This window comes from Leptodactylus fuscus, chromosome 3 (assembly GCF_031893055.1).
Source record: "Leptodactylus fuscus isolate aLepFus1 chromosome 3, aLepFus1.hap2, whole genome shotgun sequence".
Lineage (NCBI taxonomy): Eukaryota > Metazoa > Chordata > Amphibia > Anura > Leptodactylidae > Leptodactylus > Leptodactylus fuscus.
In genome coordinates this window covers 232,565,057-232,633,169 of record NC_134267.1, presented here as the reverse complement: position 1 = coordinate 232,633,169, position 68,113 = coordinate 232,565,057, and the positions used below count along the sequence as shown (strand labels likewise).

At 45.0% G+C, this 68,113-nt stretch overlaps 1 protein-coding gene across 1 annotated transcript; it reads right to left on the bottom strand.

Annotated features, from left to right (window-relative positions):
* Positions 1-7,594: 7,594 nt before the first annotated feature.
* Positions 7,595-46,495, bottom strand: LOC142198605 (uncharacterized). Its single transcript, XM_075269632.1, is given in 7 exon segments — positions 7,595-8,610; positions 22,431-23,648; positions 26,029-26,152; positions 26,235-26,372; positions 27,134-27,286; positions 28,093-28,144; positions 45,067-46,495. Coding segments are annotated over 7 exon segments (4,077 nt in total). The 5' UTR covers positions 46,443-46,495.
* Positions 46,496-68,113: the final 21,618 nt, after the last annotated feature.

The window sequence follows — 68,113 nt, the reverse complement described above, 5'->3', positions numbered from 1 at the left end:
TGAATCGTAAAGACTATGTATTGAAACAATGATACTACCTAAGAGCTAGTTCACACAGGGTTCCACGTGAACACATTCCATCGTGACTTTCCACTCCGGATTAGGCCCAATTGAAAGGGCCTAGTCCGGAGGGTGGTGTCGCAAGGCGGATGCCGCGGCTGAATCAGCCACAGAATCTGTCTGAAGAAAGGGCAGCTTGCTTCTTTTTTCCTCGAGCAGGAACAAACCTCTCACAAAAAAAGGAAATGTCCGGCTCCCATTGATTTCATTGGGAGGCAGCAGGATTTTGCCCCATGTGAACTAGCCCTAAGGCCTGGTTCACATCTGCATTCGGTATTCTGTTCGGTGAGTCCGCTTGGGGATACCGAACACAAAAAAAAAACCTATAGTCAGGGGCGTAACTACCGTAGAGGCAGCGGAGGCGGCTGCCACAGGGCCCTACCGTAGAGGCAGCGGAGGCAGCTGCCACAGGGCCCGGGCCATTAGGGGGCCCGGTGACAGCTGCTACCGCTGCGTGTTTTTTTTTTTTTTAATAGGCTGTTACGGTCCCTATTCACTTGCCGATCCTGGCAGAGCCGGGATCGGTAAGTGACACCGCGGGCCCCACAAATTCTATCATTATACTCGGGGGTCTTTGCAGACCCCTGTGTATAATGATCGGAGGCCCGGGAGAGGTAAGAGAACATAACAAACACTGTTACTTACCTCTCCACGATCCTGCCAGGCCTCATTCCTGACGTCTCTGACGTCACATGAACCCGGCCTGCGTCCCGGGTCATGTGACGTCTGACGTCATTTCATTACGCCAGCGGAGAAGACAGCGTAGGAGCCAGGAGACAGGTAAGAAACAGTAATTTTTTTATGTTTTTATTCCTCCGGGTCTCCGATTATTATACTCTGGGGTCTGAAAAGACCCCAGAGTATAATAATTGTTTATGGGTGTCCACTATGGGGTATAATACTGTGTGCAGGGGACACTATTGGGGATGATACTGTGTGCAGGGGACACTATAGGGACATAATACTGTGTGCAGAGGCCAGTAAGGGACATAATACTGTGTGCATGGGCCACTAAGGGACATAATAGAGTGCGGAGGAGGGGGCCGGTCGAGGTCTTCGACGTCAGTGTCGGTTGGGGGCCCATGTCAAAAGTTCGCCACAGGGCCCCGCCATTCCTAGTTACGCCACTGCCTATAGTTCACATGGTGTCCTATGTGGTTTCTAAACCTATGGAGTCCCTGTGGTATCTAAGCTAACCGCTTTTTAATGCATTCGGTATTCCGTTTGGAGGAGGGGGGTCTCTAAATGGACTCCCCCAACAAAATACCGAACGCAGATGTGAACCAGGCCTAAGTGAATCTATAGCTAAAAAAAAATAAATCACCTAATGCACAAGAATTTGTACAGAGGTATGAAGTATTGAACCAAAAGGGATGGACTCATGTATAACGTAATCACAATGAGATGGGGTGGAGAAGTGTATCTATATTGGAAATGGGTCATAGTCATATAGTGATACAGGAGTGGATTGATAGGTTGACTCAAAATTAAGAAATAATATACATCGCGCTAACGTGGTATTAATGTATTGGAGAAAAAGGGGGTAAACAGTCAAATATTGCGGTGTAATCCCGAGACTAGTGACTAGTGGCAAATACATAAGTGATAAGGCAGTATAGATACTGGCAGAGATAGAACAGCAGATTTACCAGGGGCATTCCAACATAGTCTGAGATACAATGCAGAAAAGAAGAGATGGGAAACCGTTCGTTCGTGGTGGTGGAGGTAATGTATGTCTGTGGTTGATGTTCGGACACCAAGCACACTTAGGGTTACCGCATCGGTATACGCCAATTGTTGTTGGTACATGTTGTCGATGGGACGGAACTTACTAGGGGCCAATAGGTTTCTAAGGGTGGTAGCCCTACAAAACATTAAATATGGGCGTTCAGGAAGGTGTTGGTGGCCATGGCAGTCACGTAGAAGGACTTGCCAATGTTGTGTAATAATAGAGCGGGGTTTTTTTATGACTAGATTAAAAATGGTTATGAAGTTAGATTTTTGTTTGGTGGAACTGGTAATGGTATTATGTTCAGTAGAAGGATTTGGGTTTTTCCATTAGGCAAGATGCTTGGGACAGTTTAGAGAAGATTTTTAAAGCATTCTGAATAATTGGTTTTCGGGTAGTGTATCCCTATGAAACAGCGTAGGAGTATTGTAGATTGCGTACTAAAGATTTGGTTATTGTAAATTATCCAACCAGGGGGTACAATTTGCACTACGGTAGTCCAAATGACTATTGACGTCTACTGGTTTGAAGTATGTTTCAGTTGTGAGGAGACCATCCGAGTTCAAAGACACTATTAGGCCTAAAAATTCAATTTTGTTTTTTTGAGGTGTGGCGGGTGAATGATAGTCCTAGATTATTATTGTTAAGTGAGGCGATGAAGTCAAAGGCGTTTTTTTCATCCCCATCCCATATAAAAAGAAAACAGGTCATCGATGTACCCTAGCTTCTACCTGCGATTTTGTTGGCGTGGACTTTAAAATTGGGTCCAGAGAGAATAAGAAAATGTGTAATAAAAAATGAATGGGATAAAAACAATTTCCACCCGTCATATCGCTTGCGCTGTAATAGAGACAAATTTAGGTTGATTAGATATATATGCGTACCGGCAATGCGACAGAGCTGTCCATCGCATGCACACGCAGCACGATGTCCCTGCTGGCGGTGTGTTCTGAGCCAGCCACCACCTCGTTGGTGGTGGGCGCCTTGTTGCGCCGCTCGTGCTACCTGTGTGGCACACAGTCAGGGTAGATCACCACTGTGAAGCTTTCATTGGGCATGTTCTCCAGAGGCGTTTTGAATTCACGGACCAAAACATTGCTATCGTTGAGAACGCTTTGTATTTTTTGAACTATCTGTCTCTGAACTCCTTGAACGGTGCGAGAACGTTGCTCTAGTTGCGCTTCCTCATCGCCTAAAATAATAAAATTGTAAAAATTGTGGCTGGCCATTTGACAGGAGAAGCAGAGACCCAATTCTATGATAAACCTGCCCTTGTACAGTAAATGATGGAAAATAATCTATTGATTGATTTTATCTAGGGACTGGATGTATATATTCTCAAAAAACCATATATAGGTTAGCGTAGGATGGTGCAAACCTGGTGCCCACGGCACATCCCAGTGTTGTGGTCCAAAATGAACCTTATGCTCTGTATGATGAAGTCCCTTTGCGGTGGTGGCATGAGAGGGTTGAGTGTTAGGAAGTGGTTAACTGCTCCTAGTCCGTCGGAGTGGGGAATGTTAGAGTATAACGCAGATACATCTGCCGTACATAAGGTCCAGTTATTTTTATTGGCTTGAGTGTTGTTGATATTAAGGTAGTGATTAAGGAGTTGCGTGGAGTCTTTTAGATAAGATGGTAATTTCAGAACCAAATCGTGTAAGTGCAAGTGAATGTAGTGGGATAAATTACTTGTTTGGGAACCGATTCCCAATATAATTGGATGGCCTGGTGGATTGGTGAGGGATTTATGTATCTTGGAGAGGTGGTAGAAAAACGGGAGAGGTGGTTCAATGACCAGTGAGCCCAGAGCTACTGGCTGTGTTTAGAAGGGTTCTATATTTGGAAATATAAGTGGGCAGAGGGTTTGTATCTACGAGTTCAGGGAATTCCTGGTCATTTAGTAACTGATGGGCTTCCTGAATATAATCGTCACGATTCTGTACCACTATGCTCCCTCCCTTGTCCGCAGGTCGTATGACAATATTAAGGTTTTCTCTGAGGGTTTTTAATGCTTTATATTCAGCTGGAGGGAGATCGTTAGGGGGTTTCTGGGTAGTATGTAGTAATTTACGGAAATCCTCATTGACAAGGGAAAAAAAAACATTTCAATAGCTGGACCTGGACCATGGTGGAAAGTGAGGTTGAAGTTGGACAAGGACATCTACTGGAATGTGTGTTATGGTGGGACGTGTCTGCTCTTTAGTGGATTCACGGCACTGGGGAAATAGAAGAGTGGGAAGTTGGTATAAACACTGCACCTAACAAAGATGGAGAACGTGCAAGTATAATAAAATCACTGCGCAACAAAGACAGTAGTTGCACAGACAAAACATATTAGGCAGACGGTCAACTAATACGTATCGGTAAAAAACAGCTGGGATGAAGAATATTAAGGTTTGTAAGGAGATGGTAAAAACCCAGCAAGTAGAGTTGGAGTGAATATGTCCCTACATGTGAAGAAGAAAGATGGATGCGATATGCCATGTTATCTGCCAGGATGCTTAGACAAATATGCGTCAGAATATAGCCAAAATACGCCTGTCGCGACTTCCGACAGTCGCGGCACTCCGGTCCGGCGTAGGGCCTCGTGCAGAGCGTGCTACCACGAGGCAGAAGCTACAGCCGAATCAGCCACAGATTCCGCCTGAAGAAAGGGCAGCTCGCTTCTTTTTTTCTGCTATCGGCATGAGCGCTAGCAGTCTCCATAGACCACCATTGTGAGGGGGCGGATTATTATGTGGATTCTGCGCCATAATCTGCCCCCTCTGTGCCTGTGTGAACGGGCCCTTAGAAAAATAAAAAAGGTCTTCGATACTTTTCCTCCGTAGATCATCACTGTTGCATTCAGGTAAAACTTTACCCAAATTTTTTTGTCCCTGATGGGAATGTTACATAGAAACATCAGTAGTAACAGGAGGAAGAAGGAGGGGAGGTGTCAGCAGGGAAGAGTGCAAAAAGGTTAGAGAAATGAAACGTAACATATTACCGATTGCCATAACAGCATAACAATATCCACAATCGGGATTCGTCCGGAAGGTAGACCCTGTAACATGCAATGCCAACACACAAGTAAAAAAAAAAAAAACATGGAAGGCTCTTGAATATTTTTCCTCCATAGATCTCAGTCACAGTCGCTCTCAGGTAAATAAGACTGGGTGTTCACCAAAAAATAAGCACTCTTAAAGGGAGTCTGTCACCAGGGCAGAGCATATTAAACCAGTAAGACAGTTGGGTTAGGCTCACCTGAATGTAACACCTTTTTCGGCATGAAAATTTGCCCCTCCTTTGCCGAGATATTCATAGATATAACATAACAATATGTAAATTAGCAGATAGGAGCATCAATGGCCACTCCAATGCCCCAAATTGTTACGAGCCACACTGCTCTAATACGAAACCACAAAACAAAAGAACACAGGATCAGGCGTGATTCCGCCATAGCTCCATGGCCCTGTCATACAAAGAAGGCTGGAAAGGGGGCATATAAGAGTGCTTTGGAACAATGGTGCTTGCATATAGTGAAATAGATAGGAAAAAAAAAAAAGCATTACATTCAGGTGAGACTGATCTATTCAACGGCATTGGTTGTTTAACCAGTTCCGGACTGCCCATACACGTTTTATGTCCGGCTTTCTTTCAGTGTTGAGTATAGATGAGCGAACAGCGTTCGACTGAGTACATGTTCGATTGGATATCAGGTTGTTCGAGATGTTCGATTCCAGTCGAACACCACGTGGCAAACTCACTAAAAATTCGATTCCCCTCCCACCTTCCCAGGCGCTTTTTTTGCACCAATAACTGTGCAGGGGAGGTGGGACAGGAACTACGACAACGGAGGCATCGAAAAAAGTAATTGGCTGGCTAAATCAGGTGACCTCCAATTTATACGAATAGTTGATTTAATATCCAGGTCATATGAGACTGTGAAGTATGTGACTGTGAGACAGGGATAGATGTACAGGCAGGGATAGCTAGGGATTACCTTTAGAACCAACGTTGATTGGCCGAATACTGTACTCTGTATGGCATTCGGCCAATCAACGCTGGTCAATGCATTCCTATGCCGAGATGTAGCGGAGCTGGCCATGTCACACTCGGTGCCAAAATACGCCCCCCATATGAACTACCCCTTAGAGCTGCTGGGTCTTCAAGGACCCAAATCAGCTCTGCAGTTATAGACGGGAGGCTACATTCATCCTGTAACTGGCGCTAAATCTATCGGACCCAGTGTCAGGGAAAATCAGCCCACACCAAAAAATTAATACTAACAAAATGCCCCCCAAAAGTCTATTATGACCTTATTGGGACTCAATGTAAAATTTTAAAAAAAAATCCTACTATTATAAAAAAAGTTTGTGGGTTTGGATGTTTGTTCCTCAATCACGCAAAAATGACTGAACGGATTTGCATGAATTTTGCCGCATACATAGATAGGAACCCCGATTAAAACATAGGCTACCTTTTATCCCGGTAAAAGACGTCACTACACGACCACAGTGAAGGAATTTAGGTTCACACAACACTAAAGGACCTGTGATCATCTCAGGTCCTTGAGCCATTCTAGGATAGGATCATGCTAGGCAGTGGGCGGAGCTACATGCTATTTTGTGGGTGGAGCTATATAGGATGAAGCTGGACAGTGTGAAAGCTGAAGAAAATGGAGTCTCATGGAAGATCAGAAGACTACAGAACATGCAGGCTCTGTGTGGGCAAGAGGAGTATATCGGGTGTAGCGTTTCAGTGAGTAAGACAGGGAATGTGTTGTTGTGCCTCTGATGGGGGAGGGGGGAGAACTTTGGCACATTTCAGCAACATCCGTTCAGCTGCTCAGATAGTCACATAACAAAACCCCTGTAATCACAATTGTCAGATGTAGCAGAGCTTACGCAGCGCTGTAGCACACCTCTGTAGGCTCTCCATATACAAACATGTACATATAGCTGGGCATTCTACGCATATGCAGCGATATAGCAGAGCCAAGATGCGGGAGCAGGCTGATGGAACTTTGGCACATTTCAGCAACATCCATTCAGCCCTTTGTAACACAGAAGCTGCTCACACACTGACATAAGAACACTCCTATAATCCAAATGGCCAGATGTAGCAGAGCTTAAGCCGCGCTGTAGCACAGCTGAGTACGCTCTCCATATGCTGAGATGTACATACAACTGAGTATGCTGCGATGTAGCAGAGTCGAGACTTGGGAGCAGGCGGATCATCTACAACAGCAATTGGCTAAATATAAGCGGCTCAGCGCTAACACCAACCTGCAGACAAAGTTGCGGGCAGATACTAGTAGTATAATATAAATAGAAAATTATAAAATGCAATAACATCACCCCCACATCACAGGTTCTAGCTCCACTCCCGATGACACAATACCAAATAAAAATTACCGTAAGAGGCAAAATTAATTTTTTTTTTTTAAAAGCACTTTCATTTATTTATTTATTTTGCTATTAAAAAAACAAAGCTGGAAAAATAGACACGTGTTTCCATCCTTGTTGGTTTACATTTTACTGGTCTGGTCCTGAACCAGGGAAATTGGCTCGATACTGAAGTGGTTAAAGGGAGTCAGTCAGCAGGAAAATCAGTATCAGACTAATGGTGGTACTTTTTAGGGCAACTTCTACAGTTCCCTATCTGCTTTGCAGCTTTACTGGGCCATCTGAAACAGATTGTCTTGCTGACACACTCCCTTTAATATGCTTCACCTTGGTGACAGACTCCCTTTAACATCTCTTTACGATCTATAAACCTGATGTTTAAAAATCTTTAAAAAAAAAACAAAAAAAAAAACTCCTACATTCCTAAGAATCTAGTTTTTTTCTTTGTGTGAATTCTCTGATGAGTTTCATAATTTCCTTTCCTTGCAAAGCACTTCCCACATTCTACACATGAATACGGCTTCTCTCCCGTGTGAAGTCTCTCATGTTTAAGAAGTTTTGCGTTCTCAGTAAAACATCTTCCACATTATGAACACGAAAATGGCTTCTCCCTTGTGTGGGTTCTCTCATGGATAACAAGCTTTGATCTCTGTATAAAAGTTTGTCCACATTCTAAACAGGGAAACGGCTTATCTCCTGTGTGCGTTTTCTGATGTTTAAAAAAATTTGATTTATCTAGAAATCTTCTCCCACATTCTAAACACGAAAACGGTTTCTCCCCGGTGTGAATTCTCTCATGTAAAGCAAGTTTTGATTTCTCTATAAAAGATTTGCCACATTGTGAACATGAGAATAGCTTCTCTCCTGTGTGACTTCTCTGATGATAGTTAAGTTTGTTTTTAGTGATGAAAGATTTCTCACATTCTGGACATTGAAACGGCTTCTCTCCTGTGTGAGTTCTTTCATGTGTAACCAGTTTAAACTTTGTCGCAAAACATTTCCCGCATTCTGAACATGTAAAGGGCTTCTCTCCTGTGTGAGTTCTCTCATGTGTGGAAAGATTTGTCTTCGTTGTAAAACATTTCCCGCATTCCGAACACATAAATGGCTTCTCTCCTGTGTGAATTCTCTCATGTATATCTAGAATACATTTTCTTGTAAAAGATTTTCCACATTCTGAACATGAAAACCAATTCTCTCCTGTGTGAATTTTCTCATGTTCAACAAGCTTAGATTTCGATGTAAAACCTTTCCCACATTCCGAACAAATAAATGGCTTCTCTCCTGTGTGAATTCTCTCATGTATAACTAGAATACTTTTTCTTGTAACAGATTTTCCACATTCTGAACATGAAAACCGCTTCTTTTCTGTGTGAATTTTCTCATGTGCAAGAAGCTTAGATTTCGATGTAAAACATTTCCCACATTCAGGACAGGAGTTTGGGTTTTTCCTTGTGTGAATTCTTCTGTGTATAGAAAGATGTGAACTTTTTGTAAACTCTTCTCCGCAAACACTACATTGAAACCTATTAACCCCTTTGTGACCCGAGGTTGTGGTAATCTCAGATTGGTGAGGAGAAGGTTCCTTGTGATTCGGGGGATTACACGGTTCCAGGGGAAAACTAAGGGTCATGAGGTTTTCTATTGAATGCTCTATGATGTCTTCATCTTCCACTTTTAGTGATAACATCGAATTGTCCTCAAAGTTCTTATTGGAATTTTCTGTTAGGAATAAAATGGATTACAAGATTTTATTTTAAACAAATTAGCCATGAGTGTCAGTGTATAGCATAGCTCTCCTAAATAGGCATACCAAGGAATGATGGGAAACACTTGACAGTGAAAAGTGTGCAAGTCCTAAAAACACTTACCCATATTGGGTGTCACAACTAAGAGGACAAGAGGTGTAGGTGCACAGCGCCGCAATCATAGTAACCATGATATATAGTGTTACACTTTATGGTTAATTCCATTATAGTAATTATGACATGTAGAGATGAGCGAACAATATTCGAAACAGCCGTTTCAAATAGCACACTCCCATAGAAATGAATGGACTTAGCCGGCACGCGAGGGGTTAAGCACCCGGCCGCCGGCAAAGTCGGGATGCCGGCAGCTTTCATCCATTTCTATGGGAACGTGCTATTCAAAACGTCTGTTTCGAATAGTATTCGCTCATCTCTAATGACATGTAATATTTCACTGAGTTGATCTCAGGACTTTGCATTACAAACTTGCTTTTTTTGCACCAGCAGTATGTATTGTGTCACTTTCTTGAGCTATACCTCAGCTCCCATAAGGTCCGCCCATGGTTAACCCTTGTGTGATCTTACATTACTCTTTCAGTCATACCTTAGCTTGTGTAAGGTCCCTCGGAAACCGGGTCTCGGCTGTACATTACAGCAGAGAACCGGTTGCTTTGTCGACCGCTCTGCAGTAGATGGCCGCCATTAGCTTTACAGACCCGGCATCCACTGTAATAGAACGGCGGATGCCCGGGAGGGTTTTAGCTGCCAGGGCCCGCAGCATTGCCACACTCCTGCCGCTGCAGGAAACCAGCAGCAGCAGAAGGATGGCGATGCTGCTATTCTGCTCCTCCGCCCCCCTTATAGTCCACATTCCGACTATAAGACGCACCCTCATTTTCCTCCCAAACTTACAGTACTCCTCAGTCTCCAAGGCTTCTCTCATGTATCTTATGTTCTAGAAGTCTCTACACAAACTGAATGGACGAACTCGCCCCTTGAAACCAATAAGAGCAATCAGAAAACCCCAAATAAAAATTAAATAAAAAAAAAAAATACCAACATATAACAGATCAATGGATGCCACAAACAACACTCATGTGAATGAAGTCCTACAGATATGTTTGATATATATAAGGTAAACATAGGGCTCCAACCAGAAGGGAATAAAGCCTACACTGAGGAGCGCCTACATTACATGTCATGGGTATGCAGTGTATATGATGGTATATGTGCTTCAACATGGCCACCAGTGTCCGTAGTATCGCTGGGTGATTAAGACCCAAAATTATGATTATTTGAACATTTTACCTTGATTACAATTATTGAATAATTATTTTTGGACACTCCTGTTTTCACATGCCTCGCCCCCTATTTATATACCATGCCTCTGAATTTTGGTTTTGGTTACTCACTTATCAGCAGTCCTGATGGGATAGTGTCCAGTGAGTGACATATACTTTAGCCCAGGGGTAGGGAACGTACGGCTCTCCAGCTGTTGCAAAACTACAACTCCCAGCATGCATACTGGCTCTGCTGTTCTTGGAACACCCATGGAAGTGAATGGAGCATGCTGGGAGTTGTAGTTTCACAGCAGCTGGAGAGCCAAAGGTTCCCTACCCCTGCTTTAGCCCATGTGAAACAGGCAGGTTGGCATTGATGTAAAATAATTCAGATAATCAATGTGAACAAATTCATATCCATTAATTAAGCTGACTTTTATTTCAGTTATTATGCCTGTGCAACAAAAAATATATTTCTTCTCACCTTCCGATATAAGCGGCTGGTAGTTTTCCATCATGGCCTCCTTGTACAGATCCTTGTGTCCTTCTAAATACTCCCACTCCTCCATGGAGAAATAGACAGTGACATCCTGACACCTTATAGGAACCTGACAACACAATGATACGGTCATCCCCCGACCCCTCCATGGTGTTCCTGTATAACGTCCCAGCATTCCCAGCAGCGCTCACCTCTCCAGTCAGCAGCTCAGTGATCTTGTTGGTCAGTTCTAGGATCTTCTTGTGGCTCCTGCTCCGTCCTCCTGACTCATGGACATGGCTGCTCGGAGTCCTACAATCACCCGATGTCTTCTTCACCGCTGTGTATTCCTGTGTATGGAGAGAGGGAGAGACAAATTTAGGGAAACCAATATCGTGATCCTGTTGTATAGAGCACTAGTGAGACCACATTTGGAATCCTGGGGTCATTTCTGTAGACATCACATAAAGTGTCTTTGACAAGTCTTTGTGATAGGTACCAGGAGAAGATCCCTCTAGGAGTCATTTACTTTCGATTGATATTGATACTGGAAGGTGTCCACAGTTCAGGATCTTTGGCAGCGTCCGCCATTTACGTAGACTCCATCCTCTTGTAGATATTGTGTCTGTCACTATTTGATGAGTCCATTACCACCTACAACTTGGTAGGATCAGGTTGATGCTGCTCTCCTGCCTATTCTACTTACAAAATTTATCACGAGAGACTTCTAGAACTTTCTCTATACAGCCAATAGCACAAGTAACTAAAATCTTGTGTAGTGAAATCACTTCTCTTTATTCCATATATATTACAGACACAACTATCACAGACCTCTAAAAACCATTAAAACCTGTATTTATTTTCATAGTAATCAATCACTTTTATGTGAATTAGAGGCGCTTTACTGCTTCAGTCTGACCATGACGGACGTTTAGTATGGAGTCGCAAACACTGGTTTGACCTACACCTCCAGGCCACACTCCGCCCACCTGACTCTTCTTCCTGGCCGGCCCTTTCCTTCTCATTACAACGCTCCTACTTGTCTATTCTGGATTTTCCCTTCGTTGTGTTTCTTGGTAAATATTACAATACAGAAATATAGAAATTTTACCTCTCCGGTCAGCAGGTAGATGAGCTCCAAGGTGAAGTCTAATATTCTTTTGTTAATTTTCCTCCAGTCCTTGTCCATCCTGGAGAATGTGAGAAAACTGGATCCACTTGAGGCTTCTAGTACGGCCGGTAACTGTACAAGAGGCTGTAAATCCTAGAGAGGACAACATATACACAGGATATGCCATAAATGTCATATAAAAGGGGGACCCACCTATCAAACCCATATCGGTCTGAAGAAGGGGGGTCCTTATTAAGGCTAAGGCCTCACATTGTGGAAACGCAGCTTTTTTGGTTGCAGATTTTGTTGTGGTTTTTTGAGCCAAAACCAAGAATGGCTATAAAAGGAATGGGAAGTATATAGGAGGGTCTTACACTTCTCCCTTCTTCTCAATCCACTCCTGGCTTTGCCTCAAAAAAATGCAATAAAATCTGCAACAAAAAAAGCTGCGTTTCTGCAACGTGGGGCCTTACCCTTAAGGATTAACTTATCTTTAAAAAAGAAAAAAAAAAGTTAGATTTTTTCGTGTATTTTTTCCTTAATAATGTAAAATGAATCCCCTATGTATTACTGAGAAAAAGACTGGAAAATTATGTAAATAATGAAAAAAATCTATATTATAGCCCTCAAAATCACATGTATGAAAAACCCCCAAACTGTGTCCGATCCTGAAGTGATTAAAGTCTCCTCCGATCGTCCTCTCGTGTCTGATGTGCCGGTGGTCGGTGGCCTCGGTAGCCATACTGTACAGCGGGCGGCAGCGATGTCAGATCAGGAGCGGAGTATACCGGAGGACACCGGAGGGAAATAATCCCATAGGACATGTCTCATCTCACCACAAGACTTTACCACAATGACACAAATTGTACCACAAACTGCAACAAATCCAAAAAATCCTCCCCCACCATCTTACCTTAGGGCTGAGGTCACACAAGGAGTTCTGTGACGATTTCCTCTGCTGCTGGCTGATAACAGAGAGAACAGCACAACATCAGTGACCACCTGACCAGGACCTGCTCTGTATCTACTGCACTGCCATAGCTGAAGGACCTGTGATGATGTCACTGTCATGTGATCAGCAGTGAGCGGGCGGAGCTCAGCTGTGTACAGGATAATTAGTGACTGAAGGACCTGTGTGATGTCACCGTCATGTGATCAGCAGTGAGGGGGCGGAGCTCAGTAGTGAGTGAAGGACCTGTGGGGAGGTCATGTCACATGACCAGTGCAGTGGGCGGAGCTTCGGTGTGAGGAGAATAGGTGCTAGGTGACAGACTCCGCCATAGCTCCATGGTCCTGTCATTCCAAGAAGACTGGGCAGGGGGCATATAAGAGTGCTTTGGAGCAATGGTGCTTGCATATAGTGAAATAAATAGGAAAAAAAGCATTACATTCAGGTGAGACTGATCTATTCAACTGCATTGGTTGTTTAACCCGTTCCGGACCGCCCATACACGTTTTATGTCCGGCTTTCTTTCAGTGTTGAGCATTTGCATGAAATCGGGCAACTGCAAAACTGGAGAGTTGGCTTAACTACAGTTAGATCTGCTCTAGGGAAGGCAGGGACAGTTTATTAATAGAGATGAGCGAACAGTGAAATATTCGTTACGAATAGCCCCTCAATATTCGATTATTCGAACAAATATCGAATCCCATTATAGTCTATGGGGAAAAAATGTTCGTTTCAGGGGAAACCACTATTCGCCTAAGGAGGGTCACCAAGTCCACTATGATACCTCAGCAAATGATGACAGCACCTCTGGAATGCAACTGGGGCAGCAGGGGAAGCATGTCTGGGGGCATCTAACACGCCCAAGTCACAGTTTTACCCCACTATCACAGACTATCAACTAGACACTTTCCACACTCAGTAGAACCTCTATGAAAGTGGAAAAATACCTGGAAACCTTCTTTCCTCCCCAATTTTATGGACAGAAACCCAAATTTAAAGCTAAAGAAACAGCATGTGCTCATCACAATCCCTGACTTGATAGCTGCGTTAAGCAGGGTAGTACACTGAACAGGACCGAGCACCAGGAACAGGTGTTGCAATGGCTAGCAGATAATGCTTACAGCTCCTTATCCACCAGCCAGTCAGCCACTACCTCAAGTCCTCTTCCTTGCCAAGAGTCTGGTCCTCTTTCCTTCCAACACGCCCAATCTTCCCAGCACAGTCATCCCACATTTCTTCCCCCTCCCAGGAAATGTTTTCAGGTCCTTTAACTGTCCCTCACTCTGTCCAACCACTTCACCAATCCCAGGAGCTATTAAACGACTTTGTGTGTCCTGATGCCCAAATACTGGAGCATCCACCATCTCCGGGTGATTTAGTTATTGTGGACCAGCAACCCGTCCTCAGTGACGCCAGTGCTGGAGCTGCAGTCCAGATCACCAGCCAGGTAACCACCACATCTGCCTCTGACACTTAGGTGAGTTCACCCTCATCCTTCCCTTTTCCTGCCACTGCTCCTTTTGACTGCACCGTCATTCGCCGCTTCCCATCAATTCCCCATCTCCCAGGCCTTTCATCGCCGGCAGAAATACAGCACAACCCACCCACATGCCCAAGACTTCAACGGCCTCATCTTAAAACTGCTGGCCCAGGAGATGTTACTGTTCCGGCTTGTGAAGACTCAGGCCTTCTGTGACCTGCCGGCAACTGCGGCACCTCGCTATGCCGTCCCTACTTCTCCAGGTGTTCCGTTCACGCCTTGCACCAGCACGTGTCCCATAACATCAGGCGGGCCCTAAGTTCCGCTCTTTGCACAAAGTTCCACTTAGTGGTGCAACGGTCTTTAAAAACATACCCCAATGTTCTCGATCTAGTGGTGAAAGTGCGGCGCTTGTGCGCCCACTTTGGCAAGTCTACAGTAGCCGCTGCTAGCCTCAATACACTCCAGCAACTTCTACATCTGCCTGAAGCACCAGCTGTTTTTTCAAGGTCACCACACACTGAAACCCTATATGACCTATGTTGAGCAGGGTGTGTGAGCAGCAGAGACCTTTGATTGAGTTCCAAATCCAAAACCCAAGGGTTCATCAAAGTCAGCTCCCTCATTTTCTCAACCATGAGTGCCCATGGATGGCAGACTTATGTGAAATCCTATCCCATCCTTTCCAGTGGACACTTCAAACTCACTAGAACCTCTATGAAAGTGGATAAATAATTGGAAACCTTCTTTCCTCTACATTAATATGGACAGAAACATAACTTTAAACTGAAAGAAATATTAGCATGCGCTCATCACAATTCCTGATATGACAGCTGCGTTAAGCAGGATGCAGGGTACAACGCAGACCAGGCCCGAGCACCAGGAACAGGTGTTACAATGGCTAGCGGATAATGCTTCCAGCAGCTTTTCCACCAGCCAGTCAGCCACTACCTGCAATCGTGTTCATACCCAAGAGTCTGCCCCTCCTTCCTCCCAATATGCCCAATCTTCCCAGCAGAGTCATGCCACCCCAGGATCTATTTTCAGGTCATTTTACTGTCTCTCCCTCTGTTGAACCACTTCCCGAATCCCAGGAGCTACCATTTCCTGCCAATTTTGTGGCTGTGGACCCGCAACCGGCGTTTCTCGGCCCCACTGATGATGACGAGACACAGTTGCCATCAGGGCAAGCTGTGGTTATGTGCGGTTTGCATTAAGAAAAGAGTGAGCAATTGGAAGAGGAGTTGGTGGACGACGAGGCCACCGACCCGACATGGACAGGGATGATGTCTAGCGGGGAAAGCAGTGTAGATGGGAGGCAAGCTAAGCAGGAAAAAAGGTGGCTAGAGGCCGAGGCATGGATAGGAGTGATGTCTAGGGGGGAAAGCAGTGCAGATGTGGAGGCAAGCTAAGCAGGAAAAAAGGTGGCTAGAGGCAGATGTCAGGCCCTGAGTACTTTAATAAAATTTGTATGTTTTCTGGTAGTGTGTGGCTGGGGATTTGAAGCGGTGTTCTGTGGCTTTCTTGCCACTGAGCTATTGTTTTGGTGTTCAGTATCTGCCTTGAGTGTACACTTGAGGTTTCTTTGATTTGAGCCTCAGGTGTTTGCAATACTCATCAATCTATCGGATTGTTCCAGGGCCTGTATAAGGCTGAGGGCTGACTTCAGTCTTTGCTGGTTTTCGTTGTTACCAACCAGAATTCGTGGCCCAGCAAGAAGGAGTTATTGGAAGTTGCTCAGTTAAGGAACAGACTTGGAAGTGGTGTGTGTGTAACCTTGAGTGAGAGTCCGTTTTTCCCTCTACTCTTTTTCACTATCCCTGTCCTACATAGTCTTGTTTCCTGACACTCTTTGTGTATTAGTGAGGATTTGTTTAGGGTTCAGGTTTATGTTGACCCTGTCCTGTTAACCCTTTCCTCACTATTCCACTGTTCCTCTCCTCATTCTCCTGTTGTGTGTTTGTTGTGTTGCATGCTTGTTCCCAGCACATCCCGTCCTAGTTTTCTGTTTTGAAAACCTTTGTTTCTGTAGGGGTGAACTCCTTTAGTATCCCAGTCCCTAGCCTCTTGCAGCTCTTCCCCTACCTATCCTTTAGGTCTGCTTGTTTAGAGAGACAGGAGTTGTCGGGGCCAGGGCTAGCCTGGAAACAGCTGACCAACACCCACAGGCAGGGCCTAGTCAGCTGCCGTAGCGTCAGGGAAAGTTTCCAACCCATATCCCTTAGAGGTGCACGCTGCATTCAGTATCCAGTTGTTTGGACATCGGCACAATCGTGACAGCAGAGGTATGGACAGGTGTGGTGTCTAGGGGGGAAACAGTGTAGATTTGGAGGCAAGCGCAGCAGCAAAAAAGGTGGCTAAAGGCAGAGGCATGTCCAGAGGCACAGGACAATCACTCAGTCCTGTATACTGTCATACAGTATATAGGACCTTATATGTGCTCAATATATCTAGCCTCTGTGTATACAAAAAAAAAACATTTGTGTACACCACAAAATGCGTAAAGCTAGCGCTAAGGGATGTGAACGAGGACATGCCCGGGGGCTTGGAAATGCAGCTGGGGAGCAAGGTTGTGGTCAAGCTACAGCTAGAGGCATGTCCAGAGGCACAGGACAGCTGCTTTTCCCTGTACTAGCCACTAGCCCAAAACTTGCCCATGTTGGCAACCTCCCTCGATGTTGTGTAGATTTTGCAGCGTATGCGTGGAGGACAAACTGAGTGCGTTTTGCACACTGTGCAACTCAAAATTAAATAGGGGCTTTGAGAAAAGCAACCTGAGCACCTCAGCCATGCGCCGTCATTTGTAAGGCAAGCACTGGGCTCAGTGGGAGAGAGCAAATGCAGGACAATCATTGGCTGGCGTTGCCGACACTGCCTCTTCCACTGTTTCCAGAGCTTGTGCTGCAATCCAGACCACCAGCCTGAACACCTCCACATCTGCCTCTAACACATTGGGGAGTTCACCCTCATCTGCCCCTTTTCCTGCCTCTGCTCCTTTTGCCTGCACCATCATGTGCTACTTCCCAGCAACTCCCCATCTCCCAGGTGTTTCATTGGAGGCAGAAGTACAACGCAACCCACCCACATACCCAAGCCTTCAACGGCATCATCTCAAAACTGCTGGCCCTGGAGATCTTGACGTTTATGCTAGTGGAGACTCAGGCCTTCCATGACCCGATGGCAGCTGCTGCACCTCGCTATGCTGCCCCTATCCGTCATTACTTCTCTTGGTGTGCCCTCCCCAACTTGCGACAGCACGTGTCCCATAACATCAGTCGGGCTCTGAGTTCCGAGCTTTGCTCTAAGGTGCACTTGACCACCGACGCATGGACAAGCGCATGCGGGCGGACAGGGACGCTGCATCTCACTCATGGCACGCTGGGTGAATGTAGTCAAGGCTGGGACCGTCTCACAAACCCTCCTCCACCGTAACATCGACCCCAGCTGCAAGCTGGAAATGCTGCAGCACTGGCATGGGGAGAAGTCAGCAGGACGTGCTGTAGCTCATCAGCTTGACCAACAGAAAACACACTTCCACCGAGGTTAGGGATGCCGTCCTCGATGCGACGGCAATGTGGTTTTCCCCGCTGCACCTACGCACAGACATGTTTGCGTATGTGATAATGGCCGGAACCTGGTAGCAGATCTGGAGCTTGCCAGATTCAAACACGGTCCACACATGGCCCACGTTTTTAACTTGGTGCAAAGGTTCTTTGAAACCTACACCATTGTGCCTGATATACTGGTAAGTGCGACCATTTACGTAAGTGAAAAGTAGCCTCTGCTAGGCTGAAAAAATTCAGAGCACACGCCTGTCATCTTCGCACCGTTGGCTGATGGAAGAAGACGAGGGGGATGAAGTGGCTTGTGATATCACTGTCCCACACGAGGCTTGAGGGGAAGTTCAGTGCATCCCATTGCTTCAGCACGGATGGTGTGAAGGGGAGAGGAAAATGGAGGAAATGGAGAGTGACCCTTCCAGTTTGGGGCACTGTCACTTGCTGAGCCACTCTTCTACTTGTAACTGCATGATAGAACCTGCGTGTCTATGCTCTCTTGAGTTAGAGATAGATTGGGGCCCCTGCATTTTAAGTTTATGGCCCATTCAGCTTCAGCCCATAAACAGAGATGTTATTTTGTGCCCATTAGTGCCAATTCAGCCGTGCCACCTCCAGGATTAATTCTCTTACCCTCCTTTTGGAGTTGTAATTTTCCCCAGCAGCATATACAGTGTCAGGCCCACCATTCAGCTTCAGCATATAAACAGATGTTATTTTATATTTAGCTGTATACCACTTTTATGTAGGAGTGGAGTACAACAAGGAAAACTGGATTCAGCATCTATTTAGCTGTATACCATTTGTTTGAGAGTGAAATACAACCAGGAAAGCTGGATTCAGCATATATATATATATGTATATATATATATATGTGTATGTATATATATATATATATGTGTGTATGTATATATATATATATATATATATATATATGTGTGTATATATATATATATATACACACACACACTATACACAGATTTGCTGTATACCACTTAGGTTTTTTTGGGGTATACACCAAGGAAAGCTGGATTGAGCGTATATGGACTCCTCTCCCTGCAGTATAGCTCTGAAAAGAGCTTTTGCTGTTCTTCACATTTCCTGCCTAGCAGAAGCTAATCCCTCTCTAGTCCTCAGCAGATCTCTGTCCCTATCTCTCTCCAAGCCGCAAATGAGACGAACATGAAGGCCACTATTCTTATGAATCGGAGGTCACCTGATTTCGGCAGCCAATGGCTTTTTCCTATTTTTTTTCAATGCCTACGTTGTCGTACTTCCTGTCCCCTGCACAGTGATTGGTGCAAAAAAAGCGCCAGGGAAGGTGGGAGGGGATACAAATTTTTACTGCGTTTGCCACGTGGTATTCGATTGGAATCGAATTGCCTGATATTCGATTGAATACCTATTTGATCGAACTCTGTTCACTCATCTCTATTTATTAACATCCCTGCCTTCCTGATGACTATATACACAGTGCTCAATGAGTACTGCATACACAGCTATGCGAGCTGCCATGATGCAGCTTCCCTATGACCCGGCAGTCATGTGAACCACTGGGGATCAGAGACTGTTAAAGCTGCTGGGTCTTAGAAGACCCAGATCAGCTCTGTAGTTATAGACGGGAGGCTTCATTCCTCCTGTAACTGGAGCTAAATCTATCGGACCCGGTTTCAGGGTAAATCAGCCCACACCAAAAAATAAATGCTAATAAAATGCCCCCCAAAAGTGTATTATGACCGTATTGGGACACAATGTAAAATTAAAATAAATATACAGTGTTGGCCAAAAGTATTGGCACCCCTGCGATTCTGTCAGATAATACTCGTGTTCTTCCAGAAAATGATTGCAAGCACAAATTCTTTGGTATTATTATCTTCATTTAATTTGTCTTCAATGATAAAACCACAAAAAGAATTGTCAAAAAAGCCAAATTGGATATAATTCCACACCAAACATTTTATGGGGTGGACAAAAGTATTGGCACTGTTTGAAAAATCATGTGATGCTTCTCTAATTTGTGTAATTAACAGCACCTGTTACTTACCGGAGGCACCTAACAGGTGGTGGCAATAACTAAATCACACTTGCAGCCAGTTGAAATGGATTAAAGTTGACTCAACCTCTGTCCTGTGTTTTTGTGTGTACCACATTGAGCATGGAGAAAAGAACGAAGGCCAAAGAACTGTCTGAGGACTTGAGAAGCAAAATTGTGAGGAAGCATGAGCAGTCTCAAGGCTACAAGTCCATTTCCAAAGACCTGAATGTTCCTGTGTCTACCGTGCACAGTGTCATCAAGAAGTGTAAAGCCCATGGCACTGTGGCTAACCTCCCTAGATGTGGACGGAAAAGAAAAATTAACGAGAGATTTCAACGCAAGATTGTGCAGATGGTGGATAAAGAACCTCGACTAACATCCAAACAAGTTCAAGCTGCCCTGCAGTCCGAGGGTACAACAGTGTCAATCCGTACTATCCGTCGGCGTCTGAATGAAAAGGGACTGTATGGTAGGAGACCCAGGAAGACCCCACTTCTTACCCAGAGACATAAAAAAAGCCAGGCTGGAGTTTGCCAAAACTTACCTGAGAAAGCCAAAAACATTTTGGAAGAATGTTCTCTGGTCAGATGAGACAAAAGTAGGAAAAGGCATCAACATAGAGTTTACAGGGAAAAAGAGGCCTTCAAAGAAAAGAACACGGTCCTGTTAGAGTTAATTCCTCCATCTTTGTATTTTGTAAGCTATCTTGATACCTTTTTTTCATATAAAGTGTATGAGTATGTCTGCTTAAAGTTCAAAAGGCCCCTTCTGGGTGATGAGGAGTGCAATGTGGACAAATCCTTACCTCTCTATCCCAAGGACCTCATCTTTTCTGTTGTTGCAGCTGGTTATTTGTATATACGTTATCTCTCTTACTCATATACCATACTCTCTTGTATGGTATATGGAGGTTATTTAGAGTTTATGTAGACTATTGTTCGTTATCTTCAAGGTTGGAGTGGTATCTTATCTCTTTTTCCATAGTATATACATATAGACATAGTGTGAGATGTTAGTTCATGCATAAGTATTTTGAAACTTTCTTTAAGTACAAAGTCCATCCTAGTTTGGAAAGTTATAATGAGATGCAAATTACATTAGGCCTTTAGGAAATAGTCATGTGCCAGGTTTATGTTAAAATTCTATAACCAATCATGGTAGTAGAATAGTCCAACCTACTTTTGTCTGTATTGTATTTAAAATACCTTTTTGCACCATTAAATTAGAATTCACTAAGTACACCACCAGTTGTGTATGTGTGTGATTCTCTGCAGGCCTGCAAATCAATTAATTCGGAACTCTGCACGTACTCTATTATAAGGATCCATTGATGTCCTTAACAGTCCCTACAATCAAACATGGCGGATGTTCCCTGATGTTTTGGGGTTGCTTTGCTGCCTCTGGCACTGGACTGCTTGGCCGTGTGCATGGCATTATAAAGTCTGAAGACTGCCAACAAATTTTTCAGCATAATGTAGGGCCCAGTGTGAGAAAGCTGGGTCTCCCTCAGAGGTCAGGGGTCTTCCAGCAGGACAATGACCCAAAACACACTTCAAAAAGCACTAGAAAATGGTGGTGAGAGAAAGCCCTGGAGACTTGTAAACTGGCAGCAATGAGTCCAGACCTGAATCCCATAGAACACCTATGGGGGAGAGATCTCTTGATGGCAGTTTGGAGAAGGCCCCCTTCATATCTCAGCGGGGACCTGGAGCAGTTTGCCAAAGAAGAACGGTCTAAAATTCCAGCAGAGCCTTGTAAGAAACTCATTGCTGGTTACCGGAAGCGGTTGTGCGCAGTTATTGTGTCTAAAGGTTGTGTTACCAAGTATTAGTCTGAGGGCGCCAATACTTCTGTCCGGACCATTTTTGGAGTTTTGTGTAAAATGATCAATGATGTGACTTTTTTTCATTCTCTTTTGTGTTTTTTCATTGCAAGCAAAATAAATGAAGATATTACCAAAGAGTTTGTGCTTGTAATCATTTTCTGGAAGACAACGAGTATTATCTGACAGAATTGCAGGGGGGCCAATACTTTTGGCCAACACTGTATATTATAAAATATCACCCCCACATCACAGGTTCCACCGCCACTCCCGATGGCACAATTCCAAAAAAAATTACCGTAACAGAGAGGGGAAAACTATTTAAAGGTTTTACAAGCACTTTTATTTAATTAATTTTTTTACTATTAAAAAACAAAGCGGTAAAAATAGACACGTGTTTCCATCATTGTTGGTTTACATTTTACTGGTCTGGTCCTGAACCAGGGAAATTGGCTCGATACTGAAGTGGTTAAAGGGAGTCAGTCAGCAGGAAAATCAGTATCAGACTAATGGTGGTACTTTTTAGGGCAACTTCTACAGTTCCCTATCTGCTTTGCAGCTTTATTGGGCCTTCTGAAACAGATTATCCTGCTGACACACTCCCTTTAATATGCTTCACCTTGGCAACAGACTCCCTTTAACATCTCTTTACGATCTATAAACCTGATGTTTAATAATCTTTTTTTTTTAAAGACAACTCCTACATTCCTATGAATCTAGTTTTTTCTTTGTGTGAATTCTCTGATGAGTTTCATAATTTCCTTTCCTTGCAAAGCACTTCCCACATTCTACACATGAATACGGCTTCTCTCCCGTGTGAAGTCTCTCATGTTTAAGAAGTTTTGCGTTCTCAGTAAAACATCTTCCACATTCCGAACACGAAAATGGCTTCTCCCCTGTGTGGTTTCTTTCATGGATAACAAGCTTTGATCTCTGTATAAAAGTTTTTCCACATTCTAAACAGGAAAACGGCCTATCTCCTGTGTGCGTTTTCTGATGGTAAAAAAGACTTGACTTATCTAGAAATCTTCTACCACATTCTAAACACGAAAACGGTTTCTCCCCGGTGTGAATTCTCTCATGTACAGCAAGTTTTGATTTCTCGATAAAAGATTTTCCACATTGTGAACATGAGAATGGCTTCTCTCCTGTGTGAATTCTCTGATGTTTAACAAGATTGAATTTAGTTGCAAAACATTTCCCACATTCTAAGCACAAAAATGGTTTCTCTCCCGTGTGAATGCTTTCGTGTCTAGCCAGCTTATATTTCCCAGCAAAACATTTTCCACACTGCGAACATGAGAATAGCTTCTCTCCTGTGTGAATTTTCTGATGATGGTTAAGTTTGTCTTTAGTGATGAAAGATTTCTCACATTCTGGACATTGAAACGGCTTCTCTCCTGTGTGAGTTCTCTCATGTATAATAAGCTTAGACTTTCTTGCAAAACATTTCCCACATTCTAAACATGTAAATGGCTTCTCTCCTGTGTGAGTTCTCTCGTGTCTGGAAAGATTAATCTTCGTTGTAAAACATTTCCCGCATTCCGAACACATAAATGGCTTCTCTCCTGTGTGAATTCTCTCATGTATATCTAGAATACATTTTCTTGCAAAAGATTTTCCACATTCTGAACATGAAAACCGCTTCTCTTCTGTGTGAATTTTCTCATGTGCAAGAAGCTTAGATTTCGATGTAAAACATTCCCCACATTCAGGACAGGAGTTTGGGTTTTTCCTTGTGTGAATTCTTCTGTGTGTAGAAAGATGTGAACTTTTTGTAAACTCTTCTCCGCAATCACTACATTGAAACCTATTAACCCCTTTGTGACCTGAGGTTGTGGCAACAATCTCAGATTGGTCAGGAGAAGGTTCCTTGTGATTCGGGGGATTACATGGTTCCAGGGGAAAACTAAGGGTCATGAGGTTTTCTATTGAGTGCTCTATGATGTCTTCATCTTCCACTTTTAGTGATAACATCCCATTTTCCTCAAAGTTCTTATTGGAATTTTCTGTTAGGAATAAAATGGATTACAAGATTTTATTTTAAACAAATTAGCCATGAGTGTCAGTGTATAGCATAGCTCTCCTAAATAGGCATAGCAAGGAATGATGGGAAACACTTGACAGTGAAAAGTGTGCAAGTCCTAAAAACACTTACCCATATTGGGTGTCAGAACTAAGAGGACAAGAGGTGTAGGTGCACAGCGCCGCAATCATAGTAACCATGATATATAGTGTTACACTTTATGGTTAATTCCATTAAAGTAATGATGACATGTAGTGATGAGCGAACAATATTCGAAACAGCCGTTTCGAATAGCACGCTCCCATAGAAATGAATGGACGTAGCCGGCAGCTTTCATCCATTTCTATGGGAGTGTGCTATTTGAAACAGCTGTTTCGAATAGTGTTTGCTCATCTCTAACGACATGTAATATTTCACTGAGTTGATCTCAGGACTTTGCATTACAAACTTGCTTTTTTCGCACCAGTATTATGTATTGTCACTTTCTTGAGTTATACCTCAGCTCCCATAAAATCCGCCCATGGTTAACCGTTGTGTGATCTTACATTACTCTCTCAGTCATACCTTCGCTTGTGAAAGGTCCCTCGGCTGTAATGTAAAGCCGAGACCCAGTTGCTATGTCGACCGCTCTGCAGTAGATGGCCGCCATTAGCTTTACAGACCCGGCATCCACTGTAATAGAACGGCGGATGCCCGGGAGGGTTTTAGCTGCCAGGGCCCGCAGCATTGCCACACTCCTGCCGCCGCAGCAAACCAGCAGAAGCGTGGCAATGCTGCCATTCCACCCCCCTTATAGTCCACATTCCGACTATAAGATGCACCCTCATTTTCCTCCCAAACTTGGGGAAAAAAAGACCGTCTTATAGTCCGAAAAATACGGTACTCCTCAGTCTCCAAGACTTCTCTCATGTGTCTCACCACAAACTGAATGGACGAACTCGCCCCTTGAAACCAATAAGTGGTATATGTGCTTCAACATGGCCACCAGTGTCCGTAGTATCGCTGGGTGATTAACATTTTACCTTGATTATAATTACTGAATAATTATTTTTGGACACTCCTGTTTTCACATGCCTCGCCCCCTATTTATATACCATGCCTCTGAATTTTGGTTTCGGTTACTCACTTATCAGCAGTCCTGATGGGATAGTGTCCAGTGAGTGACATATACTTTAGCCCATGTGAAACAGGTTGGCATTGATGTAAAATAATTCAGATAATCAATGTGAACAAGTTCATATCCATTAATTAAGCTGACTTTTATTTCAGTTATTATGCCTGTGCAACAAAAAATATATTTCTTCTCACCTCCAGATATAATCGGCTGGTAGTTTTCCATCATGGCATCCTTGTACAGATCCTTGTGTCCTTCTAAATACTCCCACTCCTCCATGGAGAAATAGACAGTGACGTCCTGACACCTTATAGGAACCTGACAACACAATGATACGGTCATCCCCCGACCCCTCCATGGTGTTACTGTATAACGTCCCAGCATTCCCAGCAGTGCTCACCTCTCCAGTCAGCAGCTCAGTGATCTTGTTGGTCAGTTCTAGGATCTTCTTGTGGCTCCTGCTCCGTCCTCCTGACTCATGGACATGGCTGCTGGGAGTCACACAGTCACCCGATATCTTCTTCACTATTGTGTAATCCTGTGTATGGAGAGAGACACTTACCACCTACCACTTGCTGGAATCACGTTATTGTTACTCTCTGGCCTATGAAGCACTGCTAGCTTTTTTCCTATGGTCGTTATCACGAGAGACTTCTGGAACTTTATAGAGATATAGAAAGTTTACCTCTCCGGTCAGCAGGTAGATGATCTCCAAGGTGAAGTTTAATATTCTTTGGGTAATCTCATTCCAGTCCTTGTCCATCCCTGGAAGGTCATTCAGGATATCAGTGTCAGAAAACTGGATCCAATAGAGACTTCTAAAACTACTGACACCATTATAAGAACTTCTAAGTCATAGAGGACAACTCACACAGGATATGTGAGAAATGGGTTATAAGTGAGAGCCCCACCTCTAGAACCCATAACTATGTGATGGGGCCCTGCTGCCACCTACAGGCTGATTATGAACAGAGAGGTGGCCATGAATGTGCACGTTACTTCTATATGACTAAGGTGTATGGAATAGCAGTGGAGTTGACAATGTAGTCCTGACTCATGATAAACTGACACATGGCTGATAATGGGGATGTATCAGTGCACTTTACCACCTGCATTAGACATGGTACACACCATATAACCAGTGTCTTATACTGACAGTTTATTACCATTAGTATAAGTGCTTCAACATGGCCACCAGTACCAACCTGTGCCCATAGTAATATACAACAAGTTATATATCTCTTCTTACCTTGTGATATAAGCGGCTGGTAGTTTTCCATCATGGCCTCCTTGTACAGATCCTTGTGTCCTTCTAAATACTCCCACTCCTCCATGGAGAAATAGACAGTGACATCCTGACACCTTATAGGAACCTGACAACACAATGATACGGTCATCCCCCGACCCCTCCATGGTGTTCCTGTATAACGTCCCAGCATTCCCAGCAGCGCTCACCTCTCCAGTCAGCAGCTCAGTGATCTTGTTGGTCAGTTCTAGGATCTTCTTGTGGCTCCTGCTCCGTCCTCCTGACTCATGGACATGGCTGCTCGGAGTCCTACAATCACCCGATGTCTTCTTCACCGCTGTGTATTCCTGTGTATGGAGAGAGGGAGAGACAAATTTAGGGAAACCAATATCGTGATCCTGTTGTATAGAGCACTAGTGAGACCACATTTGGAATCCTGGGGTCATTTCTGTAGACATCACATAAAGTGTCTTTGACAAGTCTTTGTGATAGGTACCAGGAGAAGATCCCTCTAGGAGTCATTTACTTTCGATTGATATTGATACTGGAAGGTGTCCACAGTTCAGGATCTTTGGCAGCGTCCGCCATTTACGTAGACTCCATCCTCTTGTAGATATTGTGTCTGTCACTATTTGATGAGTCCATTACCACCTACAACTTGGTAGGATCAGGTTGATGCTGCTCTCCTGCCTATTCTACTTACAAAATTTATCACGAGAGACTTCTAGAACTTTCTCTATACAGCCAATAGCACAAGTAACCAAAATCTTGTGTAGTGAAATCACTTCTCTTTATTCCATATATATTACAGACACAACTATCACAGACCTCTAAAAACCATTAAAACCTGTATTTATTTTCATAGTAATCAATCATGTTTTTGTGAATTAAAGGCGCTTTACTGCTTCAGTCTGACCGTGACGGACGTTTAGTATGGAGTCGCAAACACTAGTATGACCTACACCTCCAGGCCACACTCCGCCCACCTGACTCTTCTTCCTGGATGGCCCTTTCCTTCTCATTACAACACTCCTACTTGTCTATTCTGGATTTTCCCTTTGTTGTGTTTCTTGGTAAATATTACAATACAGAAATATAGAAATTTTACCTCTCCGGTCAGCAGGTAGATGATCTCCAAGGTGAAGTTTAATATTCTTTTGTTAATTTTCCTCCAGTCCTTGTCCATCCTGGAGAATGTGAGAAAACTGGATCCACTTGAGGCTTCTAGTACGGCCGGTAACTGTACAAGAGGCTGTAAATCCTAGAGAGGACAACATATACACAGGATATGCCATAAATGTCTTATAAAAGGGGGTCCCACCTCTTGAACCCATATCGGTCTGAAGAAGGGGGGGTCCTCTGCTGCCCCAACCAGGCAGATTATGAATAGAGAGGTAGCCATGTATGTGTGTGGCTTTCTATATTCACTGTTATACGAGTAATGTACAGGATAACAGCAGAGCTGACAACGAAGTCCTGACTTATGACAACCTGACACGTGGCTGATACTGGAGAGACATTGGTGCACTAGCGGACATATTAGACTCTGTACACACTATATAACCAGTGTTTGATGTGAAATTTGTACAAAAAAAGCTGTGTTTCTGCAACGTGGGGCCTTACCCTTAAGAATTATCTTATTAAAAAATGTTTCAGATTTTTTTTATTTCTGCATGTTTTTTTCTTAATAATGTACAATGAATCCCCTATGTATCACTGAGAAAAAGACTTGAAAATTATGTAAATAATGACGAAAAAAATCTATATTATAGCCCTGAAAATCACATGTATGAAAAAAAAAACCAAAACTGTGTCCGATCCTGAAGTGATTAAAGTCTCCTCCGATCGTCCTCTCCTGCCTGATGTGCCGGTGGTCGGTGGCCTCGGTAGCCATACTGTACAGCGGGCGGCAGCGATGTCAGATCAGGAGCGGAGTATACCGGAGGACACCGGAGGGAAATAATCCCATAGGACATGTCTCATCTCACCACAAGACTTTACCACAATGACACAAATTGTACCACAAACTGCAACAAATCCAAAAAATCCCCTCCCCCATTATCTTACCTTAGGGCTGAGGTCACACATGGAGTTCTGTGACGTTTCCCTCTGCTGCTGGCTGATAACAGAGAGAACAGCACAACATCAGTGACCACCTGACCAGGATCTGCTCTGTATCTATTACACTGCCATAGCTGAAGGACCTGTGATGATGTCACCATCATGTGATCAGCAGTGAGGGGGCGGAGCTCAGCTGTGTACAGGATAATTAGTGACTGAAGGACCTGTGGTGATGTCACGTCACATGACCAGTGCAGTGGGCAGAGCTTCGCTGTGAGGAGAATAGGTGCTAGGTGACAGAGTCTGTGGTGACGGTGGGCGGAGCTCCTGTTCTAGTTGTTTCCTATGGAGGAGAGGGAATGGTGGAGTCAGTTTTTTCTCTTCTCCCTCTATGGGATGAAGCCGACAGAAATGCTGGGAGTTGTAGTTCTCTCTTCATAGTCACCCCATAGATCTGATATCACATGCTGAGTAGGGTTGAGCGATCGGGATCGGAAAAGATCGGGGATTGAGCAAATTTTACGATCGGGATCGGCCGGAAAATGATCGGAGATCGGATTTTAAAATCGATCCTGAAATCTCAAGATCGGCTCAGCCCCAATGCTGGGAGTTCTGGTTCTCTCCGACTCCTACGTGTAATATCCTCTGATAATAATCCATAACAATGACAAACATTTGTCTCACACAAAGGACTCAAATCTCTGTGTAAGGCCGTATTCACATCTGCGTTCGGGTTTCTCTTCGGGGAGTCTGCTTGGGGACCCTGCAAATAGAAACCTATACGCATTAAAGAGCTGTTACCTGGGGAACCTGCGGACCCCATAGACTATAATGGGGTGCGTGTAGTTTTTGTAAATTAGCAGATAGGAGCATCAAGGGCCACTCCAATGCTCCAAACTGTTACGAGCCACACTGCTCTAATACGAAACCTCCTTTTCCACCAGCCAGTCAGTCACTACCTCAAGTCCTCTTCCTTGCCAAGAGTCTGGTCCTCCTTCCTCCCAACATACCCAATCTTCCCAGCACAGTCATCCCACATTTCTTCCCCCTCCCAGGAAATGTTTTCAGGTCTTTTAACTGTCCCTCACTCTGTCCAACCACTTCACCAATCCCAGGAGCTACCAGACGACTTTGTGTGTCCTCATGCCCAAACACTGGAGCATCCGCCATCTCTTGGTGATTTAGTTGTTGTGGACTAGCAACCCATCCTCAGTGACGCCAGTGTTGGCGCTGCAGTCCAGACCACTAGCCAGGTCACCACCACATCTGCCTCTGACACTTTGGGGAGTTCACCCTCATCCTCCCCTTTTCCTGCCACTGCTCCTTTTGCCTGCACCATCATGTGCCTCTTCCCAGCAACTCCCCATCTCCTAGGACTTTCATCGTAGAAGTAGAGCACAACCCACCCACATGCCCAAGCCTTCAATGGACTCATCTTAAAACTGCTGGCTCAGGAGGTGTTGCCGTCAAGGCTTGTGGAGACTCAGGCCTTCTGTGACCTGCTGGCAACTGCAGCACCTCGCTATGCCATCCCTACTTTTCCTGGTGTGCATGCGACCAGGGACAAGACATCTCAATCACAGCACACTGGGTGAATGTAGTTGAGGCTGGGACTGGGTCGCAAACTGTGGCGGCCTGTCTTGTCTCCTCGCCCAATATTTCTAGCAGAGAGTGCTGAAACACCACCCTCCTCCTCCGCTATTAAAATCGACCCCAGCTACGAGTTGGAAACGCTGCAACACTGGCGTGGGGAGATGTCAGCAGGCCATGCTGAAGCTCATCAGCTTGGGGGACAGACAGCACACTGCCTCCAAGGTGAGGGATGCCATCCTGGATGAGACGGCAATGTGGTTTTCGCCGCTGCACCTGGGCCCAGGCATGTTTTCATGTGTGATAATGGCCAGAACCTGGTAGTGGCTCTGGGGCTTGCCAGCCTCCAACACGGTCCATGCCTGACCCACATTTTCAAATTAGTGGTGGAACGATCTTTAAAAACGTACCTCAATGTTCTTGAGCTAGTGGTGAAAGTGAGGCGCTTGTGCGCCCACTTTGGCAAGTCTACAGTAGCCGCTGCTAGCCTCAATACACTCCAGCAACGCCTACATCTACCTGAAGCACCGGCTGTTTTTTCGAGGTCACCACACGCTGAAACCCTATACAATGTTGGCCAAAAGTATTGGCACCCCTGCAATTCTGTCAGATAATATTTTTGTTCTTCCAGATAATGATTACAAGCACAAACTCTTTGGTAATATCTTCAATTATTTTGCTTGCAATGAAAAAACACAAAAGAGAATGAAAAAAAGTCAAATCATTGATCATGTTACACAAAACTCCAAAAATGGGCCGGACAAAAGTATTGGCACCCTCAGCCTAATACTTGGTAGCACAACCTTTAGTCAAAATAACTGTGAACAACCCCTTCCGGTAACCAGCAATGAGTTTCTTACAATGCTCTGCTGGAATTTTAGACCATTCTTCTCTGGCAAACTTCTCCAGGTCCCTGAGATGTGAAGGGGGCCTTCTCCAAACTGCCATCAAGAGATCTCTCCAAGGTGTTCTAAGGGATTCAGGTCTGGACTCATTGCTGGCCACTTTACAAGTCTCCAGGGCTTTCTCTCACCACCATTTTCTAGTGCTGACCTGAAGTGTGTTTTGGGTCATTGTCCTGCTGGAAGAGCCCTGACCTCTGAGGGAGACCCGGCTTTCTCACACTGGGCCCTACATGATGCTGCACAATGTGTTGGTCGTCTTCAGACTTCATAATGCCATGCACACGGTCAAGCAGTCCAGTGCCAGAGGCAGCAAAGCAACCCCAAAACATCAGGGACCTCCGCCATGTCTGACTGTAGGGGGCGTCTTCTTTTCTTTGAAGGCCTCTTTTTTCCCTGTAAACTCTATGTTGATGCCTTTTCCTACTTCTGTCTCATCTGACCAGAGAACATTCTTCCTAAAAGTTTTTGGCTTTCTCAGGTTGTGAAGGTATATATGCTTTATACTGCTTAAGAAATTATATTTTTCTTTGTGCAACGTTTATACATTAAGATGGCGCCCGTATCCAGATGCTGACGCACATGATCGTCATGTGGTTTACAAGAAAGGCAGTATCATTTCTCGGGAAATCGAAAGCTAAGAGATGTTGAAATTTAAGAGCCAATGACTGATCGCCAGTGTATTCGGATACAAGACGTATATGCTTACAGCCTGCCGTTATCTTATCTTTCTTGCATTCCTGTATAAAAACTGTAACTTCCTCAATAAACCTCAGTACTGTGTGAGCAGCCAGAGCGTCCAGTTGCATGGACTGAGATGGAAACTGCATCAATGTCAGTGTTTATCTTTGTCAGCACGCACATGCATGATTGATTTGGAGCAGGTGACTGACCACTGGAAGTGACCCGTATTCTGGCGGAGGTCACTACCTCAACAAGGTAAGTTTTGGCAAACTCCAGCCTTGATTTTTTATGTCTCTGGGTAAGAAGTGGGGTCTTCCTGGGTATCCTACCATACAGTCCCTTTTCATTCAGACGTTGATGGATAGTACGGGTTGACACTGTTGTACCCTTGGACTGCAGGGCAGCTTGAACTTGTTTGGATGTTAGTCGAGGTTCTTTATCCACCGTCCGCACAATCTTGCGTTGAAATCTCTCGTTAATTTTTCTTTTCCGTCCACATCTAAGGAGGTTAGCCACAGTGCCATGGGCTTTACACTTCTTGATGACACTGCGCACGGTAGACACAGGAACATTCAGGTCTTTAGAGATGGACTTGTAGCCTTGAGATTGCTCATGCTTCCTCACAATTTTGCTTCTCCAGTCCTTGAGATGGAGTTCCAAATCCAAAACCCAAGGGTTCATCAAAGTCAGCTCTCTCAGTTTCTCAACCATTAGTGCCCATGGATGGCAGACTTATGTCAAATCCTATCCCATCCTTTCCACTGTAAACTTTACAAACTCACTAGAACCTCTATGAAAGTGGATAAATAACTGGAAACCTTCTTTCCTCTACATTAATATGGACAGAAACATAACTTTAAACCGAAAGAAACATTAGCATGCGCTCATCACAATTCCTGATATGACAGCTGCATTAAACAGGGTACAACGCAGACCAGGCCCGAGCACCAGGAACAGGTGTTACAATTGCTAGCGGATAATGCTTCCAGCTGCTTTTCCACGAGCCTGTCAGCCACTACCTCCAGTCGTGTTCATACCAAACAGTCTGCCCCTCCTTCCTCCCAACATGCCCAATCTTCTCAGCAGTCATCCCACCCTTGCCCCCTCCCAGAATCTATTTTCGGGTCCATTTATTCCCTCTGTTGAACCACTTCCCGAATTGCTACCAGACTTTGTGTGTCCTGATGCCCAAATACTGGAGAATCCGCCATTTTCTGCCAATTTTGTGGTTGTGGACCTGCAACCGGTGTTTCTCGGCCTCAGTGATGATGACGAGACACAGTTGCCATAGGGCAAGCTGTGGTTATGTGTGGTTTGCAGTAAGAGGAGAGTGAGCAATTAGAAGAGGAGTTGGTGGACGACGAGTCCACCGACCCGACATGGGAAGGGGTGATGTCTAGCAGGGAAAGCAGTGTAGATGGAAGGCAAGCTAAGCAAGAAAAAGGGTGGCTAGAGGCAGAGGCATGGACAGGTGTGATGTCTAGGGGGGAAAGCAGGAAAAAGGTGGCTAAAGGCAGAGGCATGTCCAGAGACATAGGACAGTCACTCATTCTTGTATACTGTCATACAGTATATAGGACCTAATATACGCTGAATATATCTAGCCTCTGTGTATACAAAAGAAAACATTTGTATACATCACAAAATGCGTAAAGATATCGCTAAGGGATGTGGACGAGGACGTCCCCGGGGGCTTGGAAATGCTGCTGGGGAGCAAGGTTGTGGTCAAGCTACAGCTAGAGGCAGAGGCATGTCCAGAGGCACAGGACAGCTGCTTCATAGAAGCCAGGCCAGAGCCAGCAAGGCCCAAGATTTTCCCTGTACTAGCCACTCGCCCAAATCTCGCCCATGTTGGCCACCTCCCTTGATGTTGTGTAGATTTTGCAGCGTATGCATGGAGGACAAACTGAGTGCGTTTTGCACAATGTGCAACTCAAAACTAAATAGGGGTCTGAGAAAAGCAACCTGAGCACCTCAGCCATGCGCCGTCATTTGTAAGGCAAGCTTTGGGCTCCGTGGGAGAGAGCAAATGCAGAACAATCGTTGTCCTCAGCGACGCCAGAGCTGGTGCTACAGTCCAGACCACCAGCCTGGACACCTCCACATCTGCCTCTGACACTTAGGGGAGTTTACCCTCATCTGCCCCTTTTCCTGCCTCTGCTCCTTTTACCTGCACCATCATGCGCCTCTTCCCAGCAACTCCCCATCTCCCAGGCGTTTCATTGCAGGCAGAAGTACAGCGCAACCCACCCACATGCCCAAGCCTTCAAAGGCCTCTTCTCAAAACTGCTGGCCCTGGAGATGTTGGCGTTTATGCTAGTGGAGACTCAGGCCTTCCATTACCTGATGGCAGCTGCGGCACCTCACTATGCTGCCCCTAGCCGTCACTAATTCTCTTCTCTCGGTGTTCCGTCCCTGACTTGCGACAGCACGTGTCTGTGAAGCATGGGATTTTTCAAAAAAACAATCAGGTCTTGAATGATGAAAAGAATCCAAGGAGTTTATTTCAGGAAGTCCAGTTTTAACAAAAAATAATAATTCTTCAGAAAATCTCCATAATGTATACAACAAACACCTTGTACCTCAGGCTGCTGTAGTCTCACAAACTATCCATCATGTGAACTTCACCAACACATACCCAGCTTTCTGGGAATTGGAATCATTTTATACCTTAGACATTTCCCATAATACTCTGCAGTTTTCCCTATAAAACCCTGGAGTTGCTGCAGACTTGCCTCTTATAAGATCAGGGGAGACACACCCAGTGCAACTCCACTCATGCAGGTAAATATGCAAAAACACTTTATAAATCCATGTTAATGTGAACAGTTCCTTAGTGTTAGTATATGGTTCCCAGATGGTAAGACAAGAAATAGTAGGAAAATAGAGCATTAGGTGGCCAGCCTAATGAGGAAAGAAAGAAATAAGAAGCAGTAATAGAACATTCACACAGAGATATTACCAGATCTGGGGACTTATGTACCACCACTAAGGTTATAAAGAAGAAATTACATGTAAACATAACACAAAACAGTTTACCTCTTCACATTCCTCCCCCCTTAAGAAGAAGCTTGTCCTTCTTCAGACCGCTTTCACTTCAGCACCATACCTAGACAAATGATCGGCATTTTGGTGCTTGGACCCTGACCGATGTTGTATCTCAAATTTAAATGGCTGTAATGCTAAATACCATCTAGTTATTCTGGCATTTTTGTCCTTCATGGTATGAATCCAAGTGAGGGGATGATGATCCGTCACTAAAGTAAACTCTCTTCCTAATAAATAATAGCGTAATGCCTCCAATGCCCACTTAATCGCCAGCCCTTCCTTCTCGATTGTAGAATACTTTTGTTCACGGGGAAAAAGTTTCCTACTTAAATAAAGAATAGGGTGTTCCTCACCATTAATCTCTTGACTCAGGACTGCCCCAAGTCCCACCTCAGATGCATCCGTCTGTACAATAAATGGTTTGTCAAAGTTTGGGCTTTGTAAGACTGGTTCTTTACACAAAATTTCTTTTATTTGTTCAAAAGCTAAATCACATTCTGTTGTCCATATCACGTCCTCTCTACTGTTCTTTTTAGTTAGGTCGGTTAAGGGAGCAACGATAGTAGCAAAGTTTGGAATAAAACGTCTATAATAGCCAACAAGACCTAAAAAGGATCTGACCTCTTTCTTTGTGGCTGGAATAGTCGCGGATTGAATGGCTTGTACTTTGGATATCTCTGGCCTTACTTTACCACTACCCACAATAAACCCAAGGTACTTCGTTTCTTGGAATCCCAAAGCACATTTACGTGGATTAATTGTAAATCCTGCTTTCCCAATTTCAGTTATCACCTTTTCCAAGTGATACAAGTGCTCTTCCCATGATTTGCTAAAGATTACCACATCATCTAAATAAGCAGCACTGTACTCCGTATGATCCTTCAAGAGTAAGTCCATGGCTCTTTGAAACGTGGCGGGAGCACCATGAAGACCAAATGGCATGTTTCTGAACTGATACAAACCATTAGGCATCACAAAGGCAGTTTTTTCTTTTGATTTCTCATCAAGTGGAATTTGCCAGTACCCCTTACATAAATCTAGGGTAGAAATATATTCTGCACACCCCAATCTATCTATGAGCTCATCAATACGCGGCATTGGGTAATTGTCAAAACTAGATATAGCATTAATTTTACGAAAATCTATGCAAAATCTTATTGTCCCATCTTTTTTCCCAACCATCACTACAGGTGATGACCAAGGACTTTTAGAGGGTTCAATAACGCCCAATTTAAGCATTTCCTGAACCTCATTTTCAGCCTTACCCTTTAATTTTTCAGGTATACGATAAGGTCTATGTCTGATAGGCGGATGATCTCCAGTATTTATTGTATGAGAAACTAAAGACACACGGCCAGGCTTACTTCCAAAAATATGTGAACTGGACCCTATAATCTTCCTCAGGTCACAATGTTGCTCTTTAGATAACTTTGGATTCAATGTTACCTCTGACCAGTGAGCACAATTTTTCAACAAATCATAGATTTCTTCAGACATATCCTGTGAAGACTCTGCGACAATAGTACAGGTAGTGTTATCTTTAGGACCAACCTCTGGTTCAATCCAACGTTTTAATAAATTTACATGGTAAACCTTATTTTTTTGTTTTTTATCTGGGGTTTCAATTTCAAAGTCAACAGGACCTGTTTGTCTAACCACTTTATATGGCCCTTGCCATCTGGCCAACAACTTATTCTCACTGCTGGGAAGCAAGAGAAGAACCTTATCCCCAACTTTAATTGATTTATTTTTGGAATGTTGATCATACCATTTCTTTTGGTAAACTTTTGCCTTGTGGACATTATCATGAGCTACCTTAATCAATTTCATTAATCTCTCTCTCATTTTCAATACATGTTCTACCACATTTTTCTGATGACCATCTTTACCTTCCCATACCTCTTTAATAACATCCAAGAGTCCCCTGGGTCGTCTCCCATATAACAATTCAAAAGGACTAAACCCTGTAGACTCTTGTGGAACCTCACGATAGGCAAATAATAGAAAGGGCAACCATTTGTCCCATAGTTTTGGATCATTATGTGCAAATTTCCTAAGCATGTTTTTCAAGGTTTGGTTATACTGTTCAGTCAACCCATCAGTTTGTGGATGATAAGGGGTAGTCCTGAGAGGCTGTATACCAAGAAGCTTATAAACTTCTAACAGAAAGGAAGATGTAAAGTTACTCCCCTGATCAGTAAGGATATGCTTAGGTAATCCAACCCTGCTAAACACATTCAAAATTTCCTCTGCAACTCTTTTAGCAGTAACTGTGCGCATAGGTATGGCTTCAGGATACTTGGTACAGTAATCAACAATTGTAAGAATAAAACGGTTACCTTTGGAACTTCTTTCTAGTGGACCGATAATATCCATACCCACAGTATTAAATGGTTCATCAATTATTGGTAAGGGTATAAGCTCTGCTTTGGGAGGAGCTGAAGCAGTGTACTGACATATTGGGCAACTACGACAGTAAGTAGTGATCTCATCATAAACTCCAGGCCAATAGAACCGATAGAGTACTCTGGCCAAAGTCCTTTTATAACCCAAATGTCCAGCAACAGGAACATCATGCGCTAATTTCAAAATTTCTGGTCTAAACTTTTTTGGCACAACTAACTGTTGCACTTGCTCTCCTGTTTTTGGGTGACTACACACTCTATATAAAATATTGTTTTCCACCAGATAATAGGGTGTAACAAGCTGCTTACCACTTTCTGCAACCACTTTACTGTTAGTTAAACCGTGTTCATACAATGCATATAAGTCAATGTCCTGTTTTTGTTCAAATGCAATATCAGTGTCCCACAAGTCAGCATTTTTATACTTGCCATCCAGGGAAACTCTTCTCCTAGAGACATCCTGCTGTCCTGGAACTCTCAGAGACTTTGATGATGGCGGCTCCATGATGTCCTCATGGAATGGGAAAATGTCCTCCAAAGTCTCACCTCTCTTGTGTGCCTTTGCTTTAGCTCTGGTAGTCACAGCAGACAGCTGGCTTTTCCCCACTAGCAAATCTTTGAATCCGGGTGTGGTTCTTCCAAGGATCACTGGTACTTGTAGTTCTGGAACAACAACTACTGGCATGGTAAAACATTTTTCATCCAACTGCAGGTCAATATTTGATGTGGAGTATTTTTTTGTATCTCCATGAACACAAGTAATTGGCACTTTGGGAGAGTCCATCTTCTGAGTTATTAGGTCCTCCTTTACCAAGCTTAATTTACTGCCAGAATCAAGCAAAGCATCCACGTTCTGTCCATTAACTTGGATTGGCAGCATGAAGTCACTGCTAGCAAAAAACGATCCAGACTTTGTGCCTTTAGTGCTTTTCCTGGGGCAAAATTTAGCTATGTGTCCCTTTTCTTGGCAAATATAGCACATTTTTTCACTGGTGACAGTTTTTAATGGACTTCTGGCTTCTTGACCTCTCCCTCCAGAGAAAGTTCTGAATGGTTTGGCTGGGCCAGTTGCAGACCTGCTTAGGTCTCTTTTTGCTAGGATAAAGTCCTCTGCCAAAGAAATAGCTTTGTCAGCATTTTTGGGCCGATGTTTTTTAACCCAAGCAAGAACATCAGCTGGAAGAATTTGTAGAAACTGTTCAAGTATGATCGCTTCACTGATCTGCTCAGTCATCTTGTTGTCTGGTTTCATCCATTTCATATATAAGTCTTGCAGGCGAGTAAAGACTTCTCTTGGACCATCAGTGTAGCTGTACTTGAGTTCTCTGAACCTCTGTCTGTAGGTTTCCTCACTGATGTCATATCGCCTTAGAATAGTCTCTTTAACCAAGTCATAGTTATTTGCATCATTCATGTTCATGTGGCTATATGCCAGTTGGGCTTGTCCAGTAAGATATGGCGCCAGTCTTACCACCCACTGTTCCTTAGGCCACTGACAGGTATGTGCAATTCTTTCAAATGTGGTTAAATATGCCTCAATATCATCTTCTGGAGAAAGTTTTGTCATGCGAGGGTCTTTCCAAGCAACAGGGGGTCTCAGGGTTTGAAACAGCTCCCTCCAGCGTTCATCCTGACGTCGCAATTCCTCGCAATTTCTCCTGGCTTCCTCCATTTGCCTTTTTTCTGCATTGATCTGCTGCACAGTTAACCATTTCATAAGGTCAGCAATGCTCTCTGGTAAAGTCTTTTCAGAAGGCTCAGCAACACTTGGAGTTAATGGAGCAGCTGTGGCTCCTTGCACTTCTGCATCCTCCTCTAGCAGTGCTCTCTGTCTGACACCTTGACTTTCCATATTCACTAGTTTCCTTGCAACAGTTCGCTTTGCAGACTTAGTTGGCGGCTTTGCATTAATACGCCAGGAACGTGTCTTGTACATAACTCCCTTGTTTCTTTAGGCTTGAGTACTTACAGCAATACTCCAAAAATCATCCCACTTCTGACACCATATGTGAAGCATGGGATTTTTCAAAAAAACAATCAGGTCTTGAATGATGAAAAGAATCCAAGGAGTTTATTTCAGGAAGTCCAGTTTTAACAAAAAATAATAATTCTTCAGAAAATCTCCATAATGTATACAACAAACACCTTGTACCTCAGGCTGCTGTAGTCTCACAAACTATCCATCATGTGAACTTCACCAACACATACCCAGCTTTCTGGGAATTGGAATCATTTTATACCTTAGACATTTCCCATAATACTCTGCAGTTTTCCCTATAAAACCCTGGAGTTGCTGCAGACTTGCCTCTTATAAGATCAGGGGAGACACACCCAGTGCAACTCCACTCATGCAGGTAAATATGCAAAAACACTTTATAAATCCATGTTAATGTGAACAGTTCCTTAGTGTTAGTATATGGTTCCCAGATGGTAAGACAAGAAATAGTAGGAAAATAGAGCATTAGGTGGCCAGCCTAATGAGGAAAGAAAGAAATAAGAAGCAGTAATAGAACATTCACACAGAGATATTACCAGATCTGGGGACTTATGTACCACCACTAAGGTTATAAAGAAGAAATTACATGTAAACATAACACAAAACAGTTTACCTCTTCACAGTGTCCCATAACATTAGTCGGGCCCTGTGTTCTGAGCTTTGCTCTAAGGTGCAGTTGACCACCATGCATGAACAAACGCATGCGGACAGGGACACTACATCTCACTCACGACACGCTGGGTGAATGTAGTCAAGGCTGTGACCCGCTCACAAATCCTCTACCGTAACATCGACCCCAGCTGCGAGCTCGAAACGCTGCAGCACTGGTATGGGGAGACGTCAGCAGGACGTGCCGAAGCTCATCAGCTTGGCCGACAGAAAACACACTTCCCTCGAGGTTAGGGATGCCATCCTCGATACGATGGCAATGTGGTCTTCCCCGCTTCCCCCGGGGCCCAGGCAGGTTTGCTTATGTGATAATGGCCGGAACATGGTAGCAGATCTGCAGCTTGTCAGACTCAAACACGATCCACACATGGCTCACGTTTTTAACTTGTTGGTGGAAAGGTACTTTGAAACCTACACCATTGTGCCTGATATACTGGTGAAAGTGCGGACATTTTCGTAAGTGAAAAGTAACCTCTGCTAGGCTGAAAACATTCAGAGCACACTCCTGTCATCTTCACACCGTTGGCTGACGGAGGAAGACGAGGGGGATGAAGTGGCATTTGATGTCACTGTCCCACACGAGGCTTGAGGGGAAGTTCAGTGCATCCCATTGCTTCAGCACGGATGGTGTGAAGGGGAGTGGAAAATGGAAGAAATAGAGAGTGATCCTTCCAGTTTGGGGCAGCAAAGTCATGCCAAGTAACACACTGGCACACATGGCTGACTTCATGTTGGGTTGCTTTTCAAGAGACAAAGGCGTAGTTCACATCTTTGAGAGCAAACAATACTGGATTTTTGCAATCCTCGACCCCCGGTATAAGAAAAAAATCTCATCCTTTGTTCTGGTAGGGGAGAGGAAAAATCACATAAATGATTGCAACTGGTGTAGAATACGATGGAAATGTTTCCGTCAACCCTCGCTGGCGGCAGAGAGGAGATTTCCTCCAAGAGGCTAACAACTGCCATCCGGTCCACAACCACCAGGGGAACACTCTCCAAGGTCTGGGACACGTTAATGCCCCCTCCCTGGCCAAACTACCGCCACTGAGGGGCCTAGCGTCATCAGGATGGAAAAGTATAGGCACATGTTGCGTGAGTACCTGGTCAACCACAGCCCTGTCCTCTCCGATCCCTCTGTGCCTTACACGTATTGGGTGTAGAAGTTGGACCTGTGGCTCTTAGGGTGAGTGGAGGATTCCACCAGCTGAGGTTTGGGTGAGTTTGGCGAGGGGGTGCAACTACGCCCCGCAGTTAGCCTTTTTGGTGGCATAGAGTGTACACAATGAACCCCAACTGTCACTTGCTGAGCCACTCTTCTATTTGTAACTGCATGATAGAACCTGCATGTCTATGCTCTCTTGAGTTAGAGATAGATTGGGGCCCCTGCATTTTAAGTTTATGCCCCATTCAGCTTCAGCCCATAAACAGAGATGTTATTTTGTGCCCATGAGTGCCAATTCAGCCATGCCACCCCCAGGATTAATTCTCTTACCTCCCTTTTGGAGTTGTCACTTGCCCCAGCAGCATATACAGTTTCAGGCCCACCATTCAGCTTCAGCCCATAAACTGAGATGTTATGTTATATTTAGCTCAGACCTGGGCAAAGCACGGCCTCCGGGCCATATCCGGCCCTCTGACTGATTCAGACTGGCCCGCACAGCATGTCTAGGGAGGCGTGTCTTAGTGCCGGCAGGACAGTGCAAGATGGAGACATGTGGTGTGTGTCATAAGGTACTGAAAAGGGAATGTGAGATGTAGGGTGGAGAATGTGTGTGTGTCTATATGTGTCTGTGTCTATATTTGTCTGTCTATGTGTGTCTGTCTATATGTGTCCGTCTGTATGTGTGGGTGTGTCTATATGTGTCCGTATGTACGTCTGTGTGTGTGTCTCAGTAACCTAGGGGCAGAGATGGAAGGGGAATGTTATACTAGGGCAGAGATGGCAGATGGAGGGGGGACATGAAACTGGGGGTAGATGAAGAGAGCACTTAAACTGGGGGGACATTAAACTGGGGACAACTGGAGGCGGCATTAAACTTTGGAGGAAGATGGAGGGGGACCTGTCTGCCTCTAGTTGCCCCCAGTTTAATGTCACCCTCCAGCTACCCCTACGGTTTAATGTTTGCTTCCAGCTTCCCGATTTTAATGTCCCCTTCTAGTTGCCCCCAGTTTCATGTCCCGCTCCAGCTGTCAATTTATTGCCCCCCTTCAACTACCCCCACTGTTTAATGTCCCCCTCCAGCTGCTCCAGTTTCATGTCCCCTCTAGTTTCCCCCAGTTTAAACTGGGACACCAGGAGAGGGGCTTAATACTGTGGGCCAGTTGGAAGGGAACATTATAATGTGGGGGCATATAATGTACGCGTGACTGTAGGAGGATTATACTTTGTGGGGGCACATGGAAAGATGATTGGGAATGGACGGAGTCAACGTAGAAGTGGGTGGAGCTAAATTTGCCATGGTGCGGCCCTCTAGAATAGTTTCAATTTCTTTTGTGGCCCCATTGGAAAATTAATTGCCCACCCCTGATTTAGCTGTATACCACTTTTATTTGGGAGCGGACTACAACCAGGAAAGCTGGATTCAGCATCTATTTTGCTGTATACCACTTGTTTGGGAGTGGAATACAACCAGGAAAGCTGGATTCAGCATATATATACTATACACAGATTTTCTGTATACCACTTCGGTTTTTTGGGGGGTATACACAGAGGAAAGCTGGATTGAGCGTACATGGACTCCTCTCCCTGCAGTATAGCTCTGAAAAGAGCTTTTGTTGTTCTTCACATTTCCTGCCTAGCAGAAGCTAATCTGTCAGGATACGGAGTCGCCACGGTCTCCTTGCTGCGCAGCGTCTCCCTGGGAGACGTGTTAGGAGTTCTATTGGGTGTGCTTAGGTCATTAAGGGTTAATCTTTTCCTTGCTTTCAGTCTCCATGCCATTAGCCATCAGGTGTGTTCTCTGCTGCTATTTAAACCCCACCCAGGCATGGATCCTTGCCAGCCATTCACTTTGTGTTTCCTGGTTCCCCTGCTCAGTCTGATTCCCTGTCTGTTTGTTTCTTGATTTTTTATACCCGGCTTGTATTTTGACTATCCCTTGTCTTTTGATTTGGTACCTTTATTATATCTCCTGGCTCGACCTCTTGCTCGTCTGACCTCGCCTTCTCTTCTGTGTCTTGCTGGGACTTGTGGTCCTCCCTGGTTCCATGCTGTTTAGTCTTTTGTTTTGCATTGCATTTACACTGTGCTTTCTGTCCCTAGCACTTTCAGGGTCTCCTCTTCCCTTATCCTAGCCGCCGGGATAGAAGTGTAGGAGTCGTGGTAGGCGCACTTCAATTAGGAAGTGCATTAGTCTGCCTCATCTCAGATACTACAGCATAGTCATAGCCGCAGGGCCTACGACCCCTTTTGTCATTAGCTGCACAGTGTTGCTTTCCAGCTGTGTTCCTTTGCACTGCCTGACCCTGACTCCAATCCTTACATAATCCTTCTCTAGCCCTCAGCAGATCTCTGTCCCTATCTCTCTCCAAGCCACAAATGAGACGAACATTGCCGCCACTATTCTTATGAATCTGAAGTCACCTGATTTCGGCAGCCAATGGCTTTTTCCTATTTTTTTTTCAATGCCTACGGTGTCGTAGTTCATTTCCCCTGCACAGTGATTGGTGCAAAAAAAGCGCCAGGGAAGGTGGGAGGGGATACAAATTTTTACTGCGTTTTCCGCATGGTATTCGATTGGAATCGAATTGCCTGATATTCGATTGAATACCTATTTGATCGAACGCTGTTCACTCATTTCTATTTATTAACATCCCTGCCTTCCTGATGACTATATACACAGTGCTCAATGAGCACTGCATACACAGCTATGGGAGCTGCCATGATGCGGCTCCCCTATGACCCGGCAGTCATGATGCGGCTCCCCTATGACCCGGCAGTCATGTGGCAGTCTTCCCTTATCCTATCCGCCGGGATAGAAGCGTAGGAGTCGTGGTAGGCGCACTTCAATTAGGAAGTGCATTGGTCTGCCTCATCTCAGATACTACAGCATACCACGCCTACCACGACTCCTACACTTCTATCCCAGCGGCTAGGATAAGGGAAGACTGCCACATGACTGCCGGGTCATAGGGGAGCCACATCATGACTGACGGGTCATAGGGGGATCAGAGACAAAGCTGCTGGGTCTTAGAAGACCCAGATCAGCTCTGTAGTTATAGACAGGAGGCTACATTCCTCTTGTAACTGGAGCTAAATCTATCGGACCCCGTTTCAGGGGAAATCAGCCCACACCAAAAAATGCTAATAAAATGTCCCCCAAAAGTCTATTATGACCATATTGGGACACAATGTAAAATTAAATTAATTAAATTAAATAAATTATAAAATAATATCACTCCCACATCACAGGTTCTAGCTCCACTCCCGATGACACAATACCAAATAAAAATTACCGTAACAGAGGGGAAACTATTTAACCCCTTTAAATGGCCATAACTTTGAGACGCTTTAACTTACACAAGTGATTCTGAGATTGTTTTTTCGTAACACATTGTACTTCATGTCAGTAGTAAATTTTCGTCGATATGTGTTGTCTTTGATTATGAAAAAATAGGAAATTTGACGAAAATTTGGAAAAAAAATGCAGTTTTCAAACTTTGAAATTGCAAGCCTTTCAAATGGAAAGCCATACTACCCAATTTTTTCATAAATATAATTAACCATGTCTCTGATTTATGTAGAAGTCAAATTTTAATCACCCTTTCATTTTTTTCAGATATTATAAGGCAAGTCAAGCAGTACCATATATACTCGAGTATAAGCCAAATTTTTCAGCACAGTTTTTGTGCTGAAAAAGCCCCCCTCGGCTTATACTCGATTCAGCAAAGTAGGGGGAGGGGGTCTGTGACCAGCCGCAATATTAATGTATAAAATCTCCCATAAAATAGTGGGCAAAAAAAAGAAGCTTTAAAAAAAAATAAAAGTTCTAAATCCCTCCTTTCCTTAGAATACATACAAAAGTAGAAAATGACTGTGAGACACATACACATTAGGTATCCCTGTGTCTGACAGTGCCCGGTCTACTTAGCAGCCTAGGGTCACTGGTTAGAACTCAGGCTGCAGAAGATACTTATGGGCACCCCTCGATCTCGCCGCGGGGGGTGCCCAGGTGGCACTTTATCTTTTCTAAGCCCCTTGGATACGGCGGTGATGTTTCACTGCCGGCATCTAAGGGGTTAAAACCTCCGCTCGGAGATCAGTTCCGAGTGGAGTACTTCGAGCACAGTGTTAGCTATAAGATATAGCTAATACTTGCTTCTGATGCCGCCCGCAGAATCATCTAACCTGCGGGCGACATCGCATGTCAGGGAAAGTTTGTTACTTCAACAAACTTTCCCTGACATGGCCGCTACATGATCGGGACCTGAATCTATCAGATCCTGATCATGTCTCCGTGGACCCCAGCAGCTATTAGCACTGGGTCCACGGAGCTCCCGACCCTCGGGGAGACCCTATCCCCATTTTACAAGGGGCCGTTAATTAACGTCGGCGCGGCACAGAGCCCAAGCCGCGCCGACGTTAATCTACAGGGGCCGGTCGGGAAGCGGTTAACATCTCTTTACGATCTATAAACCTGATGTTTAAAAATCTTTTTTTTTTTTAAGACAACTCCTACATTCCTAAGAATCTAGTTTTTTCTTTGTGTGCATTCTCTGATGAGTTTCATAATTTCCTTTCTTTGCAAAGCACTTCCCACATTCTACACATGAATACGGCTTCTCTCCCGTGTGAAGTCTCTCATGTTTAAGAAGTTTCGCGTTCTCAGTAAAACATCTTCCACATTCTGAACACGAAAATGGCTTCTCCCTTGTGTGGGTTCTCTCATGGATAACAAGCTTTGATCTCTGTATAAAAGTTTTTCCACATTCTAAACAGGGAAACGGCTTATCTCCTGTGTGCGTTTTCTGATGTTTAGAAAGATTTGATTTATCTAGAAATCTTCTCCCACATTCTAAACACGAAAACGGTTTCTCCCCGGTGTGAATTCTCTCATGTAAAGCAAGTTTTGATTTCTCGATAAAAGATTTGCCACATTGTGAACATGAGAATGGCTTCTCTCCTGTGTGATTTCTCTGATGTTTAACAAGATTTAATTTACTTTTAAAACATTTCCCACATTCTAAGCACAAAAATGGTTTCTCTCCTGTGTGAATGCTTTCGTGTCTAGCCAGCTTATATTTCCCGGCAAAACATTTTCCACACTGCGAACATGAGAATGGCTTCTCTCCTGTGTGAACTCTCTGATGATGGTTAAGTTTGTCTTTAGTGATGAAAGATTTCTCACATTCTGGACATTGAAACGGCCTCTCTCCTGTGTGAGTTCTCTCATGTTTAATAAGCTTACATTTTATTGAAAAACATTTCCCACATTCAAAACATGTAAATGGCTTCTCTCCTGTGTGAGTTCTTTCATGTGTGGAAAGATTTGTCTTCGTTGTAAAACATTTTCCGCATTCCGAACACATAAATGGCTTCTCTCCTGTGTGAATTCTCTCATGTATATCTAGAATACATTTTCTTGTAAAAGATTTTCCACATTCTGAACATGAAAACCGATTCTCCTCTGTGTGAATTTTCTCATGTTCAACAAGCTTAGATTTCGATGTAAAACCTTTCCTACATTCCGAACAAATAAATGGCTTCTCTCCTGTGTGAATTCTCTCATGTATAACTAGAATACTTTTTCTTGTAACAGATTTTCCACATTCTGAACATGAAAACCGCTTCTTTTCTGTGTGAATTTTCTCATGTGCAAGAAGCTTAGATTTCGATGTAAAACATTTCCCACATTCAGGACAGGAGTTTGGGTTTTTCCTTGTGTGAATTCTTTTGTGTATAGAAAGATGTGAACTTTTTGTAAACTCTTCTCCACAATCACTACATTGAAACCTATTAACCCCTTTGTGACCCGAGGTTGTGGCAACAATCTCAGATTGGTCAGGAGAAGGTTCCTTGTGATTCGGGGGATTACATGGTTCCAGGGGAAAACTAAGGGTCATGAGGTTTTCTATTGAATGCTCTATGATGTCTTCATCTTCCACTTTTAGTGATAACATCCCATTTTCCTCAAAGTTCTTATTGGAATTTTCTGTTAGGAATAAAATGGATTACAAGATTTTATTTTAAACAAATGAGCCATGAGTGTCAGTGTATAGCATAGCTCTCCTAAATAGGCATACCAAGGAATGATGGGAAACACTTGACAGTGAAAAGTGTGCAAGTCCTAAAAACACTTACCCATATTGGGTGTCACAACTAAGAGGCCAAGAGGTGTAGGTGCACAGCGCCGCAATCATAGTAACCATGATATATATTGTTACACTTTATGGTTAATTCCATTATAGTAATTATGACATGTAGAAATGAATGGACTTAGCCGGCACGCGGGGGGTTAAGTGGCCGGCCGCCGGCAAAGTCTGCATGCCGGCAGCTTCCATTCATTTCTATGGGAGCGTGCTATTTGAAACGGCTGTTTCGAATAGTGTTTGCTCATCTCTAATGACATGTAATATTTCACTGAGTTGATCTCAGGACTTTGCATTACAAACTTGCTTTTTTTGCACCAGCAGTATGTACAGTCCTATGAAAAAGTTTGGGCACCCCTATTAATCTTAATCATTTTTAGTTCTAAATATTTTGGTGTTTGCAACAGCCATTTCAGTTTGATATATCTAATAACTGATGGACACAGTAATATTTCAGGATTGAAATGAGGTTTATTGTACTAACAGAAAATGCGCAATATGCATTAAACCAAAATTTGACCGGTGCAAAAATATGGGCACCTCAACAGAAAAGTGACATTAATATTTTGTAGATCCTCCTTTTGCAAAGATAACAGCCTCTAGTCGCTTCCTGTAGCTTTTAATCAGTTCCTGGATCCTGGATAAAGGTATTTTGGACAAACAATTCAAGTTCAGTTAAGTTAGATGGTCGCCGAGCATGGACAGCCCGCTCTCAAATGATCTGAAAACAAAGATTGTTCAACATAGTTGTTCAGGGGAAGGATACAAAACGTTGTCTCAGAGATTTAACCTGTCAGTTTCCACTGTGAGGAACATAGTAAGGAAATGGAAGACCACAGGGACAGTTCTTGTTAAGCCCAGAAGTGGCAGGCCAAGAAAAATATCAGAAAGGCAGAGAAGAAGAATGGTGAGAACAGTCAAGGACAATCCACAGACACCTCCAAAGAGCTGCAGCATCATCTTGCTGCAGATGGTGTCACTGTGCATCGGTCAACTATACAGCGCACTTTGCACAAATAGAAGCTGTATGGGAGAGTGATGAGAAAGAAGCCGTTTCTGCACGTACGCCACAAATAGAGTTGCCTGAGGTATGAAAAAGCACATTTGGACAAGGCAGCTTCATTTTGGAAACAAAGATTGAGTTGTTTGGTTATAAAAAAAAGGCGTTATGCATGGCGTCCAAAAAGAAACAGCATTCCAAGAAAAACACTTGCTACCCACTGTAAAATTTGGTGGAGGTTCCATCATGCTTTGGGGCTGTGTGGCCAATGCCGGCACCGGGAATCTTGTTAAAGTTGAGGGTCGCATGGATTCCACTCAGTATCAGCAGATTCTTGAGAATAATGTTCAAGAATCAGTGACGAAGTTGAAGTTACGCCGGGGATGGATATTTCAGCAAGACAATGATCCAAAACACTGCTCCAAATCCTCAGGCATTCATGCAGAGGAACAATTACAATGTTCTGCAATGGCCATCCCAGTCCCCAGACCTGAATATCATTGAACATCTGTGGGATGATTTGAAGCGGGCTGTCCATGCTCGGCGACCATCTAACTTAACTGAACTTGAATTGTTTGTCCAAAATACCTTTATCCAGGATCCAGGAACTGATTAAAAGCTACAGGAAGCGACTAGAGGCCGTTATCTTTGCAAAAGGAGGATCTACTAAATATTAATGTCACTTTTCTGTTGAGGTGCCCATACTTTTGCACCGGTCAAATTTTGGTTTAATGCATATTGCACATTTTCTGTTAGTACAATAAACCTCATTTCAATCCTGAAATATTACTGTGTCCATCCGTTATTAGGTATATCAAACTGAAATGGCTGCTGCAAACACCAAAATATTTAGAACTAAAAATGATTAAGATTAATAGGGGTGCCCAAACTTTTTCATAGGACTGTATTGTGTCACTTTCTTGAGCTATACCTCAGCTCCCATAAGGTCCGCCCATGGTTAACCCTTGTGTGATCTTACATTACACTCTGTCATACCTTAGCTTGTGAAAGGTCCCTCGGCAATCGGGTCTCGGCTGTACATTACAGCAGAGAACCGGTTGTTATGTCAACCGCTCTGCAGTAGAGTGGCCGCCATTAGCTTTAAAGACCCGGCATCGACTGTAGTAGAACAGCGGATGCCCGGGAGGGTTTTAGCTGCAAGGGCCCGCAGCATTACCACACTCCTGCCGCTGTAGGAAACCAGCAGCGGCAGAAGTGTGGCGATGCTGCTATTCCATTCCTCGGTCCCCCTTATAGACCACATTCGGACTTATAGTCCGAAAAATACGGTACTCCTCAGTCTCCAAGGCTTCTCTCATGTATCTCATGTTCTAGAAGTCTGTACCACAAACTGAATGGACGAACTCGCCCCTTGAAACCAATAAGAGCAATCGGAAAACCCCAAATAAAAATTAAATAAATAAAAATTATACCAACATATAACAGATCAATGGATGCCACAAACAACACTCATGTGCCTACATTACATGTCATGGGTATGCAGTGTATATGATGGTATATGTGCTTCAACATGGCCACCAGTGTCCGTAGTATCGCTGGGTGATTAACATTTTACCTTGATTACAATTACTGAATAATTATTTTTGGACACTCCTGTTTTCACATGCCTTGCCCCCTATTTATATACCGTGCCTCTGAATTTTGGTTTCGGTTACTCACTTATCAGCAGTCCTGATGGGATAGTGTCCAGTGAGTGACATATACTTTAGCCCATGTGAAACAGATTGGCATTGATGTAAAATAATTCAGATAATCAATGTGAATAAGTTCATATCCATTAATTAAGCTGACTTTTATTTCAGTTATTATGCCTGTGCAACAAAAAATATATTTCTTCTCACCTCCAGATATAATCGGCTGGTAGTTTTCCATCATGGCGTCCTTGTACAGGTCCTTGTGTCCTTCTAAATACTCCCACTCCTCCATGGAGAAATAGACAGTGACATCCTGACACCTTATAGGAACCTGACAACACAATGATACGGTCATCCCCCGACCCCTCCATGGTGTTCCTGTATAACGTCTCAGCATTCCCAGCAGCGCTCACCTCTCCAGTCAGCAGCTCAGTGATCTTGTTGGTCAGTTCTAGGATCTTCTGCTCCTGTATCGGTGAGTGCGGGGGTGGGTCTGTGATGGGGCTGTGGCTCCTGCTCCGTCCTCCTGACTCATGGACATGGCTGCTGGGAGTCACACAGTCACCCGATGTCTTCTTCACTATTGTGTATTCCTGTGTATGGTGAGAGACACTTACCACCTACCACTTGCTGGAATCACGTCATTGTTACTCTCTAATAAAGCGTTGCTAGCTTTTTCCCTATGGTCGTTATCACGAGAGACTTCTAGAACTTTATAGAGATATAGAAAGTTTACCTCTCCGGTCAGCAGGTAGATGATCTCCAAGGTGAAGTTTAATATTCTTTGGGTAATCTCATTCCAGTCCTTGTCCATCCCTGGAAGGTCATTCAGGATAAGAGTGTCAGAAAACTGGATCCAATAGAGACTTCTAAAACTACTGACACCATTATAAGAACTTCTAAGTCATAGAGGACAACTCACACAGGATATGTGAGAAATGGGTTATAAGTGAGAGCCCCACCTCTAGAACCCATAACTATGTGGAGAATGTGATGAGGCCCTGCTGCCACCTACAGGCTGATTATGAACAGAGAGGTGGCCATGAATGTGCACGTTACTTCGATATGACTAAGGTGTATGGAATAGCAGTGGAGGTGACAATGTAGTCCTGACTCATGATAAACTGACACATGGCTGATAATGGGGATGTATCAGTGCACTTTACCACCTGCATTAGACATGGTACACACCATATAACCAGTGTTTTATACTGACAGTTTATTGCCATTAGTATAAGTGGTTCAACATGGCCACCAGTACCAACCTGTGCCCATAGTAATGTACAACAAGTTATATATCTCCTCTTACCATGTGATGTAAGCGACTGGTAGTTTTCCATCATGGCGTCCTTGTACAGATCCTTGTGTCCTTCTACGTACTCCCACTCCTCCATGGAGAAATAGACAGTGACATCCTGACACCTTATAGGAACCTGACAACACAATGATACGGTCATCCCCCGACCCCTCCATGGTGTTACTGTATAACGTCCCAGCATTCCCAGCAGCGCTCACCTCTCCAGTCAGCAGCTCAGTGATCTTGTTGGTCAGTTCTAGGATCTTCTTGTGGCTCCTGCTCCGTCCTCCTGACTCATGGACATGGCTGCTCGGAGTCCTACAATCACCCGATGTCTTCTTCACCGCTGTGTATTCCTGTGTATGGAGAGAGGGAGAGACAAATTTAGGGAAACCAATTTCGCGATCCTGTTGTATAGAGCTCTAGTGAGACCACATTTGGAATCATGGGGTCATTTCTGTAGACATCACATAAAGTGTCTTTGACAAGTCTTTGTGACAAGTACCAGGAGAAGATCCCTCTAGGAGTCATTTACTTTCGATTGATATTGATTCCACCATTTACGTAGACTCCATCCTCTTGTAGATATTGTGTCTGTCTACGTTTACTAAAGTCCACCATCTCCTTGGTCTTCCCAGCATTAATCCTGAGATGGTTCTGCTGGCACCATTCAACAAAATCCCGGTTTAAGTCTCTGTATTCCCCATCGTCTCCATCAGTGATAAGGCCGACTATAGCAGAGTCATCGGAGTACTTCTGTAAGTAACAGCTGGATGAGTTGTGCCTAAAGTCAGCAACGTACAGTGTGAAGAAAAATGGGGCAAGAACTGTACCTTGTGGTGCCCCCGTACTACAGATCACAGTGTCAGACAGTCCCGGGCTCTTACATACTGAGGGCGGTTTGTCAGGCAGTCTAGGATCCAGTAGGACAGGTGATGGTCCACTCCACCAAGGTTCAGCTTTTCCCTCAGTAGCCCTGGCTGAATGGTGTTGAACGCACTGGAGAAGTCAAAGAACATTATTCTCACAGTGTTCCCGGGTTTATCCAGGTGAGAGAGAGCTCTATGAAGATGACGTCATATACCCCAATACCCGGCTGATAGGAAAACTGGAGTGGGTCCAGAGCGGATCTCACTAGGGGGCGTAGGTGTGTCAGCACCAGTCTCTCTAGGACCTTTATCAGGTGGGATGTCAGTGCTACAGGTCGGTAGTCATTGTAGCCCATCGGGTTGGGTTTCTTTGAGACTAGTACCACGCAAGAGGTTTTCCACAGTTGTACCACCTACAACTTGGTAGAATCAGGTTGATGCTGCTCTCCTGCCTATTCTACTTACAAAATTTATCTCTATACAGCCAATAGCACAAGTAACCAAAATCTTGTGTAGTGAAATCACTTCTCTTTATTCCATATATATATTACAGACACAACTATCACAGACATCTAAAAACCATTAAAAACCTGTATTTATTTTCATAGTAATCAATCACTTTTTTGTGAATTAGACGCGCTTTACTGCTTCAGTCTGACCATGATGGAAATTTAGTATGGAGTCGCAAACACTGGTTTGACCTACACCTCCAGGCCCACCTGACTCTTCTTCCTGGCCGGCCCTTTCCTTCTCATTACAACGCTCCTACTTGTCTATTCTGGATTTTCTCTTCATTGTGTTTCTTAGTAAATATTACAATACAGAAATATAGAAATTTTACCTCTCCGGTCAGCATGTAGATGATCTCCAAGGTGAAGTTTAATATTCTTCTGTTAATTTTCCTCCAGTCCTTGTCCATCCTGGAGAATGTGAGAAAAATGGATCCACTTGAGGCTTCTAGTATGGCCGGTAACTGTACAAGAGGCTGTAAATCCTAGAGAGGACAACATACACAGGATATACCATAAATGTCATATAAAAGGGGGTCCCACCTCTTGAACCCATATCGGTCTGAAGAAGGGGGGTCCTCTGCTGCCCCAACCAGGCAGATTATGAATAGAGAGGTAGCCATGTATGTGTGTGTCTTTCTATAGTCATGGCCAAAAGTTTTGAGAATGACGCAAATCTTATATTTTCACATGATCTGCTCCCTCTGGTTTCTGTGTGTTTGTCAGATGTTTTTATCACATACAGAAATATAATTGCAATCATATTATGAGTAACAAAAGCTTATATTGACAGTTAGAATGAGTTAATGCAGCGTTGCAATATTTGCAGTGTTGACCCTTCTTCTTCAGGACCTCTGCAATTCTCCCTGGCATGCTCTCAATCAACTTCTGGACCAAATCCTGCCTGATAGCAGTCCATTCTTGCACAATCAATGCTTGCATTTTGTCAGAATTTGTAGGTTTTTGTTTGTCCACCCTTTTCTTGATGATTGACCACAAGTTCTCAATGGGATTAAGATCTGGGAAGTTTCCAGGCCATGGACCCAAAACCTCTATGTTTTGTTCCCTGAGCCATTTAGTTCTCACCTTTGCTTTATGGCAAGGTGCTCCATCATGCTGGAAAAGGCATTGTTGATCGCCAAACTGCTCTTGGACGGTTGGGAGAAGTTGATCTTGGAGGACATTCTGGTACCATTCTTTATTCATGGCTGTGTTTTTAGGCAAGACTGTGAGAGCGCCGATTCCCTTGGCTGAGAAGCAACCCCACACATGAATGGTTTCAGGATGCTTTACAGTTGGCATGAGACAAGACTGGTGGTAGCGCTCACCTCGTCTTCTCCCAATAAGCTGTTTTCCAGATGTCCCAAACAATCAAAAAGGGGATTCATCAGAGAAAATGACTTTACCCCAGTCCTCAGCAGTCCACTCCCTGTACCTTTTGCAGAATATCAGTCTGTCCCTGATGTTTTTTCTGGAGAGAAGTGGCTTCTTTGCTGCCCTCCTTGAGACCAGGCCTTGCTCCAAGAGTCTCCGCCTCACAGTGCATGCAGATGCACTCACACCTGCCTGCTGCCATTCCTGAGCAAGCTCTGCACTGCTGGTAGCCCGATCCCGCAGCTGAAACACTTTAAAGAGACGGTCCTGGCGCTTGCTGGTCTTTCTTGGGCACACTGGAGCCTTTTTGCCAACAATGGAACCTCTCTCCTTGAAGTTCTTGATGATGCGATAGATTGTTGACTGAGGTGCAATCTTTCTAGCTGCGATACTCTTCCCTGTTAGACCATTTTTGTGCAGTGCAATGATGACTGCACGTGTTTCTTTAGAGATAACCATGGTTAACAGAAGAGAAACAATGATGCCAAGCACCAGCCTCCTTTTAAAGTGTCCAATGGTGTCATTCTTACCACACTTATCATGACAGATTGATCTCCAGCCCTGTCCTCATCAACACCCACACCTGTGTTAATGTAGCAATCACTGAAACGATGTTAGCTGGTCCTTTTAAGGCATGGTTGCAATGATGTTGAAATGTGTTTTGGGGGATAAAGTTCATTTTCTACGCAAATATTGACTTTGCAAGTAATTGCTGTTAAGCTGATCACTCTTTATAACATTCTGGAGTATATGCAAATTGCCATTAGAAAAACTGAAGCAGTAGACTTTGTAAAAATTAATATTTGTATCATTCTCAAAACTTTTGGCCATGACTGTATATTCACTTTTATACGAGTAATGTACAGGAGAACAGCAGAGCTGACAATGAAGTCCTGACATATTAGACACTGTACACACTATATAACCAGTGTTTGATGTGAAATTTGTATATAAACCACTTCTATTAACTTTATACATAGGGCGGTGCACTCCTGACCCTGCACTCTCCTTCTTTATAAAAATCCTTATTAAGGCTAAGGCCCCACGTTGCGGAAACGCAGCTTTTTTGGTTGCAGATTTTTTTGCGTTTTTTTGAGCCAAAGCCAAGAACTAACTTTATAGGTCCAAGCTCCATCCACATGTTACAGGACACGACTGGTGACGGCTCATAAAGTTTTATGTTTATGCAATGACAGTCACCTCTATTACAACATTGTCTGACCCCTGTATAAGTAATGCCGCCCCTGCTACCTCTTGTGTCACCCCCTCTACCTCATAGATTGTAAGCTCTTGCGAGCAGGGCCCTCAGTCCCATTGTGTGAAATGACTTTCTTTGTAATGTATCTTACTGTCTGTATCTGAACCCTACAAATTGTACAGCGCTGAGGAATATGTTGGTGCTATCTAAATAAAAATGTATTATTATAAGAATGGCTATAAAAGGAATGGGAAGTATATAGGAGGGTCTTACACTTCTCCCTTCTTCTCAATCCACTCCTGGCTTTGCCTAAAAAAACGCAATAAAATCTGCAACAAAAAAAAGCTGTGTTTCTGCAACGTGGGGCCTTACCCTTAAGGATTAGCTTATCTTTAAAAAAGAAAAAAAATAGTTAGATTTTTTTAAATTTTTTCGTGTATTTTTTCCTTAGTAATGTAAAATGAATCCCCTATGTATCACTGAGAAAAAGACGTGAGAATTATTTAAATAACCAAAATGAGAAAAATCTATATTATAGCCCTCAAAATCACATGTATGAAAAAACCCAAAACTGTGTCCGATCCTGAAGTGATTAAAGTCTCCTCCGATCGTCCTCTCCTGCCTGATGTGCCGGTGGTCGGTGGCCTCGGTAGCCATACTGTACAGCGGGCAGCAGCGATGTCAGATCAGGAGCGGAGTATACCGGAGGACACCGGAGGGAAATAATCCCATAGGACATGTCTCATCTCACCACAAGACTTTCTTCTCACTATTTTACCACAATGACACAAATTGTACCACAAACTGCAACAAACCCACAAAATCCTCCGCCGTCATCTTACCTTAGGGCTGAGGTCACACAAGGAGTTCTGTGACGATTTCCTCTGCTGCTGGCTGATAACAGAGAGAACAGCACAACATCAGTGACCACCTGACCAGGACCTGCTCTGTATCTACTGCACTGCCATAGCTGAAGGACCTGTGATGATGTCACCGTCATGTGATCAGCAGTGAGGGGGCGGAGCTAAGCTGTGTACAGGATAATTAGTGACTGAAGGACCTGTGGTGATGTCACGTCACATGACCAGTGCAGTGGGCGGAGCTTCACTGTGAGAAGAATAGGTGCTAGGTGACAGAGTCTGTGGTGACGGTGGGCGGAGCTCCTGTTCTAGTTGTTTCCTATGGAGGAGAGGGAATGGTGGAGTCAGTTTTTTCTCTTCTCCCTCTATGGGATGAAGCCGACAGAAATGCTGGGAGTTGTAGTTCTCTCTTCATAGTCACCCCATAGATCTGATATCACATGCTGAGTAGGGTTGAGCGATCGGGATCGGAAAAGATCGGGGATTGAGCAAATTTTACGATCGGGATCGGCTGGAAAATGATCGGAGATCGGATTTTAAAATCGATCCTGAAATCTCAAGATCGGCTCAGCCCCAATGCTGGGAGTTCTGGTTCTCTCCGACTCCTACATGTAATATCCTCTGATAATAATCCATAACAATGACAAACATTTCTCTCACACAAAGGACTCAAATCTCTGTGTAAGGCCGTATTCACATCTGCGTTCCGGTTTCTGTTCGGGGAGTCTGTCTGGGGACCCTGCAAATAGAAACCTATACGCAGTGGCGTAACTAGGAATGGCGGGGCCCCGTGGCGAACTTTTGACATGGGGCCCCCCCGACACCGAAGATCTCGACCGAGTCCCTCCTACGCATTCCTGCGCGCTCTATTATGTCCCATAGTGGCCCCTGCACACAGTATTATACCCAATAGTGGCCCCTGCACACAGTATTATCCCCCATAGTGGCCCCTGCACACAGTATTATACCCCATAGTGGCCCCTGCACACAGTATTATACCCAATAGTGACCCCTGCACACAGTATTATACCCAATAGTGGCCCCTGCACACAGTATTATACCCAATAGTGGCCCCTGCACACAGTATTATACCCAATAGTGGCCCCTGCACACAGTATTATACCCAATAGTGGCCCCTGCACACAGTATTATGTCCCTTAGTGGCCCCTGCACACAGTATTATACCCAATAGTGACCCCTGCACACAGTATTATCCCCCATAGTGGTCCCTGCACACAGTATTATGTCCCTTAGTGGCCCCTACAGGACTAAATACTGTCACCCGCTGACCGCTATACCAGGACAAATTGTGGATAAAAAAAAATCTGGTCCTGTGCATTACAATTTAGTAACTCCATGTGCCTCATATTAATAGCAGTTAACCCTATCATGTCCCTCACATTAAGCCTTGTGTACCTCACATAAGGGTTACTGATATGTGAGAGACATGGAGGTAATAATAAAGTATCTTCATTACTATTACCCCCAAATGTCTCACATATCAGTAACTCTTATGGTGAGGCAAACAGGGGTTAATGTGAGGGAGATGATGGGGTTAACTGCTATTACTATGAGGCACATGGAGTTACTAAAACACAAGTAATCCCCCCAAATGCCTGATAGTAATAAGTAACCCCAGTACGTACCTGTGTAGCTTCAGTTTCATTTTCCTGGAGCAGCTTCTTCCTCTTCTCTTCTGTGCAGGACGGCAGGGATAAGCCCCACCTCCTCCTCTCATTGGTGGGCAGAGGACAGCAGAGAAAGGGAGGGGGGAGAGAGGGGGAACGTCCTGCAGCGCTGACAGGAGCCAGACCTGCAGCTCCTGTGTCTCAGCCGTTGCTGCAGCTTCGGGGCCCCCTGTTGGTGGAAAGTATTCCACCAACAGGGGGCCCCGATCATTATACTCGGGGGTCCGAAAAGACCTCCGAGCATAATGATAGCAGCTGTCACCGGGCCCCTAATGTCCCGGGCCCTGTGGCAGCTGCTACCGCTGCGATGGTGGTAGTTACGCCACTGCCTATACGCATTAAAAAGCTGTTACCTGGGGAACCTGCGGACCCCATAGACTATAATGGGGTGCGTGTAGTTTTTGTAAATTAGCAGATAGGAGCATCAAGGGCCACTCCAATGCTCCAAACTGTTACGAGCCACACTGCTCTAATACGAAACCTCCTTATCCACCAGCCAGTCAGTCACTACCTCAAGTCCTCTTCCTTGCCAAGAGTCTGGTCCTCCTTCCTCCCAACATACCCAATCTTCCCAGCACAGTCATCCCACATTTCTTCCCCCTCCCAGGAAATGTTTTCAGGTCTTTTAACTGTCCCTCACTCTGTCCAACCACTTCACCAATCCCAGGAGCTACCAGACGACTTTGTGTGTCCTCATGCCCAAACACTGGAGCATCTACCATCTCCGGGTGATTTAGTTAATAATAATATAATAATAAATTTTATTTATATAGCGCCAACATATTCCGCAGCGCTGTACAATTTGTAGGGTTCAAATACAGACAGTTCTATAACAAAGAAAGTCATTTCACACAATGGGACTGAGGGCCCTGCTCACAAGAGCTTACACTCTATGAGGTAGAGGGGGTGACACAAAAGTTAGCAGGGGCGGCATTGCTTATACAGAGGTCAGACCATTTTGTAGTAGAGGTGACTGTCATTACATAAACAAAACTTTATGAGCCGTCACTAGTGGTGTCCTGTAACATGTGGATGGAGCTTGGACAAATAAAGTTAGCCGGAAAAGACATTATATCATGTGGGGTAATGTGGGAGCTGGGACAGAGGAAGGTTAAATTTTGGGGATTCTAATTATAGTACGGAAGGGTTTACGTTAGAAATTGTGATCGGCCTGTCTGAAAAGATGCATCTTTAGTTTGCGTTTGAAACTGTAGAAATTGGGAGTTAATCTGATTGTCCGGGGTAGAGTATTCCAGAGAATTGGTGCAACTCGGGAGAAGTCTTGTATACGAGCGTGGGAGGTTCTGATAATAGAGGATGTAAGTGTTAGGTCATTGAGTGAGCGGAGAGCACGGGTTGGGCGGTAGACAGAGATGAGGGAGGAAATGTAGGGAGGTGCGGCATTATGGAGAGCCTTGTGGATGAGAGTGATAACTTTATATTTTATTCTATAATGAATAGGCAGCCAATGTAGTGACTGGCACAGACCCGAGGCATCGCTGTAGCGTCTAGCCTGATAGATGAGCCTGGCCGCTGCATTCAGAATAGGTTGTAGAGGGGAGAGTTTAGTGAGGGGAAGACCGATTAGTAAGGAGTTACAGTAGTCAAGGCGAGAATCAATCAGAGAGACAATAAGTGTCTTTAGTGTATCTCTGGTGAGGAAAGGGCGTATTCTGGAGATGTTTTTGAGGTGGAGGTGACATGAATATGCGAGTGATTCAATATGTGGGGTTAAGGAAAGGTCTGCGTCAAATATGACCCCGAGGCAGTGGGCATGCTGCCTAGGAGTTATAGTAAGGCCTGAGACTGCAAGTTGTTGTGGACCAGCAACCCGTCCTCAGTGACGTCAGTGCTAGCGCTGCAGTCCAGACCACCGGCCAGGTCACCTTCACATCTGCCTCTGACACTTTGGAGAGTTCACCCTCATCCTCCCCTTTTCCTGCCACTGCTCCTTTTGCCTGCACCATCATGTGCCTCTTCCCAGCAACTCCCCATCTCCTAGGCCTTTCATCGCCGGCAGAAGTACAGCGCAACCCTCCCACAAGCCCAAGCCTTCAATGGCCTCATCTTAAAACTGCTGGCCCAGGAGATGTTGCCGTCAAGGCTTGTGGAGACTCAGGCCTTCTGTGACCTGCTGGCAACTGCGGCACCTCGCTATGCTGTCCCTACTTCTCCTGGTGTGCCGTCCACGCCTTGCACCATCACGTGTCCCGTAACATCAGGCGGGCCCTAAGTTCCGCGCTTTACACAACGTTCCACTTGACCACCGAGGCGTGGACAAGTGCATGCGGCCAGGGACGCTACATCTCAATCACAGCACACTGGGTGAATGTAGTTGAGGCTGGGACCGGGTCGCAAACTGTGGCGGCCTGCCTTGTCTCCCCGCCCAATATTTCTAGCAGAGAGTGCTGAAATACCACCCTCCTCCTCCGCTATTAAATCGACCCCAGCTACGAGCTGGAAATGCTGCAACACTGGCGTGGGGACATGTCAGCAGGCCGTGCTGAAGCTCATCAGCTTGGGGGACAGAAAGCACACAGCCTCCGAGGTGAGGGATGCCATCCTGGATGAGAAGGCAATGTGGTTTTCGCCGCTGCACTTGGGCTCCAACACGGTCCATGCGTGGCCCACGTTTTCAAATTAGTGGTGCAACGATCTTTAAAAATGTACCCCAATGTTCTCGAGCTAGTGGTGAAAGTGCGGCGCTTGTGCGCCCACTTTGGCAAGTCTACAGTAGCCGCTGCTAGCCTCTACACTCCAGCAACGTCTACATCTGCCTGAAGCATTGGCTGTTTTTTCGAGGTCACCACATGCTGAAACCCTATATGACCTATGTTGAGCAGGGTGTGTGAGCAACAGAGACCTTTGATGGAGTTCCAAATCCAAAACCCAAGGGTTCATCAAAGTCAGCTCCCTCAGTTTCTGAACCATGAGTGCCCATGGATGGCAGAATTATGTCAAATCCTATCCCATCCTTTCCACTGGACACTTTACAAACTCAATAGAACCTCTAAGAAAGTGGATAAATAATTAGAAAGCTTCTTTCCTCTACATTAATATGGACAGAAACATAACTTTAAACTGAAAGAAACATTAGCATGCGCTCATCACAATTCCTGATATGACAGCTGCGTTAAGCAGGATGCAGGGTACAACGCAGACCAGGCCTGAGCACCAGGAACAGGTGTTACAATGGCTAGCGGATAATGCTTCCAGCAGCTTTTCCACCAGCCAGTCAGCCACTACCTCCAGTCATGTTCATACCCAAGAGTTTGCCCCTCCTTCCTCCCAACATGCCCAATCATCTCAGCAGTCATCCCACCCTTGCCTGCCCCCTCCCAGGATCTATTTTTGGGTCCATTTACTCTCTCTGTTGAACCACTTCCCGAATCCCAGGAGCTACCAGACGACTGTGTGTCCTGATGCCCAAATACTGGAGCATCCACCATTTCCTGCCAATTTTGTGGTTGTGGACCCGCAACAGGCGTTTCTCGACTTCAGTGATGATGACGAGACATAGTTGCCATCAGGGAAAGCTGTGGTCATGTGTGATTTGCAGTAAGAGGAGAGTGAGCAATTGGAAGAGGAGTTGGTGAACGACGAGTCCACCGACCCGACATGGGAAGGGGTGATGTCTAGCGGGGAAAACAGTGTAGATGTGGAGGCAAGCGCAGCAGCAAAACAAATGGCTAAAGGCAGAGGCATGTCCAGAGACATAGGACAGTCACTCATTCCTGTATACTGTCATACAGTATATAGCAGGCATGTCAAACTCAGGGTACCCCGAGGGCCACATGAGTAACAAGAGGTTGTTGCGAGGGCCGCACACAGCAGCTAATGTCACACAAGTATTTTAACAGCAGTCATGAAAACAAGATATGAAGTAGTAATATGTAACAGCAACTAATATAATTTAATAATTTAACAAAAATACAGCAATTAAAAACTAAACATTTATTTGCTATAATTTTTTTTCAATCTTTTTTAGATGATAAGTGGTGATCAGTCAGCCCTGTTCTCTGAGATTTTGTTAGTTTCATAAAAGAAAATTATCTGTTTACATATACACCCTTCAACTGCCCCCAGTTTCATGTCCCCCCTCCATCTCTGTCCCCAGACTCATGTCCCTTCCATCTCTGCCCCCCCGATTCATCATTTTGCCCACAGGCAGTTCTATATACTGCCGGAAAGCTGACAGTGCGCTGAGTTCAGCGCACTGTCGGCTTTCCTGATCTGTGCCCGGTGTGAAGAGCTTACGGTCCCGGTATTGTAGCTCTTCTATGGTCAGAAGGGCGTTTCTGACAGTTAGCCAGAGACGTCCTTCTTCACAGCACAGCCAATCGTGCTGTGCTGTAAGAGCCGGGAGGAACGCCCCCTCCCTCCCTGATAATGCTCGTCTATGGACGAGTACTGCGAGCAGAGGGAGGGGGCGTTCCTCCCGGCTCTCACAGCACAGCGCGATTGGCTGTGCTGTGAAGAAGGACGTCTCTGACTGAGTGTCAGAAACACCCTTCTGACCATAGAAGAGCTACGGTACCGGACCGTAAGCTCTTCACACTGGGTCCAGATCGGGAAAGCCGACAGTGCGCTGAACTCAGTGCACTGTAAGCTTTCCGGCAGTATATAGATCTGCCTTACCTTGTCCGACGACTCCGAGTCCTCGCTCCCCCGCCGCACTCTCTCTCTCTCTCGCTAACAGTCGTAGACGCGATGTGACATCATCACGTCTACACAGCAGCGTGTAGCCGTGTGAGTATTGCTCCTCTGCGGCCCGCACAAAAGTTTCAACCTTTGTCTCTAAACTTTAGAGACAAAGTTTGAGACTTTTGTGCGGGCCGCAGATATGCCTGTAAAGGGCCGCATACGGCCCGCGGGCCGCATGTTTGACATGCCTGGTATATAGGACCTAATATACGTTGAATATATCTAGCCTCTGTGCATACAAAAGAAAACATTTGTATACATCAAAAAATGCATGAAGCTAGCGCTAAGGGATGTGGACAAGGACGTGCCCGGGGGCTTGAAAATGCAGCTGGGGAGCAAGGTTGTGGTCAATCTACAGCTAGAGGCATGTCCAGAGGCACAGGACAGCTGCTTCATTGAAGCCAGGTCAGAGCCAGCAAGGCCCAAGATTTTCCCTGAACTAGCCACTCGCCCAAAACTCGTCCATGCTGGCCACCTCCCTTGATGTTGTGTAGATTTTGTAGTGTATGTGTGGAGGACAAACTGAGTGCGTTTTGCACAATGTGCAACTCAAAACTAAATAGGGGTCTGCGAAAAGCAACCTGAGCACCTCAGCCATGCGCCGTCATTTGTAAGGCAAGCACTGGGCTCAGTGGGAGAGAGCAAATGCAGAACAATCATTGTCCTCAGTGACGCCAGAGCTGGTGCTACAGTCCAGACCACCAGCCTGGACACCTCCACATCTGCCTCTGACACTTTGGGGAGTTCACCCTCATCTGCCCCTGCTCCTTTTGCCAGCACCATCATGCGCCTCTTTTCAGCAACTCCCCATCTCCTAGGCATTTCATTGCAGGCAGAAGTACAGCGCAACCCACCCACATGCCCAAGCCTTCAACAGCCTCCTCTCAAAACTGCTGGCCCTGAAGATGTTGGCGTTTATGCTAGTGGAGACTCAGGCCTTTCATTACCTGATGGCAGCTGCGGCACCTCGCTATGCTGCCACTAGCCATCACTAATTCTCTTGGTGTTCTGTCCCTGACTTGCGACAGCACGTGTCCCATAACATTAGTCGGGCCCTGTGTTCTGAGCTTTGCTCTAAGGTGCACTTGACCACCGACGCATGGACAAGCGCATGTGGACAGGGATGCTACATCTCACTCTCGGCACGCTGGGTGAATGTAGTCAAGGCTGTGACCCTCTCACAAACCCTCCTCCTCCACCGTAACATCGACCCCAGCTGCGAGCTGGAAACGCTGCAGCACTGGCGTGGGGAGACGTCAGCAGGACGTGCTGAAGCTTATCAGCTTGGCCGACAGAAAACACACTTCCCTCGAGGCTAGGGATGCCATCCTCGATGCGACAGCAATGTGGTCTTCCCCGCTGCACCTGGGCCCAGACGTGGTAGCAGATCTGGAGCTTGCCAGACTCAAACACGGTCCACACATGGCCCACGTTTTTAACTTGTTGGTGGAAAGATACTTTGAAACCTACACCATTGTGCCTGATATACTGGTGAAAGTACGGCCATTTTCGTAAGTGAAAAGTAGCCTCTGCTAGGCTGAAAACATTCAGAGCACACTACTGTCATCTTCACACCGTTGGCTGACGGAGGAAGACGAGGGGGATGAAGTGGCATTTGATGTCACTGTCCCACACGAGGCTTGAGGGGAAGTTCATTGCATCTCATTGCTTCAGCACAGATGGTGTGAAGGGGAGTGAAAAATGGAGGAAATAGAGAGTGACCCTTCCAGTTTGGGGCAGTGAAGTCATGCCAAGTAACACTCTGGCATACATGGCTGACTTCATGTTGGGTTGCTTTTCAAGAGACAAAGGCATAGTTCACATTATGGAGAGCAAACAATACAGTATTTTTGCAATCCTCGACCCCCCGTATAAGAAAAAAATCTCGTCCTTCGTTCTGGTAGGGGAGAGGAAAAATCGTATAAATGATTGCAACTGGTGCAGAATATGATTGAAATGTTTCTGTCAACCCTTGCTGGCGGCAGAGAGGAGATTTCCTCCAAGAGGCTAACAACTGCCATCTGGTCCACAACCACCAGGGGAACACTCTCCAAGGTCTGGGAAACGTTAATGCCCCCTCCCTGGCCAAACTACCGCCACTGAGGGGCCTAGCGTCATCAGGATGGAAAAGTATAGGCACATGTTGCGTGAGTACCTGGCCAACCACAGCCCTGTCCTCTCCGATCCCTCTGTGCCTTACACGTATTGGGTGTAGAAGTTGGACCTGTGGCCCTTGGGGTGAGTGGAGGATTCCCCCAGCTGAGGTTTGGGTGAGTTTGGCGAGGGGGTGCAACTACGCCCGGCAGTTAGCCTTTTTGGTGGCATAGAGTGTACACAATGAACCCCAACTGTCACTTGCTGAGACACTCTTCTATTTGTAACTGCATGATATAACCTGCGTGTAAGGATTGGAGTCAGCGTCAGGCAGTGCAAAGTGACACAGCTGGAAGGCAACACTGTGAAGCTAAGGACAAAAGGGGTCGTAGGCCCTGCGGCTATGACTATGCTGTAGTATCTGAGATGAGGCAGACCAACGCACTTCCTAATTGAAGTGCGCCTACCACGACTCCTACACTTCTATCCCGGCGGCTAGGATAAGGGAAGAGGAGGCCCTGAAAGTGCTAGGGACTGGAGTCACGGGGTCACACCTAAACAGAAAGCACAGTGTAAATGCAATGCAAAACAAAAGACTAAAACAGCATGGAACCAGGGAGGACCACAAGTCCCAGCAAGACACAGAAGAGAAGGCGAGGTCAGACGGGCAAGAGGTCGAGCCAGGAGATATAATTAAGGTACCAAATCAAAAGACAAGGGATAGTCAAAATACAAGCCGGGTATAAAAAAATCAAGAAACAAACAGACAGGGAATCAGACTGAGCAGGGGAACCAGGAAACACAAAGTGAATGGCTGGCAAGGATCCATGCCTGGGTGGGGTTTAAATAGCAGCAGAGAACACACCTGATGGCTAACGGCATGGAGACTGAAAGCAAGGAAAAGATTAACCCTTAATGACCTAAGCACACCCAATAGAACTCCTAACACGTCTCCCAGGGAGACGCTGCGCAGCAAGGAGACCACGGCGACTCTGTATCCTGACACTGCATGTCTGTTCACTTGAGTTAGAGATAGATTGGGGCCCTTGCATTTTAAGTTTATGCCCCATTCAGCTTCAGCCAATAAACAGAGATGTTATTTTGTGCCCATGAGTGCCAATTCAGCCATGCCACCCCCAGGATTAATTCTCTTACCCCTCTTTTGGAGTTGTCACTTGCCCCAGCAACATATACAGTTTCAGGCCCACCATTCAGCTTCAGCCCATAAACTGAGATTTTATATTTAGCTCAGACCTGGGCAAAGCACGGCCCCCCGGGCCATATCCGGCCCTCTGACTGATTCAGACCGGCCCGCACAGCGTGTCTTAGTGCCGGCAGGACAGTGCAAGAAGATGGAGACATGTGGTGTGTGTCATAAGGTACTGAAAAGGGAATGTGAGATGCAGGGTGGAGAGTGTGTGTGTCTATATGTGTCTGTCTGTGTGTCTATATGTGTCTGTCTGTATGTCTGTGTGTGTGTCTCAGTAATCTAGGGGCAGAGATGGAAGGGGAATGTTATACTAGGGCAGAGATGGCAGATGGAGGGGGGACATGAAACTGGGGGAGAGGTGGAGGGGGGACATGAAACTGGGGGAGAGATGGAGGGGGGACATGAAACTGGGGGAGAGATGGAGGGGGGACATGAAACTGGGGGAGAGATGGAGGGGGGACATGAAACTGGGGGAGAGATGGAGGGGGGACATGAAACTGGGGGTAGATCAAGAGGGCACTTAAACTGAGTGGACATTAAAATGGGGACAACTGGAGGCGGCATTAAACTGTGGAGGAAGCTGGAGGAGGACCTGTCTGCCTCTAGTTGCCCCCAGTTTAATGTCACCCTCCAGCTACCCCTACGGTTTAATGTCTGCTTCCAGCTTCCCGATTTTAATGTCCCCTTCTAGTTGCCCCCAGTTTCATGTCCTGCTCCAGCTGTCAATTTATTGCCCCCCTCCAACTACGCCTACTGTTTAATGTCCCCCTCCAGCTGCTCCAGTTTCATGTCCCCTCTAGTTTCCCCTAGTTTAAACTGGGGCACCAGGAGAGGGACTTAATACTGTGGGGCAGTTGGAAGGGAACATTATAATGTGGGGACATATAATGTACGGGTGACTGTAGGAGGATTATACTTTGTGGCGGCACATGGAAAGATGATTGGGAATGGGCGGAGTCAATGTAGAAGTGGGTGGAGCTAAATTTGCCATGGCGAGGCCCTCTAGCATAGTTTTAATTTCTTATGCGGCCCCATTGGAAAATTAATTGCCCACCCCTGATTTAGCTGTATACCACTTTTATTTGGGAGTGAAATACAACCAGGAAAGCTGGATTCAGGATCTATTTTGCTGTATACCACTTGTTTGGGAATGGAATACAACCAGGAAAGCTGGATTCATCATATATATACCATACACAGATTTGCTGAATACCACTTAGGTTTTTTGGGGGGTATACACCAAGGAAAGTTGGATTGACTCCTCTCCCTGCAGTATACACTCACCGGCCACTTTATTAGGTACACCTGTCCAACTGCTCGTTAACACTTAATTTCTAATCAGCCAATCACATGGCGGCAACTCAGTGCATTTAGGCATGTAGACATGGTCAAGACAATCTCCTGCAGTTCAAACCGAGCATCAGTATGGGGAAGAAAGGTGATTTGAGTGCCTTTGAACGTGGCATGGTTGTTGGTGCCAGAAGGGCTGGTCTGAGTATTTCAGAAACTGCTGATCTACTGGGATTTTCACGCACAACCATCTCTAGGGTTTACAGAGAATGGTCCGAAAAAGAAAAAACATCCAGTGAGCGGCAGTTCTGTGGGCGGAAATGCGTTGTTGATGCCAGAGGTCAGAGGAGAATGGCCAGACTGGTTCGAGCTGATAGAAAGGCAACAGTGACTCAAATAGCCACCCGTTACAACAAAGGTAGCCAGAAGAGCATCTCTGAACGCACAGTAGGTCGAACTTTGAGGCAGATGGGCTACAGCAGCAGAAGACCACACCGGGTGCCACTCCTTTCAGCTAAGAACAGGAAACTGAGGCTACAATTTGCACAAGCTCATCGAAATTGGACAATTGAAGATTGGAAAAACGTTGCCTGGTCTGATGAGTCTCGATTTCTGCTGCGACATTCAGATGGTAGGGTCAGAATTTGGCGTCAACAACATGAAAGCATGGATCCATCCTGCCTTGTATCAACTGTTCAGGCTGGTGGTGGTGGTGTCATGGTGTGGGGAATATTTTCTTGGCACTCTTTGGGCCCCTTGGTACCAATTGAGCATCGTTGCAACGCCAAAGCCTACCTGAGTATTGTTGCTGACCATGTCCATCCCTTTATGACCACAATGTCCCCAACATCTGATGGCTACGTTCAGCAGGATAATGCAATGCCATGTCATAAAGCTGGAATCATCTCAGACTGGTTTCTTGAACATGACAATGAGTTCACTGTACTCCAATGGCCTCCACAGTCACCAGATCTCAATCCAATAGAGGAGCATCTTTGGGATGTGGTGGAACGGGAGATTCGCATCATGGATGTGCAGCCGACAAATCTGCGGCAACTGTGTGATGCCATCATGTCAATATGGACCAAAATCTCTGAGGAATGCTTCCAGCACCTTGTTGTATCTATGCCACGAAGAATTGAGGCAGTTCTGAAGGCAAAAGGGGGTCCAACCCGTTACTAGCATGGTGTACCTAATAAAGTGGCCGGTGAGTGTAGGTCTGAAAACAGCTGTTGTTGTTCTTCACATTTCCTGCCTAGCAGAAGCTAATCCTTCTCTAGCCCTCAGCAGATCTCTTTCCCTATCTCTCTCCAAGCCGCAAATGAGACGAACATGGCAGCCACTATTCTTATGAATCTGAAGTCACCTGATTTTGGCAGCCAATGGCTTTTTCCAATGCCTACGTTGTCGTAGTTCTTGTCCCCTGCACAGTGATTGATGCAAAAAAAGCGCCAGGGAAGGTGGGAGCGGAAACACATTTTTACTGCGTTTTCCGCATGGTATTCGATTGGAATCGAATGTATTGAATTGCCTGATATTCGATTGAATACCTATTTGATCGAACGCTGTTCACTCATCTCTATTTATTAACTTCCCTGCCTTCCTGATGACTATATACACAGTGCTCAATGAACACTGCATACACAGCTATGGGAGCTGCCATGATGCGGCTCCCCT